This window comes from Adiantum capillus-veneris, chromosome 4 (genome assembly GCF_014529385.1).
Source record: "Adiantum capillus-veneris isolate H3 chromosome 4, ASM1452938v2, whole genome shotgun sequence".
Taxonomy (NCBI): domain Eukaryota; kingdom Viridiplantae; phylum Streptophyta; class Polypodiopsida; order Polypodiales; family Pteridaceae; genus Adiantum; species Adiantum capillus-veneris.
The window spans coordinates 54062030-54134118 of NC_140934.1; the positions used below are offsets into that span (position 1 = coordinate 54062030).

At 40.2% G+C, this 72089-nt stretch overlaps 1 protein-coding gene across 3 annotated transcripts; it reads left to right on the forward strand.

The window, feature by feature from the left end:
- The first annotated feature begins 46368 nt into the window (after positions 1 to 46368).
- LOC147459180 (uncharacterized) lies at positions 46369 to 50410 on the forward strand. Of its 3 annotated transcripts, XM_086510496.1 has the most exons (7): positions 46369 to 46450; positions 47114 to 47192; positions 47291 to 47373; positions 48222 to 48282; positions 48851 to 48978; positions 49059 to 49161; positions 49374 to 50410. In XM_086510496.1, the coding sequence occupies exons 1-7, from the start codon at positions 46369 to 46371 to the stop codon at positions 49489 to 49491; spliced, it is 654 nt and encodes a 217-aa protein (XP_086366622.1). In that variant the 3' UTR covers positions 49492 to 50410. The 3 variants fall into 3 exon arrangements, 1 of the variants encoding a protein (XP_086366622.1); XR_015187843.1 differs by lacking the exons at positions 46369 to 46450; positions 48851 to 48978; positions 49059 to 49161; positions 49374 to 50410 and adding an exon at positions 48598 to 48676 and having other exon boundaries at positions 46671 to 47192; positions 47291 to 47306; XR_015187842.1 differs by lacking the exons at positions 46369 to 46450; positions 48222 to 48282; positions 49059 to 49161; positions 49374 to 50410 and having other exon boundaries at positions 46671 to 47192; positions 48598 to 49019.
- The last annotated feature ends 21679 nt before the right edge of the window (positions 50411 to 72089 follow it).

The window sequence follows — 72089 nt, forward strand, 5'->3', positions numbered from 1 at the left end:
TTGATTCTTTCTCACTTCTTATGTATGTAATGTTAACTTACAAAAGAACTTAAACTATTTAAAGACTTAATTGAATAATGGGAAACTCACTTGGGATTGATCGGCCATATGTTGTTGCACTGGCGCCTGAAGACTCTCCTCCATAGGCCTACTACTAGGCCCAGCTTCGTCGGCGTGTGACACTCTAGTTCTTTTTAGAGCTCTGTCCTCATCATTAGATGTAGGATTACCTTGGGTCCTTTTTGGTGCCATAACTTATTATCTTTATAAAAAAGGATGTCTAATCATTAGGTAAACTATCAAAAAGCTAGACTTAACCTTTGTATTCAATCGTAATCCAATCAAGGTTAAATTCATAGTCTTAATTGGTAAATTCTTGACCTAGTAATTTCTTATTTGCCTATATAGATATGATAAATTTTTTCAAAGCTTCCTTGAGGGTTTTTAAAGCTCTCTTAATTTTCTTATAATTTTCTATATCTTTTTCCTAATTTTCCCATCGAATTTTAAGCTGGAATCTTCTTATTTTGAGCTTAATATCTATTCTATTTATTTTCTCTTAAAGATTTCATTTCTCAACTTTATGTCATTGGTTTACACTTACTGTAATTTTTCTAGAAACTTTTGACCGCAAAGTTCAATTATCTGAGTCAATCTTTAGCTAAAAATAGGACTTTTGGTAAATTATAATTTCTTAAACTCACTAATTAACTATGGTATAATTATTACAAGTAGATAGTGACATTTATAACCTTTGATAATTATTTTATAATCTTTTAACTTAACTATGTAATTTCCATCTTTAATTTTTAGCTAAAAGTAGTTTAATTTGACTTAGATAAATATCTATACTAATTTTCTAAGCTTGACATAATTATCACAGCTTCTTTATCATATAATATAACTCTAATAAATAGCATGTAATCATCTAACATGATTTATTAATTTTTCTCTTTAATTTTTAGCTAAAATTAGCATAATTTGACTTAGGTAAATATCAATACTAATTTTCTAACCTTGACATAATTATCATGGATGTTTGATCATGTAATATAACTCTCATAAATAGAAAAAATTCATCTAACATGATTTATTAATTTCCCCCTTTGAGTTTCAGCTAGAATTAATATAATTTGACTTAGATAAATATCTATACTAATTTTCTAACCTTGACATAATTATCATAGATTTTTTATCATGTAATATAGCCCTAATAAATAGCATGTAATCATCTAACATGATTTAATAATTTCTCCCTTTAATTTTTAGTTAAAATTAGACAAAATTACCTAAGATAATTAACTAAACTAATTATTTGTGCTTAGGATAATTATCCCAACTTTCTAATGATGTATTCTAATTTTAAAAATTATCCCAAAGCTATCTAATCTAATTTACTAATTTCACCCTTTAATTTACCTTCAAAAATAGGGTTTTTTGACTAAGATAATTAGCTAAACCAATTTTCATAGCTAATCTAATGATCATAGCTCTATAATGATGTATTCTATCTCTAAAAAATATCCCAAAGATATCTAATCTAATTTACTAATTTCCCCCTTTAATTTACCTTCAAAAATAGGGTTGTTGACTAATATAATTAGCTAAATTAATTTTCAATGAATAAGCTAATTATTACAACTTCTTTAACAGGTAAAATAACTCTGATAAATAGCACATAATTATCTAACATGTTTTTCTAATTTCTCCTTTTAATTTATGTCTATAAACAATTAATTTTAGCTTAATTAAATACTTAGAATAATTATTTGTTAATAAGTAATTTACCTGATGCTCCTAGTAGTATTTTTTAGCTATGATAATTAACTTAAGAGTTTTTGAGCTAATTAAATAGATTTTTCATTAGTTTTTTGATTAAAAATAACTAATTTTTGCCTAATGAATTACAAAAACTAATCAAAAATTAAGAGATAATTTTTCTAGAATTTTGATAGTCTAATACAGCTTTGATAATTATCCTATATTAATTTAAGTTTAATTAGTATAATTATCATTAATTTATGACAAAAAGATTAATTTCAGCCCAAATATGGCTTAAGAATTAATTAGATTATGTCATTAATCTTAATCTAAGTAACCAATAGAGTATTAAGAATTAAGAGAGTAATTAGAATGTAATTAAGTTTCATCTTTCTAATCAATTGGATTAATTAAGAAAATATAGATAAATTAGCATAATTAACTAATTAAAAAGGAATAAGCTAATTACCGTGGAATAATCAATTAAAGTTTTTGCTCTCTAGTGATTTTAGAGTAGAGTTCTCTCTAGGTGAGAGAGAAATTGCCAGGACTCCAAGTCTGTCCAAAATGTGAAGCAAGAGGTCTTATTTATAGGTTTCTACGCACTCATAAGCTCTCGTAGGCTGAAAATGGCAGTTGCTTGCAGCTCAAGCAGCCCTACAGCTCAAGATGGTGTCCCCCTGCTGCTAATTGTGTCCCTGACAGGTCTGTGATGACCCCTCCCATCACCTACCAACTTTAAAAATCAATTCTGCTATATTTTGACCTATTTTTTCTTAATTGATAAATATCTTGTAAATATCTTGGAGGCCTTTAGTGAAGTCTATGCTTAAATGATTACTGCAACCATTTAATTTTTCTTAATAATTTAATTTACACTGAATCTTTTGGAAGGACTAGCGGGGTCAGTTTTTGTCCGAATTTAAATTTAAAAATTTTTAGCCCAAGGTTTGCTATGCTTAAGATTCCAAAAATACCATTTTTATTGCTTTTGAGATAGTGTTTTTTCCTAATTGTCTGACCAATGCTTTCTCCTAAAGCTTGAACTCATTCCCGACATCTAGAAAGGTGGAGATCTTACAATCACCCCAACTTAAGAATTTGAGATGCCCTCATCTCAACCGAAATTGGGAAAGTCTTTGAGAAAAAAAAAGTTTTATTTTTCCAAGTGGCATTTTCAGTGGGATAATCTTTCCACTTTACCAAGCGTTACTGATTACTCTAAGAGTTCTTTCTAGTTTCAAGGATTCAATCTGGTTGGAGTAACTTGCTAGTCAATTTTTCCCAAAGAAACTCTCGGTGTTGAGCCCATCGTAAAAACCTTTACAAACCAATTGTATCATCTCAAAAACGAGGTTAAATCCATTCTATAAAAGATCCATTTATCCACCTTGTCAACATGAACGTGCTCAATCTAACTGACCATTCATAGCAATCAGCATTCGACAAGTATCATGTATTCGAGCTTTGCCGATCTGAATGCACTCGGAGTGCTCTTGCCATCTTGAGCAATTTGCATTCGGCACAAGCTTCCACTATTGCACCAGAGGTACCCCCTCTATGCTCTAACCTGGTTGACCAACAATATGTAAAGGGTTTTAAGAAATATCATACCAAGAGTTCTTTTCACCTTCCTATTAGTCTCGTACATTAATACTTTCATATCTAGGTCATTTTCCAAGGAAGGCTATCGTGTGCACAAAGAATGTGAGTTGGTTTCTTGATAACTATCTCATTCTCAAAACTCAAATTCCTTTTTTACTATCGAGAACCTTTGTCTCATTTGCTAGATCAATCCTTATTTTCTTGATTGAATGCAAATTTAACTTTAAATTCCTTAAGTAATTTTGGGAAAGAAAATAACGTATACCATTATAATATATAAGTAACTCAAAGTTTTACATTATCGATTTATAGTGGTTTACTAAACTGCCTATTGTTGTTGAGCTCTAGGATTACTAGTTGTAGCCAAGCGAGTGGCTCTTTCATCTTCCTCTTTCATTAAGGTTGGTTCTCCTATAATTGCATCAGCCTTGGCTCCTCTTGCTCTTCCTCTACCTCGTCCTCCATTTCTTTCTCCTCTTAGATTATCTCCTTGATTTTGAGAAATGGCTCTAACAGTAGTTTGAGGGTTTTGCTCTTTAGGACAATTATTTCTATAGTGCCCCATTTAATTGCATCCATAGCACCTAACGTTTGGGAAGGTCTACTCCAATTTCACTATTGTAGCTACTCCACGTTGTTGATATCCTTGGTTGAAAGTTCCCCTGTGTTTCTTCCCCTAAAGCTATTAAATCCATTATAGTTCCTTGTAGAGTTGGTTCCTTCAGCTGCAAGAGGCTTAGCCCTGTGAAGGGCATTCTGAATTGATGTAGGCCTCATGTAAAGTGTGAGCTTTGTCCTAAAGTGTGAGTCAAGGAGAGGAGAGTGTATTTATCCCACATGCTTTGGAGCAAGGCTGTAGAGCTACTTAAAGTTCATTTCTTGAATGAATAAACAACAACTTCATTTTGCACTACATCCTTGTCTATGGTAAGCTTGTGCTAAGCTAAGTCAATACTCAAGATGTGTTTATGAGTCCAAGCTAATTCTATCTTGGAACCTAATTCACTTGAGTGATAACCTTGTTTACACACACTCACACACTTGCACCATGTTTCTCTTTCATCCACCCTAGCTAGCACGATCCAATTCCTAACATTTGGTATCAGAGCCATGGTGTGCTAGTTAGGATTGTCATTATGCATTAACGTGTGCTAATCATTAGCACCATCACTAGATTAGGAATATCACGCACATTCCATAGATATCCCATTTGCGCACTCTCTACTAATCACACAGTCGATAAGAAGCTGATTAAAAGCCAAAAACAACTTATTTAATCGGCTGAAATCAGCCCACTCAAGGGGAATCGAGTTAATCAGAATCTATAGATCATCTTCCCACGTCAAGAAGGACCTTCTTATATGCTTGGAGAGCTTTATGAGCTGAAGATTTCAACCTCTTGCAAAATCGATGGTTTCTGCTTGCTTGAGTTGCTGCACACACTCTCAAATCGGATTTTTCAAAGGCATCGAAACCTTCTCTTGCAACCGACGGTTCGGATTCTATCTCACATAAATCCTTGATCTTCGGCCTTGAATCAATTGGCTTGCATGGATGGTTTCACCCCTGCTAGCGCCCTCCATCTGCGGTGCTTGATCGAGCTGCAGCACGAGATCGATTTGCCCATCTAGTGGACGACCCTGCTCGATTCTGTGCCAACCTTGCCATTTTTTGTGTAGTTGATTTCTTTTCATTTACTCTCTGGTTTCACATTAAGGCCTTTAAAGATTAGTTTGGCTTCATTTAAAAACCTCAAAAAATCAAGTGGTCAAGTTGTTCAACTTTTTTAGTTTCAGCTGCGGCTTGCCGGCTTGGCTTCACTCTCAAGCCACACAAAATTTTCACTCAACTTCGGACTTGGAGCCCATTTTTGACATCCTTAAAACCAAATTTTGGCTCGACTTCAAGCGTTAACACTAGAATGGTAACAGGACACGTTTATGTCCTTGGACACTTTTGTGTCCTGTTAAGTGACCATTTTGCTCGAATTATTTGAAGAGTATGAAAATGAATTTTGAGGTGCTATATATCCACAAAGTTGCCTTATGAACTGAAAAAAACTTAGCATTTTTTTTAAAGTATCGATCTCACCATTAACCTTACTCTTGCACAACATTTTTGAACCTAAACTGTGTGAAAAAACGGGTCCTCTTTTTGGCTTTTTTTCAATTTTTGGCAACTATACCACTCTAAACTTCATGTTTGTGAGGTTTAGATGGCTAGAGGTTAGGCCTTCATAGTTCTCAACATGTTTTGATGCTTGTAGGGAGAGCTAAGTGTTAAAATTGAAAGTTATGACCAATTTACAAGAATTACATAATCCTGTTTTTTGGCCAAAATTAGCACTTTTATGATTTTTTTGGTGGCTTTCTTGATATCCAAATTCAATTTTGATTGTGTAAGTGTAATGTATAACATAAAGCTAATCTTCCTTGAGTTTTGAGGGACCTAATATGCTATATAGCATAGTATATGATGATGGTTGAGTTTTTTGATTGCTGAAGAATACGATACATTTTAGAGTAGCAAGTATAACTTTCTCAATATTGCTAGTTTCTTAGGCCAATTGTGTGTATTTTGTAGGTAGTAACCATATCTAATCATAGACTACAAACTTAGCTAGATATTGAGTAGTTTCTATGGGTTTCTAGAGGTCATAATGCTAAACCCAGTTTTTTCATGTTTGCTGTATTTAGCACTTTATCATTGCCCCCAAGGTTCCAATTGTAAGAGATCCATTATCCTTTTGACATGCTCCATGGCTCCTTTTGAATCCAAAGGCCCAAAGGGAACTAAGAAAACATATATATAGTATCTGTATTGAGCGTGACTATAGAAACTTTGATGATAGGTCCGCAGAATGGCAAAAATGCAACTTTTTTGAACCTATTTTTTTGCCCAAAAAAAAAATAGTGAGGTAAAAGCAACCATATGTTTTGGTCACCAACCCATTGAAGTTAACGGGGCATTTTATCTCATGTCCTACAAAAATCCCAACTCTTATTTATATGCAATCAACCGCAAGAAATTGCTGTTTTGGGCAAAATGCATTGGTCCATCAACTTTGGAGGCTTGTAGTGACCAAGCGATGAGAAAAATTACAAGTTTCTCATTTTTTCCATATGTAGTAGTTATTGAACTTTAAGCTCATGAAAGGATTTTCCAAAATGAGTGGATCTACTATGGTTTTGGAAATTTTTCCCAAAACCCTGAAAGGACACTTTTATGTCCTGTTAGGTTACCATTCTAGTGTTAACGCTCGGATTTCCTCACACCCTTGCAAAGGCTATCCTGAAGTGAAAATTTTTCCATGCAACTTTTTTTATTTAATTTTTGTATGTTAAATTTGTGCACTACTAGGCACACTAAGAACTTGTAAATGCACGAGGGTCTTAGACACTGCCTTTATGGTAAGACCGCCCTCACACGCACAATATTTTCTCTCTTGTTCACTTGTGAAGAGTGACTTCACGCTTGTGAAGAGGTGCTTCACAAGAGAAATTATAAAGATGGTAGATAAATCTTCTTCTACCTGCTTGGGCTCTCGGCGTATGACCAAGATGGAAGAGAAAGCATTAATTTTTTCATAAACCTTTTCATAGGATATTTTAGCATATTGTTGCATGTCATTATGACGCATGGAATAAAGCCTGATTGCACAACAAAAAGGGGGACAGAAGCACTCATTCGAGGGGAGGATACGAAGTCAGAGACCATGAAGCAATTGAAAGCAACAGCAGAAGCAACGAAGGCAAGAGACCTGACAGAGGATCATCTCACATAGTAGAAGACCAGAAGGACGAAGACGAAAGCAGCGTTGTCTTTTATGAAGACCCATTTTGAAGATGCAGACTCTCTACTTGTAGGGGAGGACTTTTTCATGTGTGGATACCAGCTTATCATCCTGTGTCGACATCACCATCCTTTGTGGATCTTTCTTGTGTGGATTTTACCATCCTGTGTGGATATCATGATCCTTTGTGGACTTTATTTTCCTATGTGGATATCACCATCCTATGTGGATTTTGTTAGCATGTGTGGATCATGAATCTTCAGTATCTTGTCTTAGTCCAAACCTCAAGGGGAGGATTGTAAAGTGTGAGCTTAGGATGACATTGAGATGAGCCTCTAGTGTCAAGCTTTCATGGTTTTGAGCTTCTAAACTTTTGATGTGTGAAGATAGTTGTTGGAATCTTGTATGGAATCTTCTTGGATTATAAGTCTCAGAAATACACTTGACCTTACTTGTCTCTTCATCTCTCTCTCATTCTCTTTGATGGAGCATTGTTGTTGTCCTTAAGGACGAGATCTGCTCTTGACAAAGAAAAACATAAACATGTATGTCCCCACTCTGATTCTTTGACCATTGAGCCCTCATAGTAGGCCATCTTATTATCACCTTATAATGTTGAAGAAAGATGTGCAAGATGATAGTGATGACTGTTTCTAAATTGGGGTCTAAAATGTGATGGGAAAAAAGCTCCTTTGGTATACGCTCTTATTTGAGTTGAATATTTGCATAAGTACTTGTTCATGCAAAGTGAGTGCCTAGGAGAAACAAAAGAAGTGTGCTTAATGCAAGTCCCATGTATACAAGAAAATTTTTAGGAAAAACACACGATGCAAAAAATGGAGTTAATAGGTCCTTCAAGGAACAAATGTAGTACATGTGACATCAAAAGATCTCTCAATAGCTTCCACTTTTCCAGGAAGGGTTTTTATGTAGAAGCTTTTGCATTCATATCTCACAATGCTCATTGCATGAGTGTTTTTTGACTTTTCTCCTTCACTACGCTAGACTTAAAAGGTAGAGACTTTAAGTCTTATGCTCACCTTTACTAGCATGAGTGTCACAATGTAGATGTGCCCAACTATGTAGCTTGAGTAGTACCTAGAATATCTCTGACTCTTAGACCACAAAAAATATTGATTGAAGCTTTGGGACTAATTTCTTGTTGGACTCTAGACTTTGGTATCCATATATGGATATTATTGTTGTAAAATCCTTGCTCTTGTAGTAGAGGATGAGGGATCCATTTAGAGGTGGTGTCACTCTTGCTTGTGGTTGGTTACGTTTGGTTGGATTTTTGTGCTACATGACTACTCTTAGTGGTCCTATGTTGAGCTAATGATTTAGGTATCCATATTTGAGAGTTTTCCTCATAGAATCATTGGGCCCTAATTGCTTGGTTGGACTTATTGGTACCTTCATTTTTTGTTTGGTAGTCTGGTAGAATTATAACTTTGATACCCATATTTTCTACATTGCTTGTTTCTTTGATGGTCTTTTCTTCTACCTTTTTTGTTGTTCTTTATCGTGATTAAGGTGTTGTCGTGCTAATAGCTTTACTTGTTCTTTATAAAACATTTTGTCTAGGGATGAGTATTTCTAGGCCATTATCCTTGGTTTCTTGGCCCAAACATTAGTGTTTCTAGGAAAGTAGCCTTGAGCAATGATGGACTTGTATGATCCTACCCACCCTATTACTTTTGGTTGCTGAGGTTGTTCTTGTGACTGTACCCACACTAGATCATTGACTTTGATGTGCTATTTGGATACCAATACTTGGTTGATTCTTTTTTGCTTTCTTTGGAGTATTTTTTGCGATGGAAATTTTGTGTGACAAACTTATTGCTTAGGTTTGCATTGCATTGTTGAAGATAAATGTGACTTGCTTCACTGTTTGATTTGGCTTTTCTTTTTCTAGTCATGGATGGTTGTGTCTTTTTTGCATGGGCTTGAGATGTTTTAGAGACTATCAGTGTTTTTATTGTTGACTCTCTTTGTTATGTCCAAAGAAGGTGTTCATCCAACTTTTTGTTGGGACTAGACTCCTCTCTTTGATGTGATGGGAGTCTATTATGTAGAAAGTGTCTTTAAATGCCCCATAATTGAAATTGAGTATGGCTTTCTGCCATGCCAAAGTTAGGAATTGGTGTTTTAGAGATTGCGTACACTGTGTCTTCTAACAGTTGTTTGATTGGTGGCTTTTCCATCATTATTCAAGTGCCATAAGACATTAAATTCTTTGTAGCATAAGGATCTATTGTAGCTAAACATCTAACTTTGAGTACTATTTTCTTGAATAAGCTAAAATTGATCAATGTATGTAGAAGATAATTGATCTATCACCTCATCCTTTTTTTTCTCTTGATCTTGACTTTGTTGAATATCTTGTGTGGGATTTGGCAACATTGCTTCTTCATGTGCTTTCAATTGTGTATTGTATGGAGTTGCTTCCTTTGGAACAACTATTTCTTATTCTTCAAGTATATTGACTACGACATCTTCATGTTGTTGCTATGTGCCCATGATTTTTTCTTTTGTAGCATGATCCATGACATAGTTGTTCATCCAATTGTTGGAATTAGGGTTGCATGGAGCACACACAACTTGGAGAAGATGAAGAAGCTCAAGGCACAAACAAACAATAAATTACTTAGTGCTCAAATAGAAAGATAAGATATCTCTAGGGTGATGGACATATATGCATTGCGCACATGAAAAAGACTCCTAGTGAGGGAAAAAGTACCCCAGCCATCCCACGTGTGGTCACACACATCACTACCACATATATGGTAACAAAGCCCCCCTAGGAGTGATGCGGTGAATAAGAGCTAGGACATCATGTATAGGAAAGTGCCATGCCCTAAGGACATGATCGATCCACAACGGGAAGCAAGGAAAAGCTATGCAAAATCTTTGAACTTTTCACACGCCAATGCCTTTGTGAACGAATCTATAATGTTGTCCTGTGTCAGCACATAAGATGATCTCTCCTATTGAGAATCTTTTTGTGACATAGTGACAATGCACCTCAATGTTCTTTGTGAGAACATGAAAAACTAGGTTCCCTGCAACTACCAATGCACTTTGACTCTCAATGTCGATAGTGTTGGTAAATTCCTATGAAACACCCAAATCATCCATAAGGCGTCTTCGCCATAAACACTCAATTGTAGTTATGAAGGTTGCCTTGTATTGAGCCTCACAATTGGAAGTGTCCATAGTAGGTTGCTTCTTTCTCAACTTGCCAATCTTGAAATAGAAACCACTTGTGGACACTCATGCGACATGATAACTAGCTCAATCTAAGTCCGAAAAGCATGATGGTAGTGGCAATGATACCCCCTTGGGATAAAGCAACCCAAGATATAAAGTTCCACTCAAATAGTAAAATATCATGTTGATACATAAATAAGGCATCCAATAACGACATGTTAAATAGTGACATCCTCAAGATCTCCAATATCATGAACACTCAATTTCAAACATGTTTCCATTAGATTAACAATAGGTTTGCAATCCTCAATTCCAAACTTACACAATAATGTCTCTATGTATCTTGCTTGACACAAAGTAGTACCTCCATCACACTGCTTAAACTATATTCCCAAGGAATGATACAAAAGGCCCAAGTCTTTCATCTTGAAAGTAGCATTCAATTCAACCTTGAATTCAATAACGTGTGTCTCATTCGGACCTATAATCAACAAATCATCTTTTTACAAATGACAATAAGATATTTATCACCCTCACGTTTGACATATGAACTACTTTTAGGTGGACTGCTACATATGCCTTGCTTAGCCGAATGAGTGTCAACTTTCTCATACCAAGCATGAGGAGACTGTTTCAACTCATATAAAGATTTCTTGAATTTGATTTGCAATTCCATACTTTCTCTTCTTGTCCTTTATGGAAAAAACCATGAGGCTACATCACATATACTTCCTCAAGTATATCATCATTCAATAAATCAATAATAATGTCTTATTGATATGAATTCCATCCAAATTAGGTTGCCAATGCACATAGAAAATGCATAATAGGTGAAAAAGTCTCTTCATAGTTAATGCCTCTCTATTGTGCATAATTTTTTGCAACAAGTCTCGCCTTGTAGCCATCAATCTCACCATTCAGCTTACATTTTAACTTGTAAACCCACTTTGTAACAATGGCCTTTTTGGTAGGAGGAAAATCACATAAAGGCCATGTTTCATTTTTTTATAAGTGCATCATATTTTGTTTGCATTGTAGCCATCCAATTTTCCAAATTTTGTGCTTCATCAAAAAGAAAGAGGTTCCTCTTCATCACATAAACTAGAAATAGGCAAAGCATAACAATATGATGCATGTGATGTGTGGCAAGAACTTGAATGAGTACAACTAGACACATGTGCATCCAATTTACTATCACACAAAGCATGCACCAACCATTTAGGCACACCCCTCCCCTCTTCATTCTCCACCCTTTCCACATCAAATACATCATGTACATTTGCATCAGTAATAGGTTGATTTATGAAATTTTTGAAAATACCCATAGGCTGCACATTTGCCTCACTAGAACTAACATTCAAGTTTCCATTGTTAAAAAGAGGCAACATAGTGTCATAAAGATCGTGTATGTGAGCTTATATTATTGTCTCTAGTACATTATAACAAGGGTTGAATGGAGTTCTCCACAAATACAACATCTTTTGAAACCAAGATACACTTTGCTTGCAGGTATGGTACAACTTGCAACCCCTCCTTTCAGGATTGTAACAAGAAAAAATGCATTTGGCAGCCTAATCATCCGATTTTTTGCTCTAGTTTGGTGGAGGAGTAGCCACTTCATAGCCTCTCTAACACATTCAAAGCTATACTTGTGGATATTGGAGCAACAATTTTTGCACACCTTGGTCCAACCAAATTGGTTCAAAGAAGAAATTTCTTCTATTCACACTCCTATATTGTACCTACTACTATGCAAGGTTATAGGGAGCTTGAACCCATCAAGGTATCTTCTTTATTAAGTATGAGTGGCTAGTTCCCAGTCATCAAATCTTCAGGGGCCAGGGCACCTTAGCCCACTAGCAAAGTCAACCAAATTTATGGTTGGTTCAAGCAAAAGATGGTATCATATGTCTAAAGCTCCTTAAAATATTATAAAGCTGCTAGGTCTATGGGCTTGAGTTGGTGTTTACCTCATTGTTTTTTTCATATCTTAAATTGCATTTGTGGAGACAACCACAATGTTTGTATGCAAAAATGTGCACTATGAGGATTTGGGAAGGCTTTTATAAGAGAATAGGGGTTTTGTGGAGGTCATGCAGAATGGAGATAGGTACCATTATAGGGTTGGATCATGAGGTATTGGGTTGTGCTATTTAAAATCCACACCTCCTTGTACGTACAAGTTTTCTATGATCATTGTATGTGAAAGCTTGAAGTGTGGACTCCCTTACACTGTTTGTTTAGAGGGAGCTATCATAAGCTTTGACATTGTAGTGAGGATGTACAATGATGCTTTTGAATTTGTCCAAGTGAATAAGCTTTGGATTCTCAGCAAAATGCCAGAACATTTAGCCATTATGGGTTTTGAGGACATTCAAAAAGCTCAATTTTGTCTCCAAGTTCACAAGGTGAGTATGTTTTCACCAAATTTTGACGTTCATTGCTTCACTTTATGTTGAATGTTTGTAGATTGGAAAGAGAATGGAAGAAAAAATGAAGGTCCAAGATGATTGGGGTGTGGATGGAACTATACTATCACTATTATAGCTTTGTTACTCTTATATTTTTGATAAAATTTCCCCTTTGTAATCAATATGCTTACCTTTGGCACATTTTGGAATTTGAATATTATTTTTCATTCAATAATGCATGTCTGCAGTACAATTTATTTGAGTACCATTTTTGTGTATGCTTCAGAATCTTGGCATCACAATGAGGTGAAATTCCATTGTAATAGTGTGATTTGGATACCCTTTTAAAAAAGGCATTTTATTGAACTATTTTTGTTTTTTAAAAGAAAAAGGCCACTACTATAAAAGGGAGGGGTGTAAAACTCATTCTCACTTTTCAATTTCTCAACCCTTGAGATTTTTCATTGTGTGTCGACACTCCAAAACAAGTATGGATGCATCCATAGCCTCTCCCTCTATACCCATATCCACCCCTTTGCCATGCTTCACCCCCTTCCTTGAGGACACCAACTACAAGGGAAAGTTGGAAGGCATTCATGGAGAAGCACATTATCAAATATTTTGTAGCTCTCCCCCCACATGAAGGGATCTTGGTGCCTTATGACCTCCTACACTACATCAGCAAAGGAGAACACCAGTTCTCAAAGTGGTTGAGATGGTTCCAAGAAATTTCACTGATGTAGGCCATTTCTTGGACGAGCAGGTCCCAGGGGTGCTATTGGGGATGGAGTATCTTTCTTGCATGGATGCCTTTATCTTCCTTTTGTCAACAAGAAACCAATTTGGAGGAGTTTTGACTACCGCACCTACATGTTGGCACCATCATCAAGGATGCCAAGGAGCAGGGTGTCCCCATGAACCATTCAACCAAAGGCTAGACACTTTTGCTTGAGTACCTGATGGGATTGAGTTAAGTGATGAAAAAACTCATTGTTGTGGCTAGCACTAGTTCCACTCTAGAGGATGCTCCATTGATGGATGAAGCCATTACGAAAGTAGAGATCAACCGCTTATCATCAATGGTAGTGGATGGGGAGGAGTCTCTTTTTTTGCATGACTTGGAGAAAGCCTTTGGCCTACGCATGGATAAGTTCCTGAGTGTGCTATGAACCAACACCCAATTTCCCTTGTACTCCACTATAGATTCCCTTGAGCACAAGCTTCTACCACTCGACGACTCTGTCAATAACACTACACACTTGTGTGTGAGGAGGTTCTGGTAGCAGAGCAATTGCAAGTGGTAGAAGAAGATTTTCAAGACACACAAGCCAAGGTTGTGGCTACAAGGATGCCTACTCCATTGTAAAACCACTTCTTTGATGAGCCCAAAATTGTGGATGCAATGAAGTCATGCATTGACTTGGATGCCATGGGTAATAGAGAGGAAAAGGACAATGATCGGGAGATAAATTCTATCCTAATTTGTTTGGTTGTTTGTTCCTACCTTAATTTTACTTTTCTTACCCTTGATTAGTTTTTGATAGAATTTTTTGGAGCTTGATGATTTTGTAGCACGGACGGTCGGCAAGCAAAGGTCCTTCGGCCTAGAGTCCTCTCTTGCATATTACATAGGAAAACTCCCCCCCTGGCGATGTTGCCATTGTACACAATGCATTCACTCCCCAACATTTCATGACATGGTCTTTGAAGACCTTGAGAAAAGTCTTGTGCTTAAGCATCATTGCCCAAAATACTCATCTTTTATTCCTAGTGCATTTATTCTACAGATATATTGCATTTGGCATTAGATTCTATGGCAAGGTGCTTGCCTAGATAAGGATACATGCCTCTATTGAATCAACTGAACCTGAGCCGATATTAGTGCACTTCCTCTTGGTTAGGGAGTTGCCTTATGCACAAGAGAGATGACAAGAAATGGCTAAGAAAATTATGGGCACCCCAAATGAATAATGTAATATCCCTCCATTGAAGTATTTATGAAATATATGCAGTTGCCTCTCTATCTTGTACATTCTGCTCAATTATGTTTCTAAGTTTTCTAAGAACCCTAAGTGTTGTGTTGTCATTTATTAAGTTTGACCTTTCTGCTTCACAAATCCAACTCATTGTAGCCGGTCCATCGGTGTCAGGGGGGAGGGGGTGAATGGGTGGATAAACATTTGAAATCAAGCAAAAAAAATATCTTTTCTAGTGTCTTGGGGCCCCAGACAAGTCCATAAAATGCAAAAAGGGGCGTGTCCACAAGGGCATGTAAAATAACCAAATAGGGGTCAAGTGTTCATCCATCCATTCACCCCCTCCCCCTCACATCAGTGGACCTAAAGGTTGTGCAACAAAAAGACATCATTCAATTTTAAAACATTAGAAAATTGAAGAAGTTAAATGATTCTTTTGGGCATAGAAGATATACAACTATGATTCCATTTCTTTAATCATCAACAAAATGGTGGGATACAAAAGTAGGGTGCCTAATACAAAAACATATATTCCACTTCTGCTAATGCTTGAAGTCTTGCCTCTATTAGTGAACAAGTTGCATGTCATTTGGTTGTATAGTAACTCTTTTGCATGTATGGCACAAAGGTTGGTATCCTCTAACATAGAAATGATGTGGCCTTCGACAACTTCTTGAATTACCTCTAGCACCATGGATTGCATTCTATATTGATTTCCATAGCTTTGAAGGAACTCCTTAACCGTGCGAGAAAGGGGAACTCATCAAATGAGCAACTTTGTTGTCTTCTGGTAGTGCCGGTTTTTTGCAAAGGCCCTTGAAATTTTGCGATGACGCTGGGGTTGTCGGGGAAGGGGGGCACTTGCACTTGGTGGGTAGCACTTAGACTTCTTGAAGAACTTAGATTTGTGGTGGTTTACATGCTTCATTATTGGTGGTGCCGCCTCTGGTTCCTCATCGTCCTTGTCTTTCCTTGCCTCCCAATCTTGTTGTCTTTGCATAGCTCCCATTCCATAAGGCAGTGTCTTCCTTGCCACCAGCACCTGATGTGTACATGGTACGTGACCATGTTGCCATGGTGGCTCTTCCTCTGACTCACTGTCTGTATTCATCACTCGTACTCCCAACACTCTTGCTTGCGCTTGGCATGGTGGCTCTTTTCTATCAGTCTCGTAGATGGTTATTCCTCTTCTTCTTCTTGTCTTTATCGTTGGACAAGGCTCTTTCATCTTTGGCGTGGTGGCCCTTGCACTCACCACTCTTGTGTGTGCCGCTCATGAGCCCCCAATGAGGCCTCTCCTCAACTACCTTGCCCAGAGCGTGAGGAGCACGTAGAACGGCCCAGTGTTCACCAGTGTTTTCTTGTGTTTCTAATCCACGTAGGATTCTTGCAACCTTGGAGATTGGTGGGTGGGTGGATGCTCTTTGGTAGTTTGTTTGGTGCATTCCATGGGGTGTAGTGGGAGCTCACCTATGAGAAAAACAAGTGACAAGTGAGTAAACCTTATATTTATAAGGGCCATTTCACACTATAACTTTTTTTAAAGCTTTGATTTTGTAAAAGGGTGCTTCCCATGCCCAAACTTTAATCACAATAATTCTACATGCATAGAGTAGTTATTAGCATTGAATTCACCTCAACCATTGACAAACCCTATGTTGGCACCATATTGCATACTTAGCGGGGCCTTGTGGAATTCTCCACTTGGTGTTGTACTTTTGACGATTCAATTTTCATACTCTGGATTGTCGTGCATGCTCCATGGTGAGATTACAAGAAAATATCGTATGAAAGAACCAGTTGAACTTCTCTTCCAAATAATTAGATTGTACCACACCACCACCATGTTGAGTATTTTTAAAGCACACCCCCTAGTTCAATAATGGGACTTCTCCATGCCTTGAGTGCTGAAAATCTCAAGAGAACGATATTTGTGCATAAAAAGTGTTCCATGTGCAAATAAGATATGTTGTTCACATAAGAAAATGATGCAAAAAAACCTCTTATAATACTTTCACTATGTGATATAGCTTACCATGTAATGTGTGATGTTATTATCACCTCAATCAAGGGTGAAAACCTTGCTAATATTCGCCAACATCACTTGAAATGATCGGCATTTCTCCTTTGTTGTGCTGGTAAGATCCATAAGCTTGACCATTCTATCAAAAGTTTCCCAAGCTTGCTTGTGCTTGTTTGCAAGCTCACCATTTGAGTCATTGTCAATAATGGCTTTGCATAAGCTATTTTGAGTGTCATCTTGGCATGGGTTTCCCAAATTATCTTTCTTCAGAAGTGTCTTACTTTTTTTCCACTCATTGATACTTGTTGGTGGGCAATCTCATGGGTCTCTTATTGGTGGGAAATTTGATGGGTCTCTTATTGGTGGGAAATCTCATGGGTCTCCCGTGTGTTCTTTGTAGCAATAATTCATACATTTTCATCGTGATAGCCAACAACGTTGAGAAGTGCCTCCACCTTGGTGATTTCCTCCTAGGGCTTATACAATGGCCTTATTGTGAAAACATATTCAATATGGAGCTTCAATATCCTATAAAAAATGGACATGAATGCGTATAGTGTACAAAATGCACATTAGATAGAGAAAATGGAAGATGGAGCTCTAGGTCTTGTTTTTTAGTGCATAATCCAACGCATTGAGCATGGGGCATCTCAAAACAGATTCTTCTCATTTCTTGCCTTCATCTTCAATAATAAAAAAATTTAGCAGCTTTGTCTCCATCCTCTTGCCATAGAAGCACTGAACCACCCTATATAAAGTTCTTTCGTGCTTTTTGTTTGTTAGGTTTGTACCCCCGAGTGAAAAATGGACAAGGATAGAGTGAAGAAGCCCCTTGTTTGCAGCCAATCAAACACTTTATGGTCTTTAAGACCCCACCCAAGTGCCACTCCACATCAAAGCTACCTAAAACCCTCAACCTCCAACCTTTTACCAGTAAATTGGGAGTGTATTACTTATGTAATCCATGAAGTTCTCTCAAAAATCCATGAAAGTACTCCACTGGTCTCTTTGGACACTTCAATAGCACCTAGCCACCAAATGTCTTGCTCTGATTGCACACTAAAAGATAGGGTAGGAGATGGCACTATTGAATCCCTTTGCTTTGTTTGAAATAGGGCTTCATTCATTAGAGTAACACTCAACCTCTCAAGACTTTGACCCTTCACTATTTGACACTCATTGAGTTTCATCACAAAAGCAACCTTTGTGCCAAGCACTGCAAAACAAGTAGAGGCAAGACCTTGAACATCACAATCTATGATAGCAACAATACAACCAAAAGTAAAAAGTATATTTTGTCACCTTCTTAAGGTAACTCGTAGAATCTAAGCATAGCTTTTTGAAGCCTTTTGAGGTCCAAAAATATATTGTTCTACATTGTGTAAGAAAAGCCCTTCTCTAAAGATTTCGTGTAGTTTTGCCTAACTTTTTCCCCTTATCTTGGCATGCATGAAGCATAAAGTGAAGTAGGTATTATGTCCTCAATGTGTAGGTATGCCCCAATACGAGAGAACACGCCTTCATTTATGGATTTCTTTTCAAGGTTGACCTTGTGTGGAATGGGAAATAGGTTCTCCACAATGCCACGCTCCCACAGGGAATCCTTTAGAAGTTGAAAAAATAGCCTTGTGGGCTTTAGTGTTCATCCCAGCCTCATCATAAGCTTGTTGCATGTCATCTTTCACTGATCACATTTGCCAATTTATGCATCAACTCCTTTGTGATTGTATCACTAATGCGCTCCCCCATAGGTAAAGGTAAGCTAGAAATCACATCATGGGTATTGAAACAACTAGTGAGAAGATTGACTTGGTCATCTTGGTTTAATCCATCACATGTCTCTTGAATAAAGTTTTTGGCTTGCAACAAGATAAATAATAGTGATTAGTGTGAAATAGAAACGTCTCATGCAAGTGAAGAACAAATCACCTTGTGGTTGCCACTCATTCTTTGTGTGCCCCACCCATATGTGCAAGTGTTTTAATGGATGCAAATGTATGTTTGCATTCTCCTACACCGAAGGTTTTTTCTTTCAAGTGTGACATGGTGTTCCCAAGCTTTATAATATTGGCATCCTTCTCCTACATTTATTGTTGAAGAGCTATAACCTCTCTCTTCAAAGGAGGAAATCTTTTCTTGTAATTCCAATGTGTTGAGCTAAAGTGCTTGACATTGGTGCATCCATCAATGAAAAGAATCACTTGCACCCATAGACAATCGCTTGTGATGACCTAACAAGCATGCCTCTCCCCTCTCAACATATTGAAGAAATGTTGAGAGGCTATTATATGTTGGATGGAAGCAGTTTACAGGATCGTATGGGTACAAATTTGCATCCACTCAAAGGTCACTATTATTCTCACTAGCTGTGCGACGTGTGATTATCTTTGCTCACCCACAGATGTGTTCTTTGGTGCAAACTCCGTGGGTAAGCAAATATATATGCTTGTAGTGTGCAGAGTATGTGGTATAGAAACACAGCTTGTGATGTCATTGAGGACCATGGCAACTAATCCTAAGGAAATCAAAGAGTAAATGAAGGAGGGAGGGAGAGGAAAGGGAGGGTGGGGAGGGAGGGGGGAGGGAAGAGGAGGAGAGTACAAAGGATTTTTTTTTTGTTTTTTGTTTTTTTTTGGGGGGGAGGGGGAGAGCTTTGTTACCATGTATGAGGTAGAGATGTGTGTGAACACGCTTAGGACCTTTGAGTCATTTTTTCCCTCACTACTAACTTATCTTTCCATTGTGCACTAAGCAATAAAATATTTGTTGTGTGCCTTGAGCTTCTTCATCTTCTCAAAATTGTGTGTGTTTTATTCCAACCCTAATTCCAACAATTGGTATCAGAGCAGGTTAATTGCATCCTTCCGAGCATAGTCACCTGCACCGCAATCTCATAGGCTAGCAAATTTATGCATAGCCTAGGGTCTAAGCATTGCCAGTCTGTCAAAATGATATTTTTTAATTTAAGTGGAATTTTTCATCTTGGGTTGTTTTATCCCAAGGGGTAATCATTGCAGTCAGATTAACACGCTTTTTCGAACTCAAATTTGGTTGTTGTTATGACACACAAGTGTCCACGGATGGTTTAAGCTTCATGATCGGCAATTCATGCATATCATGCTTGAGCAAGAAGCAACCTACTGTGGTGGCCACTTCCAGTTGTGAAGCTGAGTATAAGGAGGGTCTTCACAACTATGGTTGAGTGTGTATGGTTCAGACACCTTATGGTTGATTTGGGTGTTGGACAAGACATTGCCAACATCATCTACACAGACAGCCAAAGCTCATTGGCAGTTAGAAGGAACCCAATTTTTATGCTCGCACAAAACACATTGAGGTGCATTATCACTATGTCAGAGAGAAACTCTCAATAGGACATATCAGCTTGGCTTATGTGCTGCCACAGGATAACCTTGCATATTTGTTCACAAAGGCATTGCCTCATGAGAATTTTGAAGATTTGGGCTTAGTACTCTTTGTGGATTGATCATGTTCTCAAGGCATGACACTTCCCTATACACTATGTGCCAGCTCTCATTCACTGCATCACTCCTAGGGGAAATTATTACTATGTATGAGGTAGTGATGTGTGTGAACCTACTTAGGACCACCACGGAATTTTTTCCCTCGCTAGGAAGTTTTTTCCCCATGCATTGTATATACGCCCATCATTCTAGGGCTAATTAGCTTTCCATTGTGCACTAAGCAATACCCTCTTTGTTGTGTGCCTTGATCTTCCTCTTCTTTTCCAAGCTATGTGTGTTTTCCTACAACCCTAATTCCAGTAGACTTTTAGTGAGTGTAAGTCAAAAATAGGTATTAAAAAAATGGTATTTTTGATATGTATATATGTTGGAGATTAGTTTTAGGCCAAAAATAAGTGACAATAAATTTTTTGGAAAAAAAAAGTCACTTTTTGGCCCTTACTTATGCACGCGTTTGGTGTTGTGGCAAGAGAAAAAGAAAAGAATGAGTAGTTAATGCCACACTCGCTTTTCCCCCTTCACTTTCAAAAAGCTATTGAGAAAAAGGGATCTCCTAGATTCACATCCTATAGGGGCCTAAAAAAGGTGATAGAAGCATATCAAAAACTAGCTTCTTGAATGGCCTTGTCCCCTTAACCCTTCACAACATTAGCGTTAATCCCTTTAAATCAGACTTCCTTACGAGGCCCATGCAAAGTCCATAATTTTCCTAATGAGACTGCAAGGCTTTGGTAGGACACCGGTTAAGTACATAAGTAGCACGCATGACATACTTAAGCCAAAAGAATGTAGTAAAGCTTGACCCTTAACCATACATCATGCAATCTCCATAAGGCAAACTAGATTTTTTAAAGAAACACCATTTTATTGAGGTGTATACGGCACTATACATTTGTGTTTTATCCCATGAATAGCCAAAAATGCATTAAAATCATGAGACATATACTCCCCCCCTCAATCTAAACAGAGGGTGTCCATAGTATATTTAGAAACATTTTCAGTTGTAACTAGAAATTTCTTGAAGCACATGAACACTTCAGACCTAGATTTAAGCGGATACACCCATGCATCCCTATAATAAATATCAATGGAAGTCACAAAGTATATGTTATTACCCAAGGATGGAGTTTGCATAGGCCCACAAAAATCACTATGCACAAGTTGTAATCTGCATGTAGCAATTACTGAACCATCCTTTGAAAACTCTGAATGCTACATCTTATCCAAAATACATCCTTCAGAAACATTCTTAGAAGGTGCTTCAAGAGGCAGCGCCGAGACAACAATATCAAAGTTTTATAAACGCAGCAAACTAGAAAATTTTAGATGCCCAAAATGTGCATGCCAAAGTTTTACATCTGAGAACAACCTTTGAATTCACAACTACATTTGCAAAATTCTTCCCACACTTGTCATAGAGAGTGAGATTTTACAACCCATGACACAAATGCCGGATGCAACAATTTCATTACTGAAACTAAGATCATGGTCTGTATATTTTTCATCCCCAAATTTGACAACAAGACCAAGTCTTGAAAGTGCATATATAGAAAAAAGGTTCTTTTTTATCCCTGGTACATCAAGTGCATCAACAAGTGCTTGTCTAAAATCTTGATTTCCTTCTGACTACCTCATAAGTGATCTCATCTACATCGATAACCTATTGTATAGTTTTCATTTTTTGGTTATAGTTTCACTCATTATTGAGATTGTTTCATTGGTTGAAGCATCAATTTCTTCTAGTACTTCACCATAAGCTTTGCATTTGTCCACAACATACAAAGCTTCCCTTATCACTCCTTCTCTAGACACACAAAGCCCTTAAATGAAGATCCTTTCTGAGTGTTTTATTTATACATCTTCATTAAATATTACTACCAATCTTTCTAGATGTGGTACCGCTCTAGGTGGCAATCTCTCAAGATATTGTTTGAATCTCAGAGAAGCTTCTTTCACCTTCTTGTTTTCCTTTTGTTTAAAAGCATATATCTATGAAAAAGTATTATGCTTCATTCCCTGTGTATAACATAATTTTGCAAACCCCCTTAAAGAGATTCTCTATTGTGACAAAAGATTCTTGATTTAGTGGTTGGATTAATGGATTAACAACTTTACTCCCTTGAATATTAGTCCTTGGAATGAGGTGAATACTATAAGAAATCTATTCTAGGTTGACAGTTAGAGTTAGTTTAGATCAGTTTGGGACTTCACGTCAGACAACACTAGGAATGAAATATACGACTAGAACTAGAAATGACACTGGACACAAAAACTGGAAATGAGAAAGAACACTGGAAATGGATACTAAAACTGGAATGCATAGTTAGATCAACATATACAAGTACAACGGTGAGTCAAGTATGCTTAATTAGGATTACAAGATTGTAAGTAGTTCCAAGATGCAAGATACAAAGCTCTAGTCAAGGAGTCCACTTAGGGATCCCAAAAATGAAGTAGTGAGCCCTATTTATAGCCTTTCGATTGGACTTTTGATAGACTGTGTATTGTACCAGTTACCATAGTAATTGTCCTTGGAATTATGTGTTCAATTGTATGCTTAGTAGTTTCTCCCACCATCTACATTCCCTCCCCCTTTTCTTGAATTTTGGTATAAACCAAAATTTTCAGAAGGTGTTGATGATTTAAACAATGTCAGTCCAGCAGACCTGCTTCCTTTTATCTGGAGCTTTCTTCTTCGATGGTCTATAGAGGAATTTGGGTTGTGCGTTGGACATCCTTGATTCTCCCTTTGAATTAGTCGATAAAGAGCCTCGTGATCAAGCTGATGCTTGCGAGCTATCTTCATTTCAAACTCATAAGGTGTGAGAGCATTCCAAGTTTTGGTGTCAGTTTCGATCGGTTTGGCTGCTGTGGTCTGTTTCAATTTTAGTTGAGTCAGCAAAGTAGTTGTCTTTTGTTTCTTTTGAGGTGGCTTAGTGCCACCACTAGTATTGGCTCCTGCTTTCCCAACCTCTACTTGTGTTGTTGTTCTCTTTATGCCGGTTGTGACAATACCCAACTCAACACCCTCATTGGTAATGATCTTGTTCAGTTTGTTGGCCAGTAGAATCCCGCTGCTTAGTAATCTGGCTGGTGCCAGCCCCACTCCCCGCTGCTGTATCCCACACCTTGTTGGCATTAGGGTGTGCTAGAATATAGGTTGCTTATTAGTACAAGAACTACCATGCGTACCAAGCCTTCAAAACCTGCTAGTGTTGGGCCTTTACCTTAGCAGTTTGTTGAAGAAGGCTTCTTTGCAGAAAGGTAGCTAAGTTTATTTTTTCTTTTGATTTCTTTAATCTAAGTAGTAGCATACCAAATAATTTCTCAGAAACATAGGTGGAGTGGTTTTTTAAATTGATGGCCTCAACAATGAACTTATATACTACCCCAAATTCCAAAGCTGTTATTGGGACACCCTGAGTTCCCTGTTTCCATTTCTTAGTGGCCTCAACATCTTCTTGTAGATGTCTGCTAGCTTCTTCTTCTCAGCAAGGCTTAGCTTTGATGTGGTATGGCATCCTAAGCACATGCCCTAGAGCTACTATTGTAGCCTAGACTTTGTGGCCATTGATCTCTACAGAGTCACTATCTGGGTCAATTTATCCTCAACCTACTGGATAAGCCCGACATCAAACTCCATTCGGGTAGCCTCTAACACTGCATCAAGATCCCATAGCTTTAGCAGTTCTCATTCACTTTGATGAAAAACATACTTCCCAATGTTATTGTGAGGTACTAAGCAAAGTTGTGTCTACTCTACCTATTGCTCAATGAATAGTGTGGCCTCATCTATAGTTTCCTGCATCTTTTTGGAAAGGTTCTTTGGCCTGCGTATAGTTGTGTCTTATGAGGACTCTTGCAAAGATGACGACGCACAACAAGAGAGCTTTGGAGTGTTGAGTTTAGAATGCAAAGTTGTAGCAGTAGAGGGTAAAGGCGAAGGTGTGGAGCTTATTGTAGGCTGTGCAGGTGATGAAGGTGTAGAAGGATGTGCAAAAGAGAAATGCAGGATCATAGTTATCTTTATATGCACCATGAATGCTCCACGCTCTTTCTCTCTTGGTTTTAGGACCACCCTCTATCATGTGTCACCCATGCGTTGGTCTAGCCGCCTACCCATTACCTTGAAGATTTTGGCCTTGCTTGTTAAGTGTGTGTGACCATTGAAATTGCCAAATTGTATTGGCTCTCGTTTTATCTGCTTCAAACCAAACTTGACTTCTCAACTAGTTTGGTCAACTCTTGGCACCTCTTGTGAACTGGTATGATGTGGAACAAGTCCATTGGTTCCACTTTTTGATTTTGAATGGTTTTCTGGGTTTGGTGCTACTCGGATTTCCTATAACTTGGCATAATATAATTTGTTCTTGGCCCCATAGTAAACATCAAGCAACAATAATCTAGATAAGTCCCTTAATCTTACTGTTCCATTAGAGAATACCCAGTCAACCTCATACGCCCATACCATGCTATCTTCAAGTTAACTTTATTTGGTCCCAATTTTGATTGATATAACAGTACCAAATCACCTTTCTTGAAGTCTCTAACATAAATTTTACTAGCATGCCAATGTTTCCTCCTTTGATGAACCACTTCCTATTCTAGCATAGCCCTTTGTCTGATCTCATCCAACTCCAATAATTCATCCAACCTCTGTTTCAGATTTTGGTTGAAATCCATCCATGTAACACCGTCAGTCTGAGACTAGGAATTGCAAACTCGATCAGAACTTCTTCCTATGTCTCGTACACCATTTTGAATGGTGTCATTCCAATAGTGACTTTGTAGGCAGTTCAATAAGCCCATTACACTGTCTAGAGTTTTGCATCCCACTGATGTGGTTCTTTCTGAACTATCTTAGTTAAGATCATCTTGATGGTTTTGTTGCCGCTTTTTGCATGACCATTGCATCTGGTATAGTATGGCGTGGATTTATGGTGTTTCATTAAAAATATCTCAGTCAATATCTAAATTGTTTCTTTTATGAAGCGTGTTCCCTAATCTAAAACAATCTCAAATAGGACATCCATATCTACATATGATATTCTCATACAAGAATATAGCTATTGATCTGGCAGTGTTATCTAGTAAGGCTTTAGATTCTACCCACTTACTGACATAACAAGTGGCCATGATTATGTACCTATTCTGTCTAGGAATGGCCTTCTTAAATGGCCCCATAAAGTCTAGACCTTATTTCATGAATATTCCTACTGGATGTACTAGAGTTATGGTGTCATGTCAGCTATTGTTGACCTTCCCATCTCGCAAATGTCACAGATCTTACAGAATTCTCTAACATTTTCCATCATAGTCTACCACTAGAGGCCTACTTGCAGGATTTCCTTATATGTAATATCAGTAGAGAAATGTCCTTCTGCCTCTCCACTATGAGCCTTTGTGATGACCTGCATCCTCCCTTGCATTGGCACACACCTTTGAAGTACACCATCAATGCCTAATCTGTACAAAGCTCCTACGATGATGGTAAAATTCAGACGTTTGATTATCAAGGCCTTTTTCTTTGCCTAGGACCAATCTTTGGAAATTCTCCCATCTGAAGGAAGTCATAGACATCTTGTCATTCTAGATCTGGTCCGTCCTCATATATATTCTGAAGAAGTTCAACATCCATTGGTTCATCTCTTGATGATGCTTCTAAAATAACTTTGTGTGCTTCTAGAAAGAAAATCAACACCGTAGTGTGTCTCTCTTGGCTTGTGGAAGATTTTGAATTCAAATTCCATTAGAAACATCATCCGTCTAATTAACCTTCCCTGAATAATCACTTTATTAATTAGAAAGAGGAGTTCCTGAGGATCCACATAGATGTGAAACAACTTTCCCAACAGATAATGTTTGAGCTTTGTAGCACTAAACACCATCTGTAAAAGTTGATATACCCCAAAAAAGAGCTTAGTTTAGATACTGTTGTTGGTGCTCTTGCTTGCTGAACACACTTAACTTTATCACTGACCATCTCCATGCCAATTCTGGAAACAATGTGTCTGAGAAGTTGTCCTTTCCATAGCATAAACATTGATTTAGTAGGATTCAAGAATATTCTTTTCTCTTTGCACCTCTCAAAGAACATCTCGAAGACTAGCAAATGCATTTCCTCAGTGGAGAAGATGGTGAAGTCATCTACAAATATGGCCAAAAATTTGTGCAAAAAGTCACTGAATATATCCATCATACATCTTTAAAAGGTTGTTGGAGCATTGCAGAGTCTAAATGGCATGACTAGATACATAATGCTCCCCATTTAGTGATGAATGTTGTCTTGGCCCAATCTTCAGGTGCAACTTTAAGTTGAGGGTTCAACGAGCAAAGAAAACCAAGCAAAGCCAATTTCCGAGCAAATATCTGCACATTACTTGTGAAGGTATCTTCACAAAGTCAAGAGGAGCTTGTGTGAAACAATGTGCAAGAAGACCAACTGAAATATTTATGCATTTAGAGATGTCAAGATCATTAAAGGGGATGTCGAATTAAGATGATGACATCATAGTTCTTATATCGTGCCATGATTTAGAAAGATCCTAGTTGGCACATCCTCAAATTTATGTTCATCCAAGGAAGGCTGCAAGGCGCACCTTTGCACAAGTGGCAAAAATGCAAAGAAATTGGTACATACATCACTGATGTCCTATGGTTTCATTGAGTGACTCCATATGAGCTCAACACCAAGATTGTAAGTGCTAATTAGGCTTCCATACCACTGTCACATCTTTACTGCACTCATACCGTAGGGTGTGCTCCACATACTCCAAGGCAAGAATTTGCAGGGGTTTGATGCTCAAGAACATGGAGGCCTTGAGGACATATAGTGCCATGAGGATATTCTGTCAGCTCCTCTGTTGAATGGTATCACTTGAGGTAGATGCGCATGATGGGAGGATGAATGTCGGGGAGGGAGACATGTGTGCATTGCAATTCTGCCCTGCCAACAATAAGAAGCATGCTTTGCAGAACAGGGGACCTAGCGGTAGCGAGCATCTGGAATGCCCTAATTTCCTCCTGCTCCTCTTCCCTTCCGTAAACAAAGACAAAGACCACAACCAAAAAGGAGCTTTGAGGTGTTTGATGCGAAAACTCCACATGTTGAAGATTGCTTGGCTAAGGCAGTCACAAATTGTGAGTTCAAGGTTATAGATCCTTGTTCAAAAGAGGTGGTTTTGATGAAGATAAAGCAAGTCCTGTTGACCCTCGTTGCCTTGGATGCATTTTGTGTCTTCAAGCAAGCAAGAAGATTAGCCCAGCTTTGAGGGCAACATGCGTACACAAGAGGGCAACATGCCCACTCTGAGCACTGACTCTGAAACATCCTTCTTGGGATCCACAACCTTCATGGGCCAATTTTTTTTTTGGACATTCTACATTTAGCCCACACAACATCTCCTATCTTAAAATTAAACAAAGATGGCATAGTGGATAGATAGCAGGCTGCTTCTTTCTTCTTCTGGGGACATCAAATACAAAAGGTATGCATCCTTGATTGTTTGCTTGCTTGCTTGGCATCTTCGGTTCTATTTCTTGTGCTTCTTTGCTAGTTTTAGAGGAGCCTTTAAAAGGAGAGCAAATTTGGTACAGGATATCTTGGGGATTTCAGGTTCCAACTTCACCACCTTTGCAATATCCTACTTCCCTGCATCATCTACCTTTTCAATAGGAGAACCTAGACAAGAGGTCAGCTATGGCCCACAATTTACATTTGTGAAATCTAAATCTTCCTATGTGAATGGCATCCCTACCTCACCTAGGAAGCCGTCAGAACTGCAACTCTCTCTTTCAAGAGCTCGAGTTCAAAGTTTCTCAGCTCAACCTTGAGGCCTAACACTGCACGCTGTCGAGACTTGGAAAGTTCCGCAATTTCGCTGCAGTAATTGCCATTCAGCAGGAATATATCCATCGCAACTGCCGCTCAGGGATTCCGGGGAGCTTCAACACAATAGGCTTTCCAGGAGGAGGTTTGACAGTGAGGTGTGAGTGGGCTAGGCTGCAATGATAGTGCGATATGGGCATTCCGTGGAAGATGGATGATCGGCTAACAGGCATACGGGCCGCCTCCACCTCTTTTGATGGGAATCTTTAAGGGGCTTATGGTCTCTAAGCTTCCATAGTCTGAATGTTCCAATAGCTCCCCGCCCCGCCCCACTTCGTCTCTGCCATGTCGAAACCTGTTCGAACCAGTCCGCGGCGGCGAGGACTGGTTCCAACAAGTTCAGCAGGAGTCGGTTTAATAAAAAAACCTACGCTCACATGTCAGCAAGCAGCGTGCTCGAAAAAAACGCCTTTAAATTTTGAGATTTACCTCTCAAGTTTAAATTTAAATTTGAATGTGAGGAACCTACAAAATTTAGAGAAATTACGTGCAAAAATTTTCAAATTTAATCAATTTACGTGCGAGTTTCCATATGTAGGTTTGCCTAGTTTGTGGACAATTTTTTTTTGAGCAGTAGGCCTTAGCGAAACTAGTCTATACTAGTCCGCACAGGCGTGGACTATTTCCAGCACGGGGCGATGCCACCACTTGTGTCGGCGTCGGATCCAAGTGATGCTATGCAATTATTGTATTTTCTATTAAATCACATTTGTACCAAAAATAAACCTCCTGGAAAAGTTAGAGAAGCTGGTTTGTGGCTCCATTGACCTGTTTCGATAGCAATCTATCGACTTCTCCAACACGCCTAAGAGCTTTTTTTTGCATGCCCAAGGGGCAAGGCTTGAGAGTTGTGTCCTCTTTTCCTGGTTAAAAATATGAAAAACAATTTGGCTCGTTTTTTTTCTACAAATTTTTCCATTGGTTGATACATAAAGTAGTCCTTCCTTTTATTATTAATTTCTTGGGAGAACCATGATGTTGTAATCACATTAAAGTTATATGGGGAAATGGGATCGAAGGATACTTGTGTGATCTCGGGGAGGGGAGAGAGAGAGAGAGAGAGTAGATAAAGAACATTTGGGGATGAGGACTATCTCCGGGAGAGGGATCAAAAGCTCATTGATATTCTTCACCAAAAAAACAAAACAGAAAAGGAGAGGAGCCATGGCATCCCCTTACACAACGATATCTTTCTAGGGTCCTTTTTTATGTGAGTGACTTTTATATTAAGATTTTCTTATTGTTATTTTCCTATATCATGCAGTGAATAGCAACACTTGTTTGTTTTTAAGGTTCAAATGTCAAAAGAGCTCCATACTAAACAAGAGAGCAACAAGTGTGTGATGTTTACTGAAGAGTCGAAAGAAGAAGATTCAAAGATGACAAATTTGATTCAAGGCAGCATCTCTTCATTGATGATGAGTGTGATGACTAACTATCCTCTCTCCCTCTTCTTGGGTGAAGCAAGGTCTGCAAGTAAGTAGAAAAAAGTGCATCATCTGAATTTAGAGAGGCACACACACAGCCAAACATACTAACAAAAAAGGAGCCATCCCAAATCCAAACTCTAGACACAATCCTATGGGATGAAAGAAGAACTCAAGAAAACAAGACATAATTGTATTTTAAAAAAATAATTTTATTGAGGGACTCGCTCTTTTTTTACGTCGCTCAAAAAGACTCGCTCGCCATTTTGTAAGACTCTTTTAATTTGAATGGAGCCATTGTATTCATCCATAAAACTGTACATTTCGTGGCTTGCAATCTTGTCTAGTAACATGTCTATAAAGGGTGATGGAAAAGGGTCCTTGATGGTCTGAGAATCTAACTTCCTATAGTCTACACATACCCTTAGTTGTCCATTCTTTTGATAGACTAACACTATTGGAAACAACCAGTGTTAACCCTCACGGCTCACGGACACCCTATCACCTACGAGACGGACGTTGTAACCTACGGCGGACATTGTATTATTTATTGGTAGAGTCAAGTACCGGGCTTGTCGGTCCAATAGGAAAGAGTAAGAGTGATCGCCGATGAGAGGCGCACTCTAACTGGAACATTCAAGGGATTAGTTGGCCAAGCATGGGCGCCCAAGTGTGAATGGGGTGAGCTCATATAAAAGTCAACTAAACCTAAAATTCACTCATTCTCTCATTTGTGCAATAGAAGAGTGCTCTTGCTCCATCTCCATCTCTATCTTCTTCTTCTTCACCTCCTTGTGTGTGTGTGCATGTGAGAGAGAGAGAGAGAGAGAGAGAGAGAGAGAGAGAGAGAGAGAGTGGGCAATCGAGCATTACGAAGGCACGACAGCGGCGGCGGCGGCGGAGCGGTTGAGCGCGGCGAAGCGGCGGCTCCTTCTTCTTCGCAGTGAGGAATCCTCCACGAAGCAAGCGTAGAGCGGTGAGTGACACACCCTCGCCTTCTTTGAGCTTACTAGTTTAGGCTTGTTGTGTACTTGGAGCCATTTGTGGCTCGCACACGGTGTATCGGCAAGTTCCTTGCATTGACACGTGCGACATACGCGCACATTTTTGGCGCCGCTGTCGGGGAATGCCATACATGAAGCTCGAGTAGCACTCTGTGCTTCTCCGTGGTGCAATTTCTATTGTAGGAAAGGTAAGGAAGGAGTGTGTGTGTGTTGAGAAGAGGGATTTGGTGTTATATTGTGTATTTTTTATTAATGGAGTTTTCAAAGGTTCTGTGTTTATTCTCTGTGTATTAAGGTAGTTAGTTTTCTTTGTTAATAGAGATTTCAAAGGTTCTGTGTTTATTCTCTGTGTATTAAGGTAGTTAGTTTTCTGTGTACAGTAAGTAGGAAGTAGATTAGTGAGAGTTAATAGAGTGTGTTAGTGTATAAGAGTAGGTGTATTAGTTAGAAGTAGGTAGAGAGAGTGTGTGTGTACTCTCGCGCAGGCCGCGACGGCCTTATCCTTTTTATTAAAAATAAAATTAAAAAAATAAAAATTAAAAATAAAAATTTTAAAGGTAGGACCGGGATCGGGAATATCTCCCAGATCCAAGCCCAGACCCAAGCCCAAGCTCACGCTCAGGCCTAGGCCTCAGTCGCCTTTAAAAAAAAATGAATTTTAGCTTCACACGTAGCTAAAAATTGATTTTTGAGGACCAACGGAACGTCATATGCCCGAAAATTGTGCTGTAAAGCACACAGCGACCCTTTAAGTGATACGCTCGTTTCGAGCTATCACACACTTCAATCAAAAAAATCAAACATTAAAAAAACATTCAAAAAACATCAAAAACAAGAAAAAATAAAGTAGAAAACGGGGTGCAAAACACCCACAAAACAAAGCAAGTAACCTTTGAGGGTACTTGCTGACACTTGTAGGGCACCCAAAGCACATGTATCTACGCTCTGGTCGTGTGCTAGAGTCCGAACAACTAGCTAGTGCTTCGATTTACTGGGGTACTCACTATCCTTCCACGTTAGGGTCTACGCCCTCGGCGGGGACCCAAGGTAGTGCAACCCAAGACCCAAATTATATAGCGGCTAGCGACTCTTCCTCTGACTACGATATTATGGAAGATCATCTTACACAAAGCCCCGGGGGAACAAATGAAACCGTGCCTAGCTGGGCCCAACAACCTGGAACTAGTGTTTTTAGCCATTTGATGGAAACTTTTAGTAGAGCTACGCGCTCTGAACCTACGGCTAGTGAAGTAAACGAAGGGGGTGGGGAAGTAGAATCACCATTCACATCTTCTGTAGACCCCACACTCCCTCAGAGTGTCCACGTGGACATTCCACCTACCTCATTTAATGAGGGCCCTACCGAGCTACCACCTTCCAAAGTCGCCTCTAAGGTAGCGGTGACTAACAGTCAAAACACGGGAAGTAACATTGCATCCACCTCACGGCAACCCTCTAGTACACCAAGTTTGGACGGGGTATTTCTCAATGAAAATTGGGAATATGACCTACACATGGAGACTTTGACCGACCTATACATGGGCTACACATACCATGTGGGTTGGTTAGAAGTTGTACAATCCACATCTAGTGCCACTAGTCTAGAGGAACAACAACACATGATCTGCAATGTCATCCATAGGATTATCCAGTCCGAGAGGCAAAATCGAGGAATGAACATACCTTCGACGGGTCCTACGCGATTTTTAGACACGGGCAAAGGGAAACAACCCACTCTATCACAAATGGAGACTCCCCCAGTGAGTCCCATCGATCCTCCATATGTTGTTTCGCCAGGGGTCTCAATGCAATCTGAGCCCACAAGTGATAGCTTTACTTTTCCAAGTCTAGCTCATCTTTCCCTGGATGACACCACAGATACCATGCCTACCCCAATGATGGGCATGCCAAGAATTACACCATGGACCTCGTTTGTTAGTAAAGCACCGCTACATGGTAGCGCAATGCCTGCAATAGTACCTACAAGTGCGTACCAATCGTATGCACCTATGGATCCACGTACTCATGTAGTCCCTACCCCTCCCATTGTTTCAACTACCTATGCTTCACAACCACAATACACAAGTTCCTATTTCCATGGGACTATACCGGCTAGCATTAGCGTGTCACATCCGACGCCTGCTATGCCTAGGGCCACTCATATGAACTATGGACCACCACATGGCACAACATCGTACCCAACGTGGAACCCAAGGGCTTCCTATGCGCCAAGCCCAATGCCAATACCTACTCCACATGTAGTCTCTGGAGCGCCTTCACCCACGGTGCCTGCTCACTTAGGTGACTTGGCAACATTTGCTCAAGCTATTGGTCGATCTATTGCTGAGAATATGTGTAACACGCCTGATAGAGAGCCTAGAAGTAAGGCAGTACAAATAGCCAAGCTCACACAAAAATTTAGTGGAGACGGGGATGTGAGAAAGCATATCGAAGTGTTTGAACAAATATGCGATTCTCTAGGAGAACATGACAATGACCTGCATAAGAGCAATGCTTTAAGCCTAACCTTAAGTGGAAAGGCTCGGGATTGGTATGGAACCCTAAGGGTGGAAGAAAAAACGATTTACCCTACTCTTAGGAGACTGTTCTTAAAGGAATACATACGAGAGGGAGTGCTTTGGGGTGTAGCCTCTCAGCTCTAGAAAGCCCAACGAGAGGAAGGAGAGTCGGTGAGAGACTTTATAAGCCGCTTGAAGCATTTGAATTCTCGATGTAATCCAAATGAGCGCTTCAACAATAACCAATTGCTTGATAGATTCATTAGGGGATTACGACATGAGGATATCTACAATGGTCTAGTCATTAGAGGTATCACCACTTGGGAAGCAGTCACCACCAATGCGATCCAATTGGAGGATAATTTAATGATTCAAGGAGAAAGAGTGTCTGCTGAGCCTAAATCTATTAGCTCGCAAGCATCAGGGCATCAGCCAATGGCCCTAAAGCCTATTGCTAAGGAGCAAAAGATATCTGAGATGACTTTAGCAGATCTCACCAAGGATATTCAAGAGAGTCTTAGAGACAATCGTGCTCCGCAAAACAATCATATGTATCCAAGAAGGGAGCAACAATGGTGCTCAGTATGCTATGGACCGCATAGTACCAGTGAATGCCCTACTTTTAGAGTAAAATTCAATGGGAACTACAATGCATGTGGGAGGTATGGTCATCAAGCTAAGGATTGCATAGTATTTAAGCGTGCGATGGCCAATAGACCAACCTTAGCATGGACAGATACACCTCGAGTGCCTGCATTGATGCCGGCCCCACCTCTTGAACAAACAGCACAACACATGGTCCCTAGGGCCCAAAATGTTGTTCAAACAACACCCTTACCACCTCCAGTGCTAGGACCGCAACCACCACATCCGAGAATCACTTCTGTGAATCAAGTGGGTTGTGAGTCATCTATTTCTTGTTTGGAAGGCTATGAGGAAGATATAGATCCTAATATCGCCTATGGGATGGATGTGCTTGAAGAAAGTCTACAATACTACATGGAGGACTATTGGGGACAAGTCAAACCTGTATATCAAGTAGCTGCTCTTGCGGCAAGAGGCCAAAATATCAACTACACTGCTAAGAGACCACCTCTTCAATGCTATGAGTGTGGAGGTCCACATCGTGTAGCCGAGTGTCCTATTAGGCTACAAAAGAACGCCACACTAATGCAAACCAATCAAGCGAGCACGTCTACAATGCCGAAGATCACGCCATTAAACTTGATTGAAGTTACCGAGGAGCCATCACAAAGTACACCTGTGGTACCAGTAAATGTACTCACACGATCGACGCTCCAAAAACAAAATTATATTCTTGAGGAAAGAGACACGGCATCAATTGCCCAATCTCAGAAAAAGAAGAAAACACGAAGAAAGAGATCGCAAAAAGCAGCGAAGTCAGACCCCAGTTCAAAGACCAACATAGGGACTGGTGACGACCCTGTATATATGAACGACGCTGAAGAAGATTCTGATTCCTGTGAAACCATGGAGACCAAAACGACCACTAACATAGAAACCAACAAGGAAGATCTTCATGAGCCACAATGACCAGGATCCAAAAAGAAGATAGTAACTTACCCAAACCAGTAACTTACCCAAACCCTACAAAGGAGATTGAGCGAGTCAAGCAATTAAGGAGTTTGGTAGAAGATACCCAAAGGGATCTAGAACCAGCACCTAGGAAGATCCAGATTACAGACACCGTGTTCCCTACGCAACAACAACCTCACCAAGTCCATAGACCCTTGGACATACCTAGTGTCATCCAAGAAGAAAGTGACTTAAAGTCATGGGAAAGTGGGCGTACTCACTTCTTGATGGAAAGAATGTTTACAGAGGGACTACCGGATCCTATCGAAGAAATGGAGATCCCATCTTCCCCACGTCAAGGGAATCAAGGCCAAAAAGTGCCGTTAAACATTGCCAAACGGATGGATTTCATGTCTTCAGAAGTTAGAACCACCATCATGTCCAAACTATATAAAGACCCCGAGCTAGTCTCAGCTCTTCGAGCCTTCCTCAATGGAGAACTAAAGTTTGGGCTACCACAATTTGCACAGATGGATGGAGCTGGGAAGATGCCAATAGAAAAGGAATACATAGATCCACAACCCAACCTAGATGAGAACCTTGTTATAGAAATACCTGTTAACAAGTTGGGACAATACTTTGAGGGTGATGAATCCAATGCGACCATACCAATCACTACTAAGGGATTAACTGTGAAGGGAATCCTTGATGGTGGCGCTGGGGTTAGCATTGTGACTAAAAATTGCTGGGAAACTATGGGAAGACCTCACCTTGCGACCACAACCATAGTAGTGAAGATGGCCAATGGGTCTATTGTTAAACCTATTGGGATGCTAGAAGATCTCAAGATCAAGGTCTTTGGACATAAAATAAGAGTTACCTTCATTGTTATCGATTCTCCAAACACACTATGGCATCGGAGATGATCTTAGAACGTCCTTTCATGAGGGAAGCAAAAATGGTGCATGACTGGTCTAAAAACCATGTCTACTTGCAGTTCCAAGATTCTGTCATTCGAGTGGATCTTGTGATGGGTCGAGCACATCCTCTAGGAAACAGGTTTATAATTGATCATAGATCTGACACCACAGTTCACTCGGCCCCATTGCAGTATTGTACGTGTAAAGAGGACACTGATGTTGGGGAAGATTCTCCTTATATGGATGTACTACTTGGAATGACTGAGTCGGACAATGTGGATTGGGTCCACCTAGCAGCAACCATAGACACTTGGGGAAATAGGGGGACGACCTGGGTAACACCCGAGGGGGATGAAATGCCTATACCCTTAAATATGCTACAAGCAATGCATATAGCTTCTGACAAGACTCATCCTAATATAACGAAGAAAACATACAAGTGGGTCCCTAAAGCTTCTTTAGCGACCATAGCTAGTGCTACAAGACAGACACCTTATAAGAAATGTACCCCTCGCTCCAAGAAATGTAAAGAAACGTTGCATTGGATTCCTAAACGACTATTGGAAGCCCAAGGCTACTATCAAGGAAATAATCAAATCTGGGTGCCAAAATGTAGATTGTGTTCTTACCTGTCACCTGACCCATGTGAGCCCAATCCCGTAGCTCCAAAACGAATCGACGATCGCGGAAAGAAAAAAATCACAGAATGCTACACACCCGCTCCAGAGCTAGTTTGGGTACCGAAGAAAGAACGATTTGTTCCACCTAGCTCAGGAAGGGGGGAGTCCCATGAAGCTTCTAGATCCTCATATAATGCATCCATAGAGGTAAAAGCTTCTCCAGATTCTCCACCTACAATAGTTGACCTCCATAAAGTTACAAAAGAATCCACACCTCCCAGTGTTCAAGAATCACCTAATGAACCACTTCAAGTTCGATCCTGGGAGAGTACCTTACCACCCTTGCAACTCGATGAGGCACCTAAGGTAATAGAAAACTACTGGCAAAAATCCTCACCTATTATCGACTGGAACAATTGGTTCCAAAGGGTGACGAGCACATTTCAAACGATATGATCTACCCAAGGAAGGGGGGAATGCTTGCTGACAGTCATCATTCACTCACTCCCCTCTCAACCTTGTTTCCCTGACCTCTCAATCACCAATCTTAGGGAATGTATATATATAAAGCCTTATACTGACAAAAAACAAAAATAATAAAGAGCAAGAGCAATTAGCAAACGAGTATGCACAATAAAAGTCAAAACATTGACCCAGACCTACACATTCACATCCGGTACATTGAAACAGAAACCTACGTCATTAAACACCTTTGATCCTCATCACTCGCGTGATGGAGGGTAGGTAAGATTAGTACAATAGGAGTGTTTCTGTTTTAGAGTTGAGTGATTAGCAAAGTTCTTTTTTCCCATTGATGCGCCTCCTAGAGGTATTCCTTGTGTTTCCTAGTGTGTACAGGAGCATGTTGCTGTTGTTAGGATTTGGACCTTCATGGAATCTTTATCTCGACTCACTCTTCAAATCAAGCACAACCATCAACACAAACAGGTGTTTCTTGTCCATTAGCATTGCCCCTTATCTTTTTTGCATCTTTGATTGTATGCTTTGATTGTGATTGGTAGCATAATATTCAGCACATTTGCTTAGTACCAAACATTAAATTCAATGAATTTTTTGTCATAATCACTTGTCTAGATTTAAAAATCAAGCAGTCCGACTAAGCTAGTTTGACCAAGTTAGGTGTTACAGATCTTCTCTTAATACCATGGGGAATGCCTTCCTAATAATCAATGGTTACTTAGGTTCTTAATCCAATTTAGGCAGCATTGTGTGATATGTACTACGGCTTTCTAGTGGGCTGTCCCTATTGACCTTTAGCTTAAATATTATAAAGGGAGTTTACTTGTGTGATGAGCTTGGGGAGGTGTATCAGTGTTATATGACCCCCCAAAGTTACAAAATTAAAATGTTGAAAATGAACAAACAAAAAATCAAAGTGCCACAATGTAAAATCTTAAGCTGGAAGAGAATATCAGCTTGATTGGGTACTTCACTCACATGTATCGCCTATGGTACTAGAGCCCTAGAGGTTCCCAGTGTGGGCGCTTTTCCTTGAAAAGCAAAAAACCCAAGGCATACAAAATAAGCACACACATCAAAAGTAAATCAATGAGAAAAGACTTTTGGGGGGTCAAAGAAAAGGTAATCAGTCACGCGATGATTTCATGAGAAATTCCTTTTATCGTAGCTTAACTACAAAATCTTCTAGGTATAGCCTCTAGTCAGCCCTCGAACATGAAATACTTGGCTCTCGCGATTAAACAACTTAATTGACCAAAGAAAATTAAGAAGCTTACCCATGGTATTAATAGTCGATCTCTAGTGCCTTTCGACCGTTAAATTAGCAACCCCAGACTTGTTTAATTTTTTACCTTTACATCTGTTTATGCATTTGATTACATTGTAATTTAATGTTTATTACTGACAAATTGTTTAAAATTCTGTTACCAATCAATTTGTCTGCCTAAAATTGCATATGCTTTTTAATTGCTTATGAGAGCGCAATTACCGTGCCAATGTTGTTTGATTTCACAGTGACTGAAGAAGGATAAGGACATTCATCTCAAATGCTCTTCCACCTCGACAAACAAGCTTCAACTCAATAGCTTTCGAGGATGGAATCTACATCAGGAAGGGGGGCATGTTAACCCTCACGGCTCACGGACACCCTATCACCTACGAGACGGATGTTGTAACCTACGGCGGACATTGTATAATTTATTGGTAGAGTCAGGTACCGGGATTGTCAGTCCAATAGGAAAGAGTAAGAGTGATCGCCGATGAGAGGCGCACTCTAATTGGAACATTCAAGGGATTGGTTGTCTAAGCATGGGCGCCCAAGTGTGAATGGGGTGAGCTCATATAAAAGTCAACTAAACCTAAAATTCACTCATTCTCTCATTTGTGCAATAGAAGAGTGCTCTTGCTCCATCTCCATCTCCATCTTCTTCTTCTTCACCTCCTTGTGTGTGTGTGTGTGTGTGTGTGTGTGTGTGTGTGTGTGTGTGAGAGAGAGAGAGAGAGAGAGAGAGAGAGAGAGAGAGAGAGAGAGAGAGAGAGAGAGAGAGAGAGAGAGAGAGAGAGTGGGCGATCGAGCATTACGAAGGCACGAGGGCGGCGGCGAAGCGATTGAGTGCGGCGAAGCGGCGGCTCCTTCTTCTTCGTGGCGAGGAATCCTCCACGAAGCAAGCGTAGAGCGGTGAGTGACACACCATCGCCTTCTTTGAGCTTACTAGTTTAGGCTTGTTGTGTGCTTGGAGCCATTTGTGGCTCGCACACGGTGTATCGGCAAGTTCCTTGCATTGACACGTGCGACATACGCGCACAACCAGTCACTGCTTGCTACATCTGTTATGAACCTTGCCTTGAGAAGATTGTCTATCTCCTCCTTGACTTTCTTGGCATAGATGGGGCTCATCCTATATCTCTAAAATTTGACTGATCTGGCATCAGGCTTCAGTGATATCTGATGTTGGCACACCTTTGGATCTACTCCTTTCAAATTAGTATGCTCCCATGCAAATACATCCTTGTATTTCTAAAACAGTGCCTCTATATTCTTCTTAATCTTTGGCTTCAGATACTTATTAATTTTGATCATTTGAGGGTTCTCCTCTGAGCCAAGATTTCGCTCTTTGACTTCTTGGTCGTCTAGAAGCAACCAATTTGGGCCTCCTCCCTTCTATTTGGCAAATCACTTAGCTTCCTTCTCAGTCCAAATTCCAATAGCATAAGCGTAATCCATTTTGAATTTTGGTCTCATCGATTGCTGGGTTCCCTTGATCAGAATTTTCTTGACTATTTTCCTATGTTGATCTAAAGTCGAATTTGTCTAGTGCTGGCTAATGTGGTGGATGCCCTTCTAGTTGAATTGATTATTTCCTAGGGTTCAACTCAGTGAACTATTTTGGGTATTGTTTTCTTTGTCGTTCAACCTGCTCCTTGTCCATCAAAACATCACTCATATCTATTTTTGTTAATGGAAAGATGTTCATTGAGACAAACATTATCTCGATCTTCTTTATTCCATATTTCTTACAAAATTCTTTTGGTCTTAATGTTTTTTTCCAATATCTTGTGGTATGAGTCTTTATTTGAATTTTCCTACTGATTTCTTAAATTGTCACTTTTTGGCTGGCATAGTTGTGTACCACTCCAGCAGTTATGAGCGGTCTGCCCAAAAGCATTCCATATGCTCCCCTGTACATCCAACACTAAGAAGTTGGTCTTAAAATTTTCTTTGCCAACTTTGATTTGCATGTTTTCAATCATTCCAGTAGCCTAGACTACCCTATGCTCAACCATTCCGACTCTTAATGGTGCTGGTTTCAAATCATTGATTCCCACTTTTTGCCTTAAATGTTCATCGAGAATATTCACACCAACTCTCCCATCCACGATCACTTCTGATAATGGTTCCCATTGCTTTCTTAGCTTGTAATCAATCTGAATGACTGGAACCTCATCCTCTCTCATGGCTGCGAGGTCTACTACCATTGCTTCAGCTTTTGCCTTTCTTTTATGTCTGATGAGCTTTGCAGCTTGGTAGTGTGCATCTTGTATATTTAGTTCTATCATCAACTATTGGATGCGTTCACAGACTTTCACACATATTTCATCTTGTTCACTACCAGAGCTACAATCTGAACTGGAAGATTTCTCCTATGGGCTATTTTCATAGTTCCACTCAACTGTTTTAGCTGGCCGAATTGCTGTCTGACACTATGATGGATTCTCCGTTTGATTCTTCATCAATTCAGTAGCTCCGGTCCAACTTTGGTCGACAAGCTTGATCTGAGCCATACTTCTTCAACAAGACTCTATATTACAGATATCATGGAGCCATTCAGTCCAGATATTGCTTCCCCTTCAACTCCTCATGAGATCCTGAAGGCTAAGACGGTAGCTTCTAAATCCTTAAAGCCTAGCTGCTTTCACTGCTTCTAGGTTTTTCAGTGCGATCATTGATAAATCTTTTCCCTTTTTGAAGTGATGAATTTTGATACCACAGCTATTCCAAATATGTCTATAGGCCTTTCAATAAGTGTATGGTGAACATTCATCAGACCTATGGTCTCTTGATGTGTACTTTGAACATCAAATCTCCATTTTCTTAACTCAAGGTCTTGTCTTCGCTATTTCAGCAATTTTCTTTGACATTGCCTCTAGCATTCTAGGCCATGATCCCTTTTTCTTTCCCTTGCCCTTGTCATCTAACTCACTCTCAGATGAACAGCTAGAACTGGTGCTGAATTTTGACTCTTCAATAGATGACTCACTGTACTAGTGTGCCTCTTTTTGTGTTCCTTCTCCTTCTTGGCTTGCTGCTCCAATTTTAGTGCCCTTTGCACTAGATCATTAAACTTTTTGGTGGGTGATGGAAACTATTATTCCCTTGAATTTTTGCTTCTGAAACCATTCAAGAACCAGGCTCGCATTCAATTTTTTTTTTTCCGTGGAGGCTCTTGCAGTTGTCGCGTCAACTCCTTGATTTTTTCCACGTAGCTCCTGACCGACAACTCGCCTTGTTTGATCTTGTCTAGTTTGCATAATATGTCCTCATCATCTCCCCTATTGTCTGAATATTTAATGAGCTTGTTATAGGACCTAAGTTGGCTAGTTGGGTAATGGTAATACCATTTCCTAGATTCCTCTTTGAGTGTCAAGAAAAATATTCCCCTCATTCATCCTCGTCGATATCCTTAAGTTTAGCATATCACTCAAAGGCTTAGATGTGGACATTTGGGTTGTCCTTCATGCCTCCTTCGAGAATTGGGAAAAAAAAAATTAGATTAGTGGAATGTTCGTGGTTACTGGTTATGCTTCTATGAGCTGGTTTCCTATCCTTCTTTGCTATAGTGGTCTGTGTCAGCTTCCCAATTGTTTTTATCGTTAGTTTTGGTCACAATGTCTTCTTCCATCTACTTTGCTGGCTTGAGTCATGCTGGTTTATGACTTTGCTTACTAGCCTCACTGTCAGCAACATGTTTCCGGCTGTGGTGAGATCCGTGAGACTGGGTCCGTTGTTCTGCTCTTTCAACACACCTTCTCCTGGAACGAGTTAAATGTTCTTGGTCTTGGAGGAACATCTATCTCATTCCCAAGCTCCTTCTTAGTATCAGAGCCTCGCTCCAACTCTTCATCAATGGTGCTGACATGGTCTAGATCATCCATGAATTTGGTAGTTGGCCTTCTACCATGTAAGACTCGTCTGGGCAGCATGGTCGATCTTTGATAGCTCTAACACCAAATGGAGATAGTTCATTTTTTGAGAGAAACTTAGCTCAAGCCACAGTGATCGCCAAAATGGAATGAGTTGCACTATAAGACAACTATTCCAGGTTGGTAGTTGGAGTTAGTCTCGGGTGGTTCACCGTTCAGCACCCCCTATATAACATGCGTTCGTGGGGTATTATAAAAATCCTTTTAACATGTCTGAATGAAAAAAATGACCCCTTATTTTAGGAGTTTTTTTTTTCAAAATCGAATATCAAAACCCCTTATTTTAATGTATCTCTGTTAAATTTCCTAAAATATTTGCATTTTAAAACCCCTCCTTTCGAACTCACGTTATACATTAACATGATTACATAGTGCACCCCCTGAGGAGTTAGTTCAGGTTACTTTGGGACTTCAGATTAGACAACACTCGAAATGAAATATAAGACTGGAACTAGAAATGACACTGGACACTGAAATTGGAAATGAGAAAGAACACTAGAAATGGATATTGAAACTGGAATGTATATTCAAGTCTGCATATACAAGTACAATAGTGAGTCAAGTATGCTTTGAGCTTAATTAGGATTACAAGAGCGTAAAGAGATCCAAGATGTGAGACACAAATCTCTAGCCAAGGAGTCAATCACTTAGGGATCCCAAAAATGAAGTAGTGAGCCCTCTTTATAGTCTTTTGATTGGTGGACTTCTAATCGACTATGTATTGTAGTAGTAACCATAGTAACCGTCCCTAAGAACTACCAATCCTAGCCTTATGCTAAGCAATTGTTCCCGCCATCTACAATCCTTGATGTTTGAGATCCTGTTGATATTGTACCTTTAGTCTTCGAAACATGTGTGTATCCTTGAGACTCATCGAATCCCAAATTTTCCATAGTTTGTGTCTCAAATCCTTGCAGATTATCTTCAAATATCCTTGGTGCACCCACAACTGGTTGTATGTAAAAAGTAGAGATTAGAGTATTCATACAACTGTATCTTTCCAACTCAATTTGATCCACATGTTTGTACTCTCAACTATACTTGTCTACCATTGGAACCTACATGCCTTGAGCATTTGTTTATGTGAATACATAGAAGTTTTTGTGGTTCTCCAACTCTCGAGCATTGTGTTCTTCACACTTATACAAGTTATGTTGATCCCCGTTCAAGAATCTATATAGGCCCCTATAAGCGAAATCCATCGGGACTCTCATTGCTTCATTTATCTAGATGAATCTCCTGTTGATTTCATTGATAAGAGGACATTTCTTCTCTAGTTTCTCATCACTTTCTACATTCATGCTTCTAGATACATGCATTTGAGTTGATGGATGTAGTGGTTAGTATACCTCCCAATGAGCCGAATAACCACTCGTTAAAGATGCATGAGCCAAACCTTGAGATGTAGCATGGTATGATTGGTACATCTCTTTCTGTTTTCTGAAACCCAGTATTGAAGGTGTTGCAAGTTTTCTTATTGTTTACATATGTAATATATCTTTGAGTTAAGTCGGAAACCCTAGCGGTGGACGATTTGACATGGTTGAGCCCACTCAATACACTCAACATAGTCCTTGAATAGCTCACATTGACCTAGTGCAAATAATCCCTTTTTTTCCCTTGTCAAGTCTCAAGGAATTCAGGTCTTAGTGGTCCCCGGGTGTATCAAAACATAAAGCACTTTTGGTGAACTGCACTTGAAACACCACTCAAAACAATTTTTGGACAAAGAAACAAAAACTTGTTTTGCTTGTAGATTGGTCTTTCGAGGGTACTTTTAGCCCAAACTTGAAAATATAGGATGTACTCAAGTATTTCTAAAATCTTATCAAGTTACATTACCCTACTATTATGGAATGCGATCCATCATTTTTTACAAAATACAACAAAATGTTCCTAGGATATATGGAAAGCTACCCCCTTGTTTTTTGTGTGATTTGGGTTTAGTTTACTTGCTTTCTCGACACTTTGTAAAATTTTTAGATTTTATGGGTTTTAATTTGCCAAGTATGCTTTCTCAACAGTATTTCTCTGACTTTTGCAGCCCTAAATGATGGTATATCGACTACTTAATCTACGCCTAAGAATTTGACATGAAAGAATACAATGAAATGAACAAAACTTGAAAAAATGGCTAATGGTGGTGGATTGTACAAGACTATGAAAGCAATGCCAAAATTGGTGACTATAATGCTTTGTTTTACTTCCAATCACAAACACTCTTTGCACCAAATGAAAGATCTATCTAGTTCTTGACTCCTAAACTCTATCAATTGACAAAAACCTCATTTCACCATTGTGTTGTTGGTGAAAATTAAATAGATTTTAAGTACATATGAACATAGTTATAGATGCAAGGACACTCAATTATCATAAGTCGAATCCCCAACAATGGCACCAATGTTAGCGGATCGTTTCGAGAAACATCTATATCATAACTACTGGCACTAACATACTCAAGGTCAATACTGAGGGAAGCTGCCTCGATGGGGCATGGAGACACATTGGAGTGTCGATCATAATGGAGTGAACTTACATAAGAAGATGACAAGAGCAATCACGAATCAACAATCAAGCATATGGACAATCTTCATGCCAACTAATCACTTGATGGTTTCTCAACTAAACAAGCTCAAAATGCTTTGAAACTCTAGGAGACTATAGGCAAGGACTATTAGAATATATTTGGACATTGAAAACCTGATTTTGGGAGGTACATGAATCACAATCCTTTGTTTTACACATTACCAAAACATGCAAAAAAAACTGTCTAACAGCACCTTCTAAAGTGTGGGAACAACCTTCTAACAAAAGGCTAGCATTTACGATTACTAAAACAACATATTAAATCTCACACAATGTAAATGTGAGCCTTCATCAAATTGATAACGAGTAATCACGAATCAACAATCAATCTCATCAAGTATATGGACAATCTTCATGCCAACTAATCACTCGATGGTTTCTCAACTAAACAAGCTCAAAATGCTTTGAAACTCTAGGAGACTATAGGCAAGGACTATTAGAATATATTTGGATTTGGACATTGAAAACTTGATTTTGGGAGGTACATGAATCGCGATCCATTGTTTCACACATTACCAAAAACATGCAATTTTTTTTGTCTAGTATCACCTTCTAAAGCATAGGAACAACCTCCTATCAAAAGACTAGCATTTACAATTACTAAAACAACAAATTAAAGCTCACACAATGTAAATGAGAGCCTTCATCGAATTGATAATGGATGCACTCAAAAGATGAAACAAGAGAAGAGAAACACAATGCACTTAATGGACCTTGATTTTGATTATAGAATTGCAAAATATGTCGATTACAATGTGGCTTTGCTCACATGAAAAGAATTCTTCCTTATCCTTCTAATAATTGGCTTTTATACATAGGGCTTTCAAAACATGACTTCTAAGCTTAGTTCCCATAGGCATTATACAATACATCAAAGTTAAGTGGAGAATCCTTCTTATATCACATTCTCTGAGATTCATCTATATTTACAATTTGTAGAATCAATATAGGAACACAATTGAGGACATTAGCGAAAGATTAGCTAAATAGGGTCTCTATAGATAATGTCTCCAAACATGATAGCATTTCACCATGACTCCGACAACCCTTCATCAGTCACTCCCTTTCAACACATTTGTGCTTGAACTACTCCAACTACCCTAACTGCTTTTGCTTGATCTAGGCCAAGAGTAGATTCCCTTTTATAAAAAATGAATTACGATAACCTACTAGAACTATGAAAATAGATCTTGCAGCAGTTATCGATTATTGTATCTGATAACTATGCTTCATGCATGGTCACAGGAGGGAGTCAAAGGGAGCATGTTAAAGCAATTAATGGTCGCTGCCAATAGATCTATGTTTATGAAGTTGACAATTGCTTGCAACATGGCAATAATTGACATTACTACTGTGTTGAGCTCTAGGACTAGGTGTGGACGCTTTTTATCTCTTTTTCTCACCGATAGTGGGGCCAAGTTGATTCTTTTCACCTCAACTTTGCCAATGATGCCTACAATTAGACTGTGTGTGACCACGACATATGGCAAGTCAATGTGCACTTAATTTGAAGAGAGCATAATTAGGCTCAGCTATCAATTACAAATAAGGCTATGGTCGTGCGAGGCTTAGTTATTAGTTATAGATAACTATGTCAACTATGCCATAACTAAGCATGCGGCATGGTTACACAAGGCTTACTTATTCATTCAACCTCCCAACTTTGCCGTGGACTTCACAACTATGCCAAAATCACATAGTTACAAAGGGTAGACATAGTTATTCATTTAACACTTCTTCTTTTTGACGTGTGACCAAGAATGAGGCATAGTTATCAATTCAGATAACTGATAACTAAGTCTTGCGTGGCTATAGCCCAACTACTTTTCCTGTGTGACCACGCCCTTACCAAGTGAAGAGGCCATACGCTGCCATTTTCAAATGGCGGTGTGTAAAGAATACCCTTATTGGAAATTTAGCTTATGAATGCGGAGGGCAAAACACTGCAAATGCAGTTCGAAGCACGACGAGCCAAGGGAGCTCGCCATGTCCTTGAGTTGCTGCGTGAGTGGAAGCTTGTCAACCTGGTGACTACTGTACAGAATGCAAAGTGCAAGGCAACCCGTTTGTGACCGATCACCAGCAATGCAAACTGCGATTGATTCCTATGTTCTTGCAAGAGCCCCGTGTGACCATTGCCTAAAATTGAAGTGGAGGTGTGTTTTTTGTGTCTGCTCTTTTGAACCTCAAATCTTGGAGTAAAAGAGACCCCCCCCCCCCCCCCCCCCCCCCCCCCCCGGGGACGCACCAGAGGTACAGTCCTTACTCGTCTTCAATCTGGTCTCCTCCTTTAAGAGTACGTAAGTTCAAAATCCATATGAATGGTTTTGAAAGTGGAGGAAGATAGTAAACACAAAAATTGAAAGGGGCAAGTTGTCTTTTTCTGAGACTCTGAATTCTTTTATTTGTCGATTTGCCAGATAAATAGTCCTTATTAACGAAACATGTCTTGAATCTTGATTAGAACAAGGTGTTTCTGCACTGGATTAGAGTGAGAGGTTTCTGTGTTTGATGCTTTTGACTATATTTTTGGACAGCAGTGTTTGATCTGTCATGGCGAATTAGTGTTTTACGATGGGTCACAGAATCTGGATTCATTTGAGTTGGACAGGCCGCTTTGCCCTCAGATGCTAGCAGTATGATATTGCGAGTGTGTATGCGATCTAGTTCGAAAGACATGGTGGACCTTACTTTCTGACACAAGTGGCATAGAGCCTTTCAGTTTTTTGACACTCAACTACACAAGGTTCTCATGCAAGGACTATGGTTTAAAATACTATCTGCATGTGAAATGGACAATCTACTTTTTGAACTATCTTGAAATTGTTTACATTTTGGATGCAGGCATCCTTTCCGTCATGTAAGTCTCAAGTCAGTTGTGCCATGGCCAAGTGCATATTCAGTAAGACAAATCTTGTTTGGAATCGGTAAGACTAATGGACGAGTCACTCTAGATAGAAGCCTGAAATGACTCATAGCTTCTGAATCGGGATCGTTAGTATGAGTAGCAGGTTTATCCATGATCATGATTCACTTATTGCCTTTTTCTCGAGCATGGCAACATTCACAAGTTTGATGTTGATCCAACTAATGTCCATTTCCAATGTATGGTTTTACATTAAGGCAAAAAACAAAGAATTATTTGCCCAGGAGCTGGTGGCTTGTCCATGTGTACCACCTTGCACAAAGCAAGAATGTTGCTTTTTCCAAAGCATGCTCTTATGGGACTCTTGTTGGGACTCTCAGAGTAGCCACACTTGTTGTTGTAGTTTTAAGAGGGCGCTAAGGAGAAGGTGATGAAGCGAACTCTACAGCAGCTTGAATGTTATTGTGCAATCAAGCCCAGGTTGTTGGTGTTGTCCATGTCTGCCTCAAAAGATCCCGAACTTTATCATTTGTTAATTTCATGAGGGCGAAGTTGTTGTATGGAGACATGCTTGTGGCCACAATTGAACATTAATTTTAACTTGGTTGGTTAAATCTTTGGTCTTTCATTCCTTCTTAGCAAGAGGAATAGTTGAAACTAATTGACCAGGCCAGGGTATGGAGCCATTAACGATGAGATGTTACTTAGATGATCGTTCCTCTTAGGTAATACTATTAGCTGAGTATAATTCACTGGGCCAAAATGTGGAGCAATTAAAATGTGATGTCACTTTGAATCTTGATGACCATTTTCTGACTGCTAGTTGGTTTGAGCTAGTTTCTCTACCTACTATGTCCATTTGATTGCTACTTGCTCATCAATAAGAAGAGTGGTCTTGGTTTGTTCCAGTACAAATCAGCAGAGATATTCCAGGAAGGACATTGCTTGGCATATCAGGTGGGGTCGTTAGGTAACGAATTTTCTCTGTGGAACTTAATGAGAATGTGCTTTCTGGTCAAATTCACAACCTTTGCTTGGTCTTCATATTGAGACACGCTTCCATTATGCTCACAAACTTCGAGCATAAAAATTAAGCTCGATAATAGGCGAAGGCAACTAGAAGGTCACCTTAAGAGTTGTTACTTTCAGTTTCTCAACCACAAAGTACTACTAGTGCACACAGTGAACACAGCATCAGTGGTTGAGCTCATGTGTCATTTTCTACTCGCATAACTACATAAGAAGGCTCCCTCCTGTTGATTTTACTTTACTTTGTTCATTCCAGGTTCTTTCGTGGTTCAATACAGAATAAGGGGAACGAGGGGGAAAGAGGCCGTGGAACATACTAATGGCTCACCAAAAAGCAAGCAATTTTCTGAGAGATGGCTTGGATATACCAATACAAGCAAAAGATTCAACTGACCAAAGAGATCCTCTCTGGCTGTTGTTCACATATACCATAAGCAAGCCTCTACATCTGTATTCATTTTCTTGATTACTTGGCAGGTGCTAAGTTTCAGAGTACTGCACTGGTTCAGGAATAGGTATAAGGAGCCTGTCGTGGCCATGAGTAACCTCGGCAAATTGCCCCGCCCTTGTTTGCATCATGAGTCGCTTGTTTTGGTTGGAGCCAGTACTGCTGAAGTGGGAAGCCAGCAGCAGAAACGTTGGGCGAGGCAAAAGTATACAGAGGCTATTGCAGCTTTTTCCACATTTCCTTGACTTGGTGAATGAGAAATCTCGCAGTTTCAATTTCACCTACATTGCCACTGCAAACAGCCCTGCTGGTGCGTGTCTCAAGCACTGCAGGTAGACTACAGAGGCAGGCTGCCAGCACCTCGGCCATCAGGTAACGTATTTGCTCTATCAGGCAGGTACCTCCCTGATTCAGTTTATGGTCCCTTGCTGCCATCTCTATATCCATACACCATCTTCGCAAGTTCTGGCACACAGTGTATGTCGTGTAAGCTGTAATCACTTCCATTGTTTATGGAAACACATGGCTGTGCTTCTGCAATTGCCTCCTTGCAGTCTCCAAGTGCTTATCCAGAATGTTGACAGGGTTGATCACTTGGACACCACACCTAGAAGCTTTATGCCGCCAGTACCTGTTGTGAGAGTAGTTCGAGCTTGCAAAAACCAGAACAAGATCATTAACCAGACAATATCTCTCATCTAATCAGAGATAGCAATGACTTTTCATGCTTTTTGTACCTTCGCTTGCTGAGCAAAGATGACCAAAGTGATGTGGAGGCTTTCAAATATGTCTCTTTAGAGCAGACAGTGGGTGAATGCATCTCATCTACCACAGCCACCATCTGTATTGCTTGCTTATATGCTTCCATCGTCGCCGTAGTTCTCTTGGATGTTCCAAACACTCCCACCTCTACTATGCTCAATATGTCCAGAATTGCAAGAATTGTGAGACCCAGCCATACTGACCTCCACAGTTTCCCACATGCAGCATGGTACATCTGGGGATCCATGTCGATCTAAAATCGCATAGACAACGTTGTTTTGAACGTTGCATGCTTGATCGGACAATGTCACGATGATGCAGACCCTTCAAACAATTTCTGGACAGTGTGTGGGTCCTCCCCTGGTATGGATATAACTCCTGCAGTTAGACCCACATGAAGTGGTGCTGCATTCATGGGCATTTGCTTCATCGCAGAGCATCCCATGACTTTCAAACGAATACCAAGAAAAAGGGCTTTAACTGGCAACAAGATTGGCCAGTAAATGAGCACAAGCAGTGGGAGCTTTACATTCGAACGATCAAAGTAGACAGAGTATGTGCTGAATTTGTACAGATCAACATAAATCCATAGAGGGGACTAATCAAGAGGAGCACGATGGAAAGTGAGATACAATAGAATGCAGATTTGAGAATAAAGGTAACCCTCTTCCAAATGGTGGGATGTAATGGGCGGCGTGGGCCTGCTTTGAGGTGAAGCAGCTTTGAGGTGAAGCACAAAGTTCTTGACCTTCTGGCGCCAGTAGATTGGATGAGCGTCAAACAGAAGAGATGGAAGGGGTCTGTCATCATACATGGCTAGCCTCAGTGATCGACTGAGACAGATGAATCCAAACAGAAATACACTTACATTTGGCAGTAGATATATGATATATGATGTTGCAGGGATGGCCGGCTGGTTAGCTCGCGCAATATTGGGTAAATTAGCTTGCCTAACATTGCTGTTGAAAGCAGAATGAGAGCTAATAGCATGTCTTGTGAAGGGGATCTTGAAGCAACATTCTGTAGATTGCTTGCCATTGCCATCATCAATTTTACACAGCTTGTGTGGTCCAGCCCTTCCCAGCTCCATGCCATTTGTAAATTTCTGAGGCTGCTCTGAGTTTTAAATATCTTGCAAATTTGCGGCAGCTGCTCTGCGCCTTATATTACAAGGCAAGCATCTGTGTCGACTACCACCGTTGTAGGCCTACTCTTCCTTACTCAAGGTATGAAGAAACCGTGCCACCCTGATGATAATTGACGTTCTGCTGCTGTCCTTGCCAGGCCAGCTTAGGAGTCGGATAATGCTGGAAGTTCAATGATTGCCATGATACAAGAGTTGGCAATTTACAGACGAAGTCTTGGTCTTATTATAGAATTTGAGTTAAGTGGAAGAAATAATGCGGAGAAGGATTCTCTGTGTCAAAAATTGACACCTGTTTTTCTCGTTGAGGGCTATTTTGCCTGGCAAAACAGGTGCTTCAAAAGAACCTCTGCATTTGACATGCTGGAATCTTGAAATTGCTCGTCATTTTTTGTGTTCATACCCTTGGATTTATGTCATATATAGCAAATTATCGCGTTACACAGCATACGAAAGGGGGCTTGGAAAATTTTCTTTCAAAAGAAATTTTTACTATGCCTCTCAATTTTAGGCCTTGAGAAGGATTCTGTGAGTCTTGACTCCGGCAGGAAAGAGTAAAGAGATGTCCAGAGAGAGTCAAAATCGACCCATGGGACCAACTATGGTGATGATACTCCTCTGAACGGATGGGAGAGGGAGTGTTGTTCACACACACATCATACCGATATAGGCATATACTATCAGAATGACTCAAATGAGAGAGAGAGAGAGAGAGAGAGAGAGAGAGAAATGAAATGAAATGATGTATTAATGTCTTCAATAGGCCAAAATGACCTATGAGACCAATTTGTTACATAATGGTGAACTTGATACCATGTGTGAGCACAAAACAAGAGATACTAAGATGAATTTAGAAGTGGTACTAGTTGGAATTGTGTGGGGAATGTGTGATAATTGATACAATAGATGTCCAATACGAGAGAGAAATGAAATGAAATGAAATGTTATATTAAACGCCTCAAAAGGCCAAAATGACCTATGGGACCAAATTGATACAATCTTGGTGGATCTAATACAATGTTTGGGTACAAAAATAAAATGAAGTAAAGTGCAAACTAAACTCTTAACTGCTAGATGAGAATTAAGCAGCTATCTGGAATTGTGTAGGATATGAGTAGAGGGTGATAGTAGTGACTGGGGACTAAAACAACACATTGTGGGCGTGCGTGTGGAGATATAATGGGTGAGAGTTGAAAGAAAGGTTGGCACAAGATGAACATGGTTTACAATCTAATGACGTGGCATGACCACCCGCGGACAGACGGGATGACGTGGCACAAAATGTACACATAGGCTTACATGGTAGAGTGCCACGTGGCAGCAATACGGAATTCTGCAATTCATGTTGACATGTTGACGTGGCAGATAGTACGGATTTCCAAAATTTTTGCACTGACATGCTGACGTGGTAGAACTGTACGGAAATCTGTAAATTGCCCTAGATGCTTTTACTGGCAGATTGGCTTTTGGGACTCAATTGCTTTTGAGTTTCATGCTTTAGGGGCTCTGCTTTTAGCATCCCTTGTAATCTTTATAAGTGACACTTCTCAGAGCATTTGGACCCAGAGTCTGAGAGTGAGCACCCGCGGGAAGTTGTACTTTGCTCACAGATTAATATAAAAGAAATACTGAAAGGGGTGCCAGTCGTGGCCAATCTCTCTTGGCACGGAACTACGCGGGGCCGTGTTGACTCTTGAAATTGTGAAGTGTTTTTGAAGTGAATCTTTGTTGTGTCGCGACAAAATCTAGACTTGAGGCTGTCCAAGTTTGTTGCAGTGATATCATAGCATGGCCGATTTCTCTTCTACCGGGAAACCCGATCCCTTTATTCACAACACCGATGGATTCCGAAAAGAATCAATCGACCTCTTCTGCAATCGCTGAGGTGGGAGGAGGCAATACTGCAAATTCAAGCTACTTAGCAGAAGATGAGTACGGGCCACCTCGGCCTACACAGTATGAACTTTTGGAGATGTAATGTCGACAACAGGTTGACGAGTGCACAAAGCAAATGATTCAGCTAGCTCAAGTCCCCAATTTGCAAAATTTTTGACCCATCAATCCATGGCTGAAGTGCATACTTAGTGGCAGAAAGCCACCGGACCACCAATCAATCCGGCAATCAAGAAACCTCATACTCCGAGGATGTTTATTGAAGAAGAACTTCAAGATGTGGTCCAGACCCAGGTCAGTCAGCCTTTGAACACGAAGAAGCAATCGAAGAAGCAATTGAAGAAGCGCAAGAAGAGGAATGACTATCCCGGTTACTTGGGCCGTCAATCTTATTTTGCATTTGCACATGCGCGTTTTGAAGGACTACCCAGTTCCTCTTCCTCTTCTTCCGACAGTTCATCTAGCTCTTCCTCTTCTGACTCGAGTGAGGAGGATGGAAAGGGCAATAAGCGTAGCAAAAAGCAAAGCTTTGGAAAGAACAAGAAAAAGGCAAAGAAGATCAGATTCCGACTGGTTTCCAATAGTTCTACGGAGGAGTCATCCTCTGACAGTTCGGACTCCGACAATCACATGTTTTATGCGAAGAAGAAGCACTTTTACAGAGCCAACCAGTACGATTTTCTCGAAGATAAGAGCAAGAAGACAAAGGAATCTAAACAGGGTGGACAATCAATAAAATTTGAATCCTAATCTGGTTTTCGAGATGCTCCGAGGGCTTTGGCCTTCATTCAGCAGTTTGACATAGCCTTCTTTGGAGGGCATTACTCAGAGCACTCCAAGATCAGGAGGGCTGCATCGTTTTTAAAGGGAAATGCTCGAACATGGTGGTCCATTCTTCTTCTCAGGAAAGAAGCCCTGCTCAAGTGGTTGAAGTTCAAACGGCTCTTTATTTATTCTTGGTTGACTCAAGAGTACGACCGAGATGTAAGAACCGCTTGGAACCATCTTCGGTTGACCAAGGGTGATTCTTTGGACACATATTACAAGAGGTTTTGGGATTCTTTTCTATCGACCTCTTCATTTAAGAAGGTCACTTTTAAATAACAGATTGAGCGGTTTTTCTGCAGACTCCCTACAAAGATCCGAGATTACTGCCTTGAACAAAAGTCCGAGTCTATACAACAACTAATGGGACACGCGAAACGGGGATTCTCGATACATTTAGAGAACTTTACTTACACCAGTGATGAAATTTTGACTCGTAAGACCAGCCAGACCTCGACCAATGAAAATAGGAAAAAAAAGAATCCCCAAGAAAAGAAAGATACACGATCCCATTTGACTCTTAGAGAGAGACACTTTTTGGTTGCAGGGAACAAGGGCACATCTCTGAAAAGTGCCCCAAAAAGGCACAACAAGGACAAATTGAAGATAGACTAGAGTGTTCTAGAGCAGCGGAGGAGCGTGGTAGAAAAGGCAAAATGAAAGCAGGACTGATACCGGATTGCATGAGAACCGACCCAAGCCAGATGGATGAAAGTATAGAACTTTGCCACGCATGGGACAAAGTGAAAAATCAGGAAGCCCTTATCTTTTTTGATGGAGGAGCCAAGGCCAATTTCATTTCACGTGAATTGCGGCGCGGCTCGAGATTACGCTCGAGAGGATGGGGCCACTGACGGAGGCAATTCTAGCGGCACCCGGACGGGATGTAGCCATTATGCCTGTCATTGCTAAACATTTTTTGCATTATCAGGGGTATTTAGGGAACAAGGACTTTTACACCATGCCTTTGGAAGGGTATGACGTCCTCCTAGGAATCCCTTGGTACCATAAGAACAACGATGTGGTCGACTATTGGGCCAAAAAAGAGACTTTGACAAATGAGAAGGGCAAAAAAATTATACTAGATGTAAAACTGAAGGGAGAGTTCATCTCTGTTGTATTGGCTTTGGCCATTTCAAAATTAATGAAATCCAGTCTTTTTGTTTACTCGATCTATTTGAAAGAACTGAATGATGAACAACGAACAAACATGTATGAACTAGACAAAGAACGACAAGAATTTTTGCACACACATCATTTGATTGTTTCTTGGAAGGCTTGCCATGCGAGTTACCCCCATCTCGTCCTAAGGACCATAATATCGATCTGATTCCTGGAACCACACCATCGGACCGGTTACCTTATCGTGTTAGCTGAGCCCAAAATGAAGAAATCATGAACCAAGTGAAAGGCCTTCTTGAAAAGGGTCTCATCCAGCATAGTACTTCACACTACTATTCTCCGGTTTTATTGGTACTAAAGAAAGATGGATCTTGGAGGATGTGCATTGACTATAGATCTCTCAATAAAATCACTATCAAGAACATATTTTCAATTCCAAAGATCGATGATATTCTTGACCGCCTTTAGGGATCCTCTTGTTTTAGCAGGATTGATTTGAAAAGCGGATATCATCATATCAAAATTGCTCCGGGAGATGTCTATAAGACAGCTTTTTGGAAAAGTTTTGGTTTATATGAATTTTTGGTGATTCCTTTTGGACTTACCAATGCTCCAACAACTTTCAACCGAATGATGGATAGGATTTTTCAAGAGCATCGATCTTTTGTGGGGACTTTCTTTGATGAGATTATAATTTTCTCCAACTTAGGATGAAGTAGAGCATCGACACCATCTGCTATAGGTCTTTCAGGCATTGCGTGATCATAGATTCGTTATCAATGCCAAAAAAGAAAGTTTTCTTACCAGAGATACACTTCATGGGACACATTGTCTCAATAGCAAGAGTACAGATAGACTCAGCCAAGATTGAGACTATCCATGATTGGCCAGACTTGAAGAATGTTCATGAAATTAGAAGCTTTTTGGGCTTGTGTTTTTACTACCTGCGGTTCATTCGAAAGTTTGCAGAGGTACCTTCCCCTTTGCACTTATTGACTCAGAAAGGAGTTCCTTTCTCATGGGGACCGACAGAGGTGACTGCCTTTCAGACACTTAAGGAAAAATTGACTACTGGACCAATATTGGCTTTGCCAACTTGCAAAAGCCATTCAAAGTTTATTGGGATGCTTGTGATCGTAGTCTGGGAGCGGTCTTAATGCAAGAAGACCATGTGATTGCTTATGAAAGCAGAATGTTTTCAAGGCAAAAATTGGTAGCACAGATTTATTGGCAGTCATCCATTCTCTTACTTATCTACTCGAAGCCGATTTCACGGTCTTTATTGATCATCAGAGTTTACGTTACTTCTTGTCATAGAAGAAGCTTTCTGAAAAGCAAATGCGGTGGACTAACATCTTGTCACAGTTTCACTTCCAGATTGTCCATGTCTAGGGACATAAAAACTTAGTGGCAAATGTATTGTCTCGAAAGCCCCTCATCTTGGCTATTTCTGCGATCCATCATAGAAGTTTTGAGGATATGGTTGACCAGTATGCCATCGACCTGTATTTTTTCGATGTTTTTTCTCGGATACAGAATGGGGAGATAGTGCCAGGGTATTCCATACGGGATGGCTACATGATGAAGAAAACAATCAAGCCAAACCATTTAGCGAGAGTGTTCATTGCACAAATATTTCAATTACATGGCATGCCTGAGTCAATAGTCTATGACAGAGATCCTTGATTCACGAGTTTGTTTTGGAGGGCTATTTGGGAGAACATTGGCACGAGGTTGTAGTCCTCATCATCATTCCACCCGCAGACAGATGGGCAACCTGAGATTGCAAATTTAGTTGTTTTGGATTTATTGAAGTCTTACATCTCTCATTAGAAGACTCAATGGGATTTTTTTTTGCCTTTGGTGGAATTTGCCTACAACAACACTGTTCCCTCTTCGACGGGGAAGGCGCCATTTGAGATACTTGAAGGTGCTCAGAAGGTTCCACTTCCACCCTTTCTCAGCACTAAAGATAAGATTTTTGAAGCCGACCAGTACATGAGGCACTTGGACACTGCTTTTGCCAAGGTCCACGAGGCTTTAGAGAAATCTCAAGAATGACATAAGAAGGCAGCAGATCGACATCGACGAGACTTGAAATTAAGGGAAAATGATTGGGTGCTTACATTTTGAGAAGGCACGCCTAAGGAAACGAAAGAGAAAGGATCAAATTTTTCCAAAGGTTAGCATGAGGTATTATGGCCCTTTCCAAATTAAAAGAAAGATAAATGATGTCTCCTTTCAACTTTAGTTGCCCAATACTTGGAAGATTCACAATGCATTCCATGTGAGTCTCTTGAACCTTTTAAAGGTGAGGTACGAGTTGATGGGGAGCGTGATGAGCAACCCGAAGTGGAAGAGAGAGAGAGAGGAGATACTCGTTCCTGAATAGACTTTGGCACACAAGGAAAGAAAGATAAAAGGTAAAGTGATTCGTCGGTTCTTGGTTAAGAACTATCTGACATTAGATGCGAAGTAGATGGAGGAGGAGGACCTAGAAGATACTCCTCAGATTTTGGAACTTTACCTTGAAGCATTCGATTTAGCATCGTCTACTCCGACAGATCCCCAAAATCAGCAAGGTTGAATCTGGTGTAGAGGGATTGCACAAGAGGGGAGTCACTCTGCTCCTTTGTCAACAGATTACCTCGATTCAATAAGGTCACTGATATTACCTTTGGGTTCTAGGGATACTGTTGGGCTGACAGTATTCTGTTGTATGAATCTATGAAACAGAATTCCCAAAATTGAACATGATTGATTTGTCCTCTCTCATTTGACTTGTTTGAGTGCAGGAACTGAAAGACGAAATGATTGCAACATTCGGTCTCATAAATCTCTATAGACATGATCGCAATAAGGATTAGTATGATCAAGCATTCGTGAGGTCCGAGATGGATCTAGATGCAGTTACTAAATACGTTGCTAACAGTCATGGTCTGAGATTTGTAATGAATTTTATTGTGATTGATTTGTCATGTGATGCCGTGTGATGTGAGTGTCATCTTTGTACAAGTTCTAGATGTGTCATGTCTAGTGCATCGGTAAGAGTCAGTGTCTACTGAATTGGTTTATGGCCTCTGTTTGTTTTTACAGGCGTAATCTAGGTCGATTACAATTATTTCAAGAGATGGGTATGTCAAAAATTGATGACATGGCATGACCACCCGCAGATAGATGGGATGACATGGCACAAACTGTACGGACATGTGGCAGAGTGCCACATAGTAGCAGTATGAAATTTTGCAGTTTACATTGACATGTTCATGTGGCAGACAATATGGATTTCCGCTTTTTTGCATTGACATGTTGACGTGGAAGAACTGTACGAAAATCCATAAATTGTGCTGGATGCTTTTACTGGAAGGTATGGAAATTGAAAGACGAAATGAATGCAACATTTTGGTCTCCTCTAAATCTCTATAGACATGATCGCAGTAAGGATTAATTGATCAGGCATCAGTGAGGTTCGGAATGGATCTAGATGCGATTACTAAATATGTTACTAGCAGTCATGGTTTGAGATTTGGAATGAATTTTTTTTTTGATTGATTTGTCATGTGATGTCTTGTGATGTGACTATTGTCTTTGTACAAGTGCTAGATGTGTCGTGCCTAGTGCGTCTGTACACTTAGAGTCAGTGTCTATTAAATTGGTTTATGGTCTCTATCTATTTTTGTAGACATAATAGAGGGCGATTACAATTCTTTCAAGAGGGTGGTATGTCACAAACTGATGACATGGCATGACCACCCGTAGATAGATGACATGACATGGCACAAATTGTACAGACAGGCTGACGTGGTAGAGTGTCATGTGGTAGCAATACGGAATTTTGTAGTTCGCGCTGACATGCTGATGTGGCAGATTGTACAGATTTCAACTTTTTTGCGCTGAAATGTTGATGTGGCAGAAGTGCACGTGTTAACTATGGAGCTTGATTTACCCCTTGTAGAATTTTGTATTAAAAAAGCACACTTGTAAGGTCGCCATTATGAGGAGAAGCCATCGTGCATGAAGAAAAATCACTCGTCGAAAACCAAAATTTTCATGGCCACTTCGCTGTAATATTTCTTTTTTGCCGGAATATTATCGTCGGACGGCGGTCAGAAAGTGGTTGTAAAACGGTCGGTCGTTTGGCCTTGGCCGACTGGCCGGTGGTCGATAGTCAATGGCCGATGGTTGATTTCAAAGGCGGACTTGTCTTCTCAAGGGCGGTCACACATGGGCATGATTGGAGAGTCCATTTGGACTTGTCTACACAAGGGCGGCTACACACTGCTGCCTCTCCCCCTATGGTCTATAAAACGAGGCCATTTCTACACTCATTTTGTAGTGTGAAGTTGATGCAACAAGGTGGGTGTGAGGTGGTGAGAGTGAAGCAAGGTGGCAGCTCTATTAAGGGTATAATCCCTTTGTAACCTACTTGTTTGAAGTACTAAAGCCATTGAGTGTCTGCTTTCCCGTGGATGTAGCCCACATTGGGTGAACCACGTTTATCGTGTGTGCTCTCTCTCTCTCTACTCTATAATCTCTCGTGTGTGATAATTTCTCTCTTTCCATTAAGTAAGCTACTCAAAAATCTATTTAGCTACATCCTATCTCCTAACAGTACAAAAATCCGTTAATTGTGCTGGATGCCTTTACTGGAAGATTTGGAAATAGTTGCTTTTGGGACAATTGCTTTTGAGTTTCATGCTTTTGGGGCTCTGCTTTTAGCATCCCTTGTAACCTTTAAAAGTGACCCAAGGGGGCTCACTAATCAGGTCATCTAGACGCAGAGTCTGAGGGAGAGCACCTGTGGGAAGTTGTACTTTGCTCACATATTAATATAAAAGAATTACAAAAGGGACGCCAGTCTTTGGGGCTAATCTCCCTTGGTACGGAGCTACACCGGGCCGTGTAGACTCTTGAAATTGTGAACTGTTTTTGAAGTGAATCTCTGTTGTGTTTTGACAGAATCTAGACTTGGAGTGTCCAAGTTTGTTACAAAAATCCTCAAAAGAGCTAAATCACAAGAGATCCATTATCTATCGCTGATGATATCATCAATCTCCTCCATGGTCAGTAATGTAGTCGGATGTTGTGCATGTTGGGACAAAGTGATCCGAGTCCTCTGATGGAGCGTCTGTCGATGCTGTGTAGTCCTCCACAATCGTGGACGTTTGGATATCCCTAGCTCGGTCTCTTGATCAATCAACATGACTTGGTGTGAGGAGAATGTGAGCTTTGTTGTGGTAGCTACTTCTCCGGCTGCCCAATGTTCGCTCTAAAGAAATCTATGATCCGTCTTTGAGATTGTCTACCTCTCCTCTCATTGAACTCTCTCTGTGTTTGTGTAGCTTGAGAAAAAATAGACCGAGACATCCCTGGTCCTCATACCCCATAACTCTAGAGAGTGGTCCAAAGCCCTCTCTGAACAAGCAGTGAAAGCGGCCTCATCTCTCATAGTAAACTGGGCAGTGGCAAGTGTAGTACAACTCTGTCTCAGGCTCCATGTGACATAGGGGACATGTCCTTGCCTCTACTAGTATTCCGTTGTATCTACCCGTCTCGATCCAAAACTGGTGTGAAGATGTGCTTATCTGGCCAATAGCACATTTTATCGTGTGAGATAAGTGGGTGTCCATGTATCTGGGTCTCATAAAAAAACCATCCTTAGTAAGTTGGATAAGATGCTCTCTATAGAAAGCCATCTTCATGCCCAACTCTTGTGCCGGATGTATCCAAGCTCTCCTAGTATCTAGCTGAGTTAGGTCCTGGTGGATGAGTTTGGTGATCTTGGACTGTGTAAGAGTTAGAGAGGGTGCATCCAATGAGTACTAGATGGGGGAAAAGTTGTCCATGCTGAACCCATGTACTTGAAACCATGATGTCATCTCCCCATACCAACATGTTGTATCTCCCTGCAAAGCTAACTGTCGAGAGAGCTCAAGTGCTAGGCATGCATATCTGTCTTTGGAGAGGTCCCACAAGCGGTGTATAAAGGAGATTGATCTAGTAAGCACCTCGACCACGAGAGAGGGGGGGGGGGGTAGCTAGATTTGCTCGAATAATGTCATGTGGTACTGAAGTCTTGGCTCTAATAAGTCACGAGATCATAGAGACTAGAGGCTTCTCCATGTCTTTCCATCCATCAGCGCGGCCCAACCTTCCATACTGATCCAATGAAGGCCCCCATATCTGAACTCCATAGAGAAATGTGGAAGCCACCAGAGTGTCAAAAAGCCAGAGCTTTGTCCGAGGATCTTGAAACTGAATATCTAAGAACACATACTCTTCAATCCACCTAATGCTGCATGTGCTTTGGTCAGTCTAGTCTTTGCTGCTCTGCTCAATGAAAATGTTGATCCACTAAAAACCACCCCAAGGTAGGTGTAAGCATCTATATACTCCATTGTCTCATGGCGGTATGTGAATGCGAGTGCTAATCTCCTAGTCCATTGTGGGGAGGTGTTAAACACCATAACCTTGGTTTTACCAAGGTTGACAGACAAACCACTTTCGTGGGCAAGCCTATCCAAAGCATCTAAGTGACGTTGCATCCCCTTCAGAGAGTCAGAGTTTGGAGATCAACACAATATCATCAGCATACAATATAGTGGAATCCATGTCCTTGCTAGCTATGCACCTCAGTCACCCTCTCTCTCAATATAGTTAGAAACCTCATACATATACATGCCAAATAGAGTAGGAGAGAGCTAGCAGCCTTGCTTCACCCGATAGTGGAGTGAACTAATGTAGATAACCACCCTTGAGTGCGTACATGTCCCATTACTGACCTGTATAATGCCATGATCCCCCAAATCAGCTCTATGGGTACTCCCATCTCGTGTATTCTGCGTATTAATCTAGCTTTGGGCACTTTGTTGAATGCTTTGTGGAAGTCCACAAAGCTACAACAGATCTGTCTCCCATGTGGTCTGCCCTCCTCAATAATGGCTCTGAGTGTCAAAATGTGGTCAAGAGTATATATATATATATACATACATACATACATATATATGTATATATATATATATATATATATATATATATATATATATATATATATATGTATATATGAGAGAGAGAGAGAGAGAGAGAGAGAGAGAGAGAGAGAGAGAGAGAGAGAGAGATGACGATCATTGGATTCGTAAGAGCTTGGTCGCATGAGGCTACCTAGTCACACGGTTTCCATTGGCCAAATGATGGCCAAAATGATTACTTGGGAAGAGCATGTCAACTTCTCAAGCAAAAGGCGTTCAAAGGGAGGCCGTGCTCTGTTTTAGTGAGAATCACATTCGAGACGATTATCTTGCAGCTCTCAAGGTCCAAACACTGCTTACAAGGTGATATGCTTGCATTTTTTCTCTCTACGTTACTTGTTGGTAACCGGTTGAGGACTAGGACGGGCAACTCATGCGACGAGGTTGGGAGAGGGAGCGTGGTATCATACACACACCTCCTCACTATCTCACATGGGCATTTTAGGAGGGTATCAATGGCCCTCGTTTATTACGGGGATTAGGTGCAATCTGAGCCATCTGATCCGCTTCTTGTACATTCGAGAAAACGGGTAAATTTGGGTGCACCAAAACTTGTAATTTTGGGTGGCGCTTGTAAATTCGGGTGGCCTGCACCCCCCCCCCCCCCCCCCCCCCCCCCAACTCAAACCCAAGATGTCACCATTGCGAGCCTATCACCTTAACCACTTTGCGTGCGCATATTTCTTGAGAGCATTGGGAGACATGTTCTTGATAAATTTGGGTTAGTTTAGTAAATTCAGGCTGATTGGTAAATACGGGCAACATCGCAAGATCGACGGCCTGCGATGCCCCCACTCCCCCAATTTAAAATTGGCCATTGATCCCCTCCTAAAAAATCCCGTGTGAGATAGCGTTGAGGATACACACATACAGATAGTTACATACGATCATTATGTTACGATTTTACTTAAATTATCACGTGGAGAGAGAGAGAGAGAGAGAGAGAGAGAGAGAGAGAGAGAGAGAGAGAGAGAGAGAGAGAGAGAGAGAGAGAGAGAGAGAGAGAGAGAGAGAGAGAGAGAGAGAGAGAGAGAGAGAGGCGACCATTGGATTGCTAGCCTTCCCGATTTGAAGGGCTCCCTATTCTTTCAATAGATAGGCTAGGTATTGGGAAGTACCATGTTTGCAACTTAGTGATGTTTTTGCTGAAGAATATTAGAAGGCAGCATGTTTGGTGAACAATATAAGTAGAGTTTCTACTTACAAGCTTAATGTAGCTCCAAACATTCTCCACTAGATGTTTAAATGCACAAAAACTAGAAGAGACTTCTATTTTACACATAATTAATTTTCCATTTTCATGCTCTGCCATATCCGTGCGTTCTAATGTGGATGGACATCTTAATGTACTCCCCTTCCATTGTAAGTACCGTATTTTATAGAAGGGCACACTCCTTTCTATGATACTCATAGAAATTTGACCTGCATATGGTGAAAATAATTCCTAAAGAAGGGTAGATGATGTCAAATCCTTTTGTAGGAGCCCACCAACCTTCGAGTCTTACCAATCACCGAGCAAAGTTATCCGAGAAAAATAAAAACTGAGCAAATTTGAGAAAGAACTTCATGTGCATGTGTTTGTTTTTAAATGTAGTTGGCTAGTTGTCAAACCATTAGGAGTAAATGAAGAGTGGAGAATAGGATGAGTCTAGTCAAGTATCAAGATAAGAATAAGCAAGCTTTTGGCATAATCCTTACCTCTCTTGATAGAAATTACATCCATTATTTGGATGAAGGCATCTTAGCCTTAGAGGCTTGGACCATTTTGGAAAGGCATTTTGGTGCCAAGGCCAAGAGATCCAAGGTCTCATTGAAGATGCAACACTATGGAATCATCATGAAACCAATTGAGGATGCGGCATCACTTGTGAACTGCTTGAAGAGAACTTGTCTCGGCTCGCCTACATCAAGAGTCCGGTTGAAGAAGAAGATCAAGTGGCAATCCTACTTAAGGCTATGCCTGACAATATCTATGGACAAATTCTCACTGTTCTCATGGAGAAGGACCCTACACCGAGATTGAAATTCACAATCAACTAACTCCAAGACCATGAGAAGAGGAGGGATCCAAAGAAGGAGCCAAGTGGAGCTTACATTGCTTCATCAAGCAGCAAGTGGCAAAAGTGTGGAAGTTCCAACCATGCAACAAAAGGTTGTTACTCAATCAACCCTTGTAACATTTGCAACAAGACAAGACATGCACGATTTAGCTGCGTCAAGAAGGACTAACAACAAGATTCAAGACCAAGGGATAAGACCCATGACATTCCAAGATTCAAGGGAAAAGGAAGAGTCAACCTAGTTCAGCAAGAAGACCATGATGATGATGAACCTTCTACATTGACGGGATCATGTCTATTTGTTACTGATGTACTCTAGTTATCTAGGTTAAGGAAGTGTTGACTCATGTTTAGCCACTATGATGAATCAATGCATCACATAGCCTAGATGAATCAAAGCGATCACATTGTGCCATTGTGATGAATCATGTTGACCCACTATGATGAATCAGTGAATCATATAGCTTGGAAGTACCCATGATTCGGTGTAATGGGGAGTTTGTTAGGTTAACCCTACTCATGGGCACCACCCCTTATCGTCCTATGACACATCACCCATGATGCTCACTCATGCCTCCCATATTAGGATATGCACCTACCAAGAATCCACGATTTTCTTCACCTACCAAGCCTACCTATGATTTCACATATGATGTCTCCAAAGTAATCTCTCGCACTCCTATATGAAGGAGCAACTTGTACTCTTTGAACGACGAATTGATGTAGTGTGCTAAAGTATCATCTCGTGACTCTTCATCACTTCAATCCACCTAGAGAATTGCACACCTCTCTCTCTCTCTCTCTCTCTCTCTCTCTCTCGGGTTGGGGGAGTGATAGATGGCATAACTATGACTATGAATGAACTCAAAGTACCAAAGTTTACCAAATCAAGAATAATCCAATTCAAAGGCCCACTCCCAAGTCTACCCTACGGTGATGCTAGTAGTTCAAAGTGACTAAAGAAATACCTAGGAGTTTGAGAATTTAGAGTCAATTTGAGAATTAGTCTCAAACTCTTGGTGTTAAATGCATAGAAGAAAACAAGGTGATCATTTGCAAAGCTGGCAATTGATGCCCATGGTAGGAATTTGCCACCATGTTTGTCCTCTAAAGATTCACACTACAAACACAAAAACTAGCCTTCAATAAAATTTTCATCTCTGTGGAGAAAGAAAAAGGAGCCCTTTAGGCCCCCGCGAGAGAGAGAGAGAGAGAGAGAGAGAGAGAGAGAGAGAGAGAGAATGAGAATATAATCATCCTCAAAGGTAAAATATGACATATGAGATCAAAGATACATGTGATGTGCTATGTATGGGGTTAATAAGTGATTCTCAATGCTCTATGATTGTGGTGATGAGAGTTGCAATGGATTGTGGTTGGGAGAGGAAAATGTCAAGGTTTAAGCAATGGTGGCTGAAGATACGAGAAGAAATATTTTGAGATAAATGACAAGGCTTTTACATTTCATCCACTTACTCTGTCAAGCACATAAGTCAAACTTGAGTGTATTAAAAAAGGTTGGGAGAGGAAGTAAAATGGCAAAATCTTGAATCTCATTAGTTCTACAATGTCTTGTTGAGCTCTTTGGAATTGTTGAGCTCTTTGGAGACATCTACAAAAAAAAGTTTCAAAGTCTTTAGTGCACATCTAGCTTTGCAATTGAGAGTAAAATTGGTGGCACTTGAAGAGGTAGAAGATATTATGCAAGTGAGAAAGCTTCTTAAACAATATGATGGTTATCTTACCTTTGAGTTGCCACCTGTATATCAAAAATCTCAATTCTTTCAAATGGACCAGGCGTGTGGCACTAAAATGTGGACAAAGTATGCTACTTATTCACCGTTTACCATTGAAAAGCACTTGGATTAAGGTGCAACAAAAGACACCATCATGGAGAAGCTCATCGATTTCAAATCTGACAAGAACAGTCTTGTTGGAGAGAATGAATTTGCAAAGTTTATTGATATAGTCACACCCTTTTCAAGAAAGAATCAAGTGCAAATAAGCTAGAATGTGCAAAAAATAAGCTAGACCAAGCAAAAAAAAGACTTTCATTGTTAAAATATCCCAACGAGGGAACAAGATGTGGTCATCAATGATTTTGTAGCAACCAATGCCAAGCTAGGTGATGCGGCTCCAGGATTTTGGCAACGAAGAAAATATCCTTGATGTTGTTGACGTCCAAGGAGCTTTGTAAAAAATTCTGTTTGGTTTTGCAAGACTACAAATACTCACACTTAGGACATTTGTGAAATGATTTTTGGCCCTTTAGGAGTAGCTTGAGGCATTTTGATGGTAGTCCCAAGGTGTGCAATCTATTAGTGGTGTGCCAATCAATTTTTGTCCAAAGTATGAAGATGAAAGGTTGTCAAATGGAGGTATAAACTCACAAAGGAATCTCTTGATAGGTTTGAAGTTGATAGGATGATGCAAGCGAGCCTAGTTAATGAAGTGATTTATGTATGCAATGAGTCCCATGTCTTCTACGCTAGCATGCTGAGCTAAATGGAAGAGGGGTGGCTTATTTAATGACTCTTTTAGATTTTCCAAGGTTCACTTTCTAGTATTCCTAGCACAAGGAAAGCAAGTGTCTGTTATGTTTCCTTTTAGAATTTTTAGGCTTGAGTCCTCAAATGATAGTTCGTACACCAAGTGCATCGACAAAAGTTGAATTGTACCAAGCATTGTGAGGATCTAGGGTGTATGCTTGCACCTTGTCTAGGAGCATTCATCTCTAAAGATAATGTGGCATTTTTGTTATGTGCTTGATTGCATTCAACTACACTATCTCTATATTATAATACTCATGATTAAAGTTGCTAGACATTTTTTTTTTTTGGTAGTTGTACAACTTCCAGTTTAATGAATAATTTTGTGACCATATAGATCAAAGGATGTGAAGTGTTTTCTTTGAGCTTTTTTTTTTTTTTTGTGGTTATTTTTCTTGGTGGTGCGATAGTATTTTGACATTGCAAATGTCTAATTATTGGGATACTATTTAGTAGATTCTATTGCATGGATGGAGAAAAAGTGCTAGCATGTCATTTTGAGATATTGTGTTGTTTATAGTGAAAAATCAAGTAACGTTCTACAAAGAAGGATTTCAAGAATTGCAAGAAATGGGCCATGATCTATGGGATAGTGTGTCACTTTTTTAGGTGGGATGTTTTGTAATATGGTAGATTAAGGATGCCATTGTCGTGTTGTGTCCCTTATGAGTAAATTATTGGCTAGATAGTGGGTTGTTTTACTAGGAAATTCAATTTCCTTTTGTCCTAGATCCAACATAGCAATGCTTTGCTCTTATAATCCATTTTATCATAAATTTGGTGGTCTCGCCGGATAATCAAATTGCTTGGAAAGATTCGCTCAAACATTGGAACTCCTCCAACCTCCAGACCTTAGGGATTACCAAAAACATTTATTCTAACTAGAGAAAAAAGGGTAGGTTTGGAAGTTTTTTGATTTTTAGGTCAAATTATAAGATTTTACACTAACTTGTAAAAAATTACCAAGTTTCTTCAAGCCAAGTTTGAACTATAGCAAAGAATTTCCAATTTCATCTAATAAAAAATACACTAAACCCTAGTTTATTGAAGTCACTAAGGAAAACTACACATTGGTAAGCTCCACGGCTAGTCTCTCTTGGAAGGTATTTCATTGATGTTCATGACTGTACATTTGTGGTTTGATTTAATTCTTCTAAGAGATTATGAAGTCTTCAATAGGCCGGGCAAATTTTGGAAACCATTTGTTTAAACCAAAATGTAGTAAGATGCTCGTAGCCTAGGACTATAGTTCACTGGTTAGTTTTAGCCTCGGTGAGAGGGCGGTAGACATCCATTGTGTAACTTTTAGCACCTTCAAAGGCTGGGCTTGAGCTTGAGGCTGTTTCTTTAATTTTATGTTGTGCTTAATACAATCCACTCACAAATTGGGAGTTTTGAAAAAAAAAAGATGCTCTTAGACTCGGAGAGAAAAGTGATGGGCTTTCTACTTTTACTTTTGTCTAAACTTAATATCGTGCCGTTTTCAATTTCAAAAATGCCAGTTGAGAGCAAGGGAAAAGGAGAAATCCCGCTACAAAATAGAGAAGCATAGTGTAAAAACCCATAAAATATAACCTAATTTTTTAAATTTCCTCTTCACAAAATCAAGGAACAAAATTTTGTATGTTTGGAAAATGATTTTTCCCGAAGACTGGATTGGATTTATCACTGAAGAGAATGATGGGTGTTTTACAAACCTGAAAAATATTTCTTCAAAATCAATTGACTTCTTTTATACAATATATAACTAGCATGGCCGAAGGCGGCCTCTCTCCCTCTCTCTCTTTGTGCATGTACTATCTGTTTGTGTCGCCAAGGTTGCACAGAACACGATTGGATATGTATATTGTATAGATAGCGTGTTCTTTTCAAACAACCCACTATCATGAATATCAACATGCATCCTATTGCCTTGGTACAATTTCTTCTTCTTAGCATGTGTCCGTCTCGTTGTCACGCCGTGCCTTGGAGCCCAAGCTACATACATTTCATCGTAGATCTGCCCCTTCGCCTTGCCATGTTTGCCTTCAATATGCAAGTGAATATGATTGCATCTGGAGAGACACCCCCACTTTGCACCTATCAAAAACAAGACAGAGATTCTTGGCCCTGCCCAGGTTGGTGGACATATCCTCCAATCACTACATTCCAAGATACAACATCCCAGACATGAAGCTCTGTGCCTTCAAGGTGCAAGTGTACACGATTGTGTTTGAAGAGACGCCCTCTCTCTGCATCTGTTGACAATAATCCAGAGCTTCATGAACCTGACCCTTTCCTTTCCTTCCCCCATTATAGAGCCCGAGGTATAGACGTCTCATTGTAGATCTCCCCCTTCACCTTGCCATGTTTGCCTTCAAGATGCAAGGAATGTGATTGCATCTGGTGAGACATCCACACTTCACATCTACCAAAAATAGCATAGAGCTTCTTGTCCCTGCCCAAGCTGGACATATCCCGCAAATAGTGCATTCCAAGAGACGACATCCTGGTTAGGAATCTCCTCACACACTTTTTGTGCTTTATGAAGTGCACCACATTTATTGATACATGTCGACCAAGGCGGTGCTAAGCATGAAGTTTTCTTTCAACAACCTGAGTCTAATAGTATCATTGTGAATTATTTTACCTGTATCAACATCTTGTGTAATGCCACATGCCTTCAAGGTGCAAGTGTCCGTGTGACTGCATTTAGAGAGATGCGCTCTCTCTACATTTTCTGAAAATAGTTCAAAGCTTCATGACCTTGACCCTTTTCCTTCCCCCATTATAGAGCCCCAGATACAAACATCTCATCATAGAGCTCCCCCTTTACCTTGCCATGTTTTCCTTTAAGATGTAAGCAAATGTGAGTGTGTTTGGAGAGACACCCTCGATTCACATTTGTCAAAAATAGCACAGAGATTCTTGGCCCTACCCTAGTTGGACATAACCTACGTACATTCCAAGAGACGACATCCCAATTAGGAGGCTCCTCACACACTTTTTGTGCTTTATGAGGTGCACCAAATTTAATGCTACATGTTGACCAAGGTGGTGCTAATTATGATGTTTTCTTTCAACAACCACAGTCTAACAATGTCATCAAGAATTCTTTTGCCCATATGAGCATGTTGTGTTGTTGTGTAATGCTACATGCCTTCAATGTGCACATGTTAATTAGAGGCTGTTATAGTAAGATGCTAGCTACGATCTTCTCCAAATTGGGTTGCTAGTTTAAGTGTTTCAATGGTTGCGCATCTAGGCCTAATAAGCTTTGGAAAAGACCCTCATAATTATTAAATATTAGTTCTTTTATACGTGGATTTCTAAGAAGACCTCGAACATGGAGGTCCAAATCTGTCGTGCGGATGAGTCAATTGAGAAGAAGTGCATACTGGCACCTCTCTCTCTCTCTCTCTCTCTCTCTCTCTCTCTCTCTCTCTCTCTCTCACATGTGCACGCACTGTGTGACTGCTCTCGCATGTGCTACCTTGTAGCGGGGCTTGAACCCTTAATCATCATAGCTATGTGCCTTGTAAACCAGTGTTGGAGTATATTATTTTTCATGGGTTGTTGAGGGCTTGTGAAGCGTGGTTGTGCACAAGGTACAATGGTCCAAAATCTACCATCGAAGGTGCAACCTCTCTCTCTCTCTCTCTCTCTCTCTCTCTCTCTCTCTCTCTCTCTCTCTCTCTCTCTCTCTCCCCCCTGCATTGTGTGATTGCTCTTGCCTTTTATGCAGGACAGGGTACACTGGTCTGAAAATTTCTAGATGCAACTTGTGTTGACACATGTCCAGGGGGAGGGGCCGGAATCCCTTCCCCCATTATAGTCTATACTATAATATAATGCAGCTTAAATTTTTCAAGGAAGGAGAGGGTATCCATGTATCATGCATTGGGTAACTTAAAAGAAAACCTTACATGTATCGTGCATGTGTGTGTGTGTGTGTGTGTGTGTGTGTGAGAGAGAGAGAGAGAGAGAGAGAGAGAGAGAGAGAGAGAGAGAGAGAGAGAGAGAGAGAGAGAGAGACCCATTCTCTGAATGTGTGTGAATATAAGAGACAAAGTCAACATGCCATTCCTCAAGATGTTGGCGCATTACACAAAGGATTTCCACATTTGCATTGCATTAATGAAGTACATTGAGCTAAAAAATACATCAATAATTTGTTATGGATGTCCTGCATGCATTATGTGTGTGTGTGTGTGTGTGTGTGTGTGTGTGTGTGTGTGTGTGTGTGTGAGAGAGAGAGAGAGAGAGAGAGAGAGAGAGAGAGAGAGAGAGAGAGAGAGAGAGAGAGAGAGAGAGAGAGAGAGAGATGAATTATTGTCCATGCAGGTTAGATATGACAGTGGGACCAAAACAAAACATTACATCTGTTCTTTTGGAGTGAAGGTGTTGGATACATATCAGTTAGGGACTAAGGGTCCATCAAGGGGGAAGGAAAAAAAGGATAAGATCAAGAAAAAAACCCTAAGGGGGGTCAGGCGGAGGGGGAGCTGGCTTGGGAGTTTGAAACTCTTGAATGATGGATTTACCACCACGATAGACTGCCCATTTACCTTGTTTACGTGCATCATGCACCTTTTTGAGCTCGCTTACTTTAAGCTTGAGTTAGTTTGTAGTCAATTCCTTGGCAATCCAAAGCTTTGTCCCCTTGAGGCGGTAGGATTGGCATAGTAGCCTTGTCCATTCGTCTTTGTTTTTGAAAGTGAGGATACATTGGCCAGGTGGTATATGCCTATGTATGTCATTGATCTAGGAGACAATGTCGGGCTCGATGTTGATTGGTTGAAGAGTTTCATTAAGCTTGGTGATGGCTTCTTTGAGGGTGTCCTCCTCGGTGCACCATGGTGAAGAGAGTCCTCCAATTCTGATCTTGAGGGCTAGTGAATCTTGTATCCGACATTCTTGTAAGACTGCATGGATTTTGCTATCAATCTTCTTATGCGTTGCCACATTTGCTTCTTGTTGAGCCGCCTTGACAGTCTCATTGAGAGAAGCTTCGACTTCGTGTTTTTTGCAAGTAGAGTTGCGTTCTCCTTTGCCGCATCCTCGAGCTTATTAAACGTTTTTTGAGTGCATCATTCTCCAAAACAAGTTCTTGGATATGAGCCTCCAGGGCTATGATCCTCATGTCTTGGCGAGCAACGGGATCCTTCCTGGGTGCAGCTGCCGCAACAAGAAAACTCTTGCGTGTGCTAGGGGTTGGCGTGAAGACATGACTCAGTGGGTAAATCTTTAGGTGCTGTGTGAACAGTGTAAAAACCCTAGAAGTTTGGCTCTCTGTAACCCGTGGGATGTTGTGCTTTTGGTTTTTCAATCGGAGTCATCAAATGAGGCCTCGCGACCAGAGCAGCTGGCTATACTAGCATTATGTTGAGAGCCTCTCACTATGCGAGCAGGCCCCATGTATGCATTTTTGTCACATTGCTGCAACTGGCAAAGAGAAGAATGAAAAAGGGGCTCTGTAGAGGGTAGAATCTTGTGGTGAGAGCCTCTCACTGTGTGAGCAGGCCCGAGCGGGTTGCAAAAAGCAAGAGAACGCTTGCACCATGGCACACTGCCGAAGGCATGATGCGGAGCAGGGCTAGGTTGGTTCATCTAGAGGCTTGTGTAGGGAAGGACTAGGTTCAAAAGCCCCGCACAGGGCTGCCCCTCGCCCAGGGGAGGACAGCCTGAGGTGTTAGGGTTTGCGACCTCAGAGAGAGAGAGAGAGAGAGAGAGAGAGAGAGAGAGAGAGAGAGAGAGAGAGAGAGAGAGAGAGAGAGAGAGAGAGAGAGAGAGAGAGAGAGAGAGAGAGAGAGAGAGAGAGAGAGAGAGAGAGAGAGAGAGAGAGAGAGAGAGAGAGAGAGAGAGAGAGAGAGAGAGAGCACCATTCACTACAGCCTGTGATATGAAATGCTGGACATAACTCCAACTATATTTATGG

Coding starts and splice junctions, on each gene's coding strand:
- LOC147459180 (XM_086510496.1), top strand. CDS start 46,369: ATGAATGCGGAGGGCAAAACACTGCAAATGCAGTTCGAAGCACGACGA. Junction 47,193..47,290: donor TTGACACTCAACTACACAAG/GTTCTCATGCAA, acceptor TTTTGGATGCAG/GCATCCTTTCCGTCATGTAA. Junction 49,162..49,373: donor GCCAGCACCTCGGCCATCAG/GTAACGTATTTG, acceptor GAATGTTGACAG/GGTTGATCACTTGGACACCA.